The sequence below is a fragment of the Nuphar pumila genome, chromosome 10 (assembly GCF_984573655.1).
Source record: "Nuphar pumila chromosome 10, dmNupPumi1.hap1.1, whole genome shotgun sequence".
In the NCBI taxonomy this organism is placed as follows: Eukaryota; Viridiplantae; Streptophyta; class Magnoliopsida; order Nymphaeales; family Nymphaeaceae; genus Nuphar; species Nuphar pumila.
Window position 1 is genome coordinate 101,368,609 of NC_143258.1, and position 67,063 is coordinate 101,435,671.

Below are 67,063 nucleotides of genomic sequence, written 5' to 3' on the forward strand. Positions count from 1 at the left end.
TGGAGGTTCAAACCCAAAAAGTACCTTCACTTATGCACTGAATCTTCATAAACAAGCTTTGGAGACATCTTCTTATAGTTTTGATCCACGTAAAAGATTGTTGAGATTATGTCTCAAAACTACCTAAGTTTTTCCTCTTATTTTCTTCATTTGCCTAAGTTATGGGTTTTGAGTTTCCTATAAAAGTTTAGTCCCATATTAAAAGTTGTAGGAACTTTTATTATCTTTATATAGAGGGGTGATGCCTTAAAGGGCATGACCCTCAAGGAAATTAGATTTTGGTCTTGAACAAACCTATAAACACATAATTGAATCTTGGATCACAAACATTACATTTATATTTGGATTTAAATTTGGATTTGCGGTTTGTAATTTTGGACCCGACCTGGTTTGACTCGGTTCAATCTGGTTTGGCTAGGCTTTGACCTTTTTGTCACTTTAACAGTTTTGATCCCAAGTCCAATATGTTTGTTGACCAAGCTATAAAACTATGCATTTATCCTATTTGGATTTATTTGGATATTATCCAAATTGATTTGCATGTTTATTAAGACCCAAACATTCCAAGATCTGTCGTCTTTATCCCTAGACCTACTTACTATTGATTTTGATCAGTTTAGGGACGGTAAAGGGTCTGACAGGGTCATTTTGGACCTAATCAGTATCCTTTTTGTTCAAGATTTTTTACCTTACCTGATGGACCGTTTTACCATTTATGGTAGACCATTTGGTCCACTTAATGATCATTTAATGGAGCCACCCAACAGCTCCTCCTTATTTCTCATCTCTCTCTAGTTTTGTTCTCTCTCTCTCCTGGGTTAGACCCAAATCCAGGTAAAGATTCAATCCTCTTAGAAAGATCCAGATCTTGTTCTGTCCAGATCCAGAACCAGTTAGTCTAACCCAGACCTATTTAGCCCAAATCCAGTTAGACTTAGATCTGGTTAACCAAAGTTATCTAGACCCATGATTCATACCTAATCCAGAGGTTGTTCAGGATGTTCTGTGTCGAGGTTATCGGGCTCACCCAGTGCAGGGCGTGGTCCTATATTTTGAGAGTAGGTGAAGCTGAGTTGTATCCTGTGAACGTAATTGCAAATAGACTCGTTGCATTAAGGACTTGATCCAAAGTAGGGCAACTATCACTTGAAAGACAACGTGTCCAACACGTGCTTTCAAGCTCATTGGTTCTAGCTCATTTGCTATACCCACTGAAATCCTGTACTATTTCTAACAAAAATTTGGTGAGGTGGTTATTCGAAGGGTTGGTAGATCTTTGAATTAAATAGAAGATGTGAATTCCAGTGAGGCCGGGCAAGGGGTAAGCCCACGGAGTTTTACGCAGCTAGTCGTAGGTATGGCAGGTTGTCTCCACAGCTAGGTCTCTGATCATGAGGACTGTTTCTCCATGTAAATATAAAAAAAAAGAAGACCGGTTGCAAAAAAAAAAACCAGTTGCAAGGAGTGCTGGAGCGATTCTCTCTGGGCAAAGGGTAAGCCCACAAAGTTTTACGTTGCCAAGACAGTGACCCTAAGTATGATACGGAGAGCCCGCACTGCTAGGTTATTGTTCCTGGGGGTGGTTTCTCAGTGTAAATATAAAAAAAGGAATGCTGGACATGAAATCTACATCAAACTTTGCTTAGTTGAACATGAACGAGAGTATTAAGAAGGCTCATGCACTTTTAGAAAGATTAGAGATATAATTAGATGTGATGGCCAATTTACTGGCAACCAAAGGGAAATGAGTGCCTGCAAAGAGGTCTGATTGGACTCTCTCTCTCTCTCTCTCTTCAAACAGAAGAAAAGATGGAACAAATTAATTAAAGAATTTCACACGCACACGAAGGAAAATTTTCAATTGGGGACAAACTTTTGCCCCAAATCCTAAAAACGAGCCGCACTGTTCTGATTTTCTGATATTAGACAGTTTTCTAGAAACTGCCAAATAGAGACCTCAAATTAACATCCATCTCTTGGGAAATATGATCTTTTTAATTTCTCATACTGACCTTTTGAGTCGAGAGTTTGAAATGTACTTATTTACTCACATAAGAAAGAGAAGTATATTATTGTCATTTGATTCAATTTTACTAAGATTTAACTTGAGCTAATGGATCATGGTAAGGATAGGTCTGAAAGTCTCCACTAAACCACAGGTCAATATCGAGAAATTCAGAAGGGTGAGACCCATTTTTGAAATTAGAGAAAAACAAATCCCTTGAATGAAAATTTCCCAAAAAATAAAATGGATAGAACGAAATATCTAGAGAATATTAAAAGTATAGGAAGAAGGGAACCGAATTAAAAAACGATTGGCATGCAGCATCACCAACTTCAAATTTGGTGTAGAGAATCCAAGTTTCTTTTTTCTTTTTCTTTAGGGCAGTAAGCAGCACATGTTCCTCTAAAAAAAAAAAGCAGCACATGTGCTCTTTCATATGATAATTGGGCTATGGCATCTATTTGATCGAAATGGACTTATGGAATTATTTTATGAATATAAGTTATTCCAAATCTCTAATGGGTTTGACATTATTCTTTTTATTTTATTTTTTTATAAAATGAAAAAACCACACCCAGCATAAAGACCTGGTAGTGCTGACCCAGCCTGCCGTACCTATGGCCGGTGTGCCGGTTGGCATAAAACTCCAAGGTTAAGATCCCCATCGCCAGGGCCTATGCTCTTGCACAGAGGTGAGACGCCGATGGGAATCTAACCTTGACTGCCCTGTCTAGCGGCCAAGGCCCCACCCCACTAGGCCTACTCCCTTGGGGCGGTCTGATATTATTCTTCTTAATTAAGACTTGCAAAGCACCCATAAGGGCTCCACACCCCTGGTTAGGTGGGTCTGCTTAAGGCGTTTAAGCTGAAGGATGGTGTGAGCTCGATACATGGGATGCATGCCCTTTGCCATAAAGCCAAAGTGATGGGGAGACGTTTTTGGTGGGCAGGAAGGGGATGCTCGGAGCGATCAATGAGGAACCTCTCAGCCAGTATCCTAGATGTTGAACCATTAGGGTGATTTCTTTCTAACAAATAGCAGTCAATTCCCGCAAAAATGTGGTCATATAAATAAGCCAAATCTAATGACAATGTGTATTAACAGCATAAAGTGAATGTATAGATGAGCAAAAAGAGGGAATACTTGGAATTAAAAAATTAAACAGGTGATCCAAAGATACAAAAGCTAAGAAGACAACAACAGCACATCAGTACAACTCTGAGGGTCTTGTTTATCAATAACAGTACAGAATCTCCATGAGCTAAGGGAAATACAAAAATGTGTTACAACAATGAAGACACAAAGGAGATCATCCATGGAAGATTCTCAAGAATGAAAGTTAACACTCCTCCAATCAGAAAAATGAAGCAGAAAGCAAGTAAAATTTTTCCAATGTATTGATGAGAATACTCAAATCCTGTTGCAAAAGTCCGTTTCTCCTGAAAAATAGTGCTAGTGCTAGATGATGTTCTCTGCAAATATAAATAAAGTTGATGAATGCCAAATATTTTAACTGTATTAGATTTAAGATTTCAAAAAAAAAGAAAAAGAACATTTGTGACCTGCTTTCTTAATCCAACTCAGTTCAGTTTTGCGTAAAACCATATAGTTTCTATTGAAATTTAAAATTGAAGCTTTAGTTTGATAAAACAACAGTGGAGTTCGCCTTTGGTATAATACACAAGCTCTTTGAGCTTCTTTGTTGTCAGGTTAAGATCTGAGCCTTCCTGAATCTCGGTATGAGAATCATCTCTTATGTGGTTCAAATTTGAATCATGTTTGGCATTGGAAGAGTTTAATGTGATTATAAATTGCAGCAAGATTTGGTTTCTGGTATGGAAATTGTCAAGATTTTTATTTCATATACTTTGGAATTTTTTTGCAATTATTGTTCCCAGCTCTATGATTGTCAGTGTCAAGGGTTTGAGAAACAGATAATGAAGGAGAAGAAGCTCCATTTCAAATTCTAGGGAGATCTTTAAATGTTAGTAGTTAAGGAAATCTTGAAATTGACAACTATGACCTAGCCGACTAGATAAGTTCTGTCTACTGCTTCATTGAGAACCAAATCAATTTAACCTGACAAAAATGAAAACCAATAAGGTGATTCTGCTGGTCCAATAGGATAGATGACATACCAGTCCCTCGTGGAATTGCTTGTCCAAACTTCTCACCCTCTTCAGTTCATGATAAGCTTTTGTAGAAAAAAAGAAAGCAATCAATTGGTGAAGGATTTGAATTTGTTAAGAAATTCACTTTTGCAGACTGCCTACTGCATACTAAAAGCGAAGCAATCCAGTTAGGTTACCATCTTCATGAACCGTCTGCAATTTCCAGCCCTCCCCATAATAAGATAGAGCCGCACTGTACCCAAAACTAATAGGCTCTTCCCCTTCTTTAACAGCTTCAATGTACGAGGCTGGTGCGACACTGATATCTAACTTTTTGTTTATCATGCGCAAGGCAAAACCAGATTCAGTTCCAGCCGCAAACCGCATAGTTTTACCACTGCATTTGCAATGAACCTCTACATACTGCAGGGAAGAACAGAATAAGCATCAACCTAAATCTAACCCAAACCAAGAAGAAAGAGCCAGTGCCAAAAACAAATGGTAGCCTGATAACCAGATAATATCGATGAATCAGACATAAAAGCACAAATTTGAAAGCAGCAGTGGACTAACAAATATGAACCGCCAAAAACAATGGTATGGTACCCAAGTTATTGAAACTATAAATCCCAGCTATGGTCAAATTACACACCTCAACAAAATGTGCAGATTTAGATGAAAAAAAGTCAATTGAATTATGTGAAACAGTATTAAGCCCAGAAAACATGGCTCTTTAAAGAAGTAATCAACTTGAATTAATTGAATGAATACAAAACCACGAGCAAAGTATAATCATAAACAGTCAAAGACGTAGTCCCATTGCCAGAATAGAAAATTTACCGCAAACCCATGTGAAAACAGAATAATAAACGCACTAGTAGAAGAATAGGAAGAAGTGAAAAAACAAAAGGAAAAAAAAGTCTCCAAATCACCAATAACTTCCACAAAAAATAGCTAGCTAAAGAACCAATAAAGTTATTTGAATCCAAAATTAACATAAGGGATGATCTTCAGAACCCACATACACCCAATTAAGGGGCATCTATAACCACCCATCAATAGGAAACAAGAAACTGAATACAAAAATCCATTCAAAATTTATATAAGAAACTTCGAATTCACCCATTTCCAACCCCAAAAGGGGCATCGTCAATCACAAAAACCAGCCCATTCAAATTCATTGTTTCTAAATCAGAACAAATTCCAACCAAACCAGTTTGACCAAAACTTTCTCAAACCACAAATGATAAGCAGCGAACAGAAAATATTGGTATGGAGAGAGAGAGAGAGAGAGAGAGAGAGAGAGAGAGAGAGAGAGAGAGACCCAACTCACAGGAGGTGCTGGGGATTCCGAGGAATGGCTGTGTGGAGTTTCGTCTTCCTCCATCGTTTCTCTATTCGTTCTGAAGCTATCCATGGTGCCACCAAGAAGAGCTCTCTCCCTCTCTCTCTCTCTCACTCAGAGAGGAATTCCTCGTTGCTCTATTCGTTGAAAAAGATCTCTCTCTCTCTCTCTCTCTCGTTAACCACTGTCTCCTCGTTGACTTCAACTTGGGAGCCCACCGTACTAACTGGCCGATTGACCGAACATGGCTGCCCACCCACCCACCTCTGCTGTGGACAGTGGGCCTTTAGGAATCAAGCACCACGTTATCAAGGCTTTGACCCTCCCAACACCGTCGATCTGGGAGATGTACAGAGCTAGTGAGGTCAACAGGCGAATGTTTGACTATAATCAAAGACCCCTAGACCACAAGAAGGGTCAGCTAAGGCTACATTTCCGAGTCTTTTCGGAGTTTAGCTTGATCAAATCTTGGTTAGATCGAATACATCTATAAGTTAAGGGTCTTTGACTAGTCTAAGACTGGATTTGGCCGCAGTCGGTTCTGATAAAGACTTGTTCCCAACCAAGTCGTATATAGGCTTGCCCGAGGTGGCACTGTTCTGTGCCTCGAGTCAAGCCTCTGTAAAAGAGAATCTTCTAACGGCCTCCATTGTGATACATAAAGACTGCCACATTAGGTCATATTGTACAGTGTTGTGAGAGGCGTACGCCTCAGTACCTGAGGCGTACGCCTTAGAGGCGAAGCGCAAAAAAAAAAATACTGAAGCGCTAGATGAAGCGTTTGTGGGTTCGAAGCGCACACTTCACATGAGTGAAGCGTGTGCCTCGCTTCGAGTCCCGCTTCGATTATAAGGCGTACGCCTCATGTACAACCCCCAAAATTTGAAATACGAAAGGGTTTCTCTCTTTCTTTTAATGTTTTAAACATTCATCCCCTCCCCCCCCACCGCATTCCCTCATTTCCCTTTTCGTGCCTCCCCCAACCCTCTGTAAAAATCGCACAGGGGAGGGAGGGCTTTGTCAGCCTGCACCTGCCTCCTCCTCTCCTCTCCTCGTCTCTCGCTCCCAGCGCCGACTATTTTGCATCCACGCCTCTCAGGGGAGCCGACGCTGCCTCCTTCCTCGTGTGAGTAATACAATCTCTTTGAACTTTTTTATTAGTTAAACCTTTTCTTGATTCCAGTCAGAATTTTTTAATGAATCTTTACTTCAGCGCTCTTCAGTTGTTTGTTTTGCACAGTTTGAACCAAAACCCCCATTTGTGTCTATTGACATTGGAATTCCCGTAGGTAGATTTGGTGTCTCCTTAACATGCTTCTCAACCACCCCCAAGGCATGGGGATTACCTGCATGACCTCCAGGTGGAATACTTACTCGCCTCACCTTATTGGGTGGTGATAATACAAGATGACCTGGGGAATTTCTCTCTGCAGATATTGAAGGATTACGAGTCTCAACCTTACTAGCAGGTCTGGGAAGCAGTGCTGGTTTTGTAGGCAAAGGAACAGAGGAAAAGTACCTATTGGCCAATAGAACAACACATATTTTAGAAATCTTTATTAATAAAAATGTCACATATATGACATAAATTAGACCAATATGCACCTATGCTCCAGTGCCTGCTGTGCAGAAATTCTAGCTTTTGGATCATAAGTGAACATCTTAGAAAGCAGATCCAGTGCATCTTCACTTGCCATTGGGAATAATACACGTAATGGTTGAGCAAGAACATGTTGATATTCAATATAGTCAGGAAGGAAAGTCATGTCCTGCCACTGAGAAAGACTTGGAGTGCCAAATACTGCAAATATCTTACCAAGCTGATCCATGTCAGTTTGACCCTGTACAAGATTTATCATAGCTTAGAAAAACATATAGTATATAAGTAGAAAAGTTTCCTTTTCAAAGACATAAATATTAAATGCTTCATATAATCCTTTTCAATTGCCTCTGAAAACTTGCTACGTGCTTCTGTTCACATCCACTCCTGTCATGCTTTTCATTCACTTAAGAGCTTCTGTGTGCTCCTGATTTTCTTTACTCTCCTTTGTGTGTCTTCTAGTAATTTTAGCATATTGACTAAGTATATTTTGGCAGATAAAGGTCATAGTCATGGGTTACTATGCACTCTGATTTTAGATTTTTAGAATCTCAGTCAGACTTCTGGCAGCTATACGACATAAGATGAATGAGTTATTATGGGCAAAAATGAGATTGTTATATACATGATGGACATATGGGTTCAGCACCCATCTTAGTGAAAGTTTGTCTGCCAATTTTCTCTGTCATGCTGAATCCCATTGTCAGAGGAACTTTCTGAGCATAAGGTCTCGGTATTCCTCAAATTAAAGGCTCACTCAGGACCTCATATGCAAGATGCCTTCAGTTGTATATGTAGATGTCCAATCTGAAGCCTTCACCTTTAAGTTGTTCCTGCAGGGGTGTTCCAAATCTTAAGCCTACACAATATTGTATAACTTGAGGCTGTAGTAGCCTTTTGCATATTTCAAATGAGAGGTCTTACCTATTTTGGTGGCCATAAGTCTTTAACTTCTTATTATGTTACCTTCGTTCTGCAGTGGTTTTGTTTTTGCTGGTTCTTTGCCTACATTGAATAAGTTTTTGTTTTTTGTCTTTCCATGTCTGATGTTAGTTGTAATTCCTACCGAGACACATTCTATAGAAGTCTTTTAAGCACAATCATGCATATCCTTCTATGAAAGACTCTAGAAACTATGGTGATTATGAAACTACCACCTAAGTTCAGTGGTAAATGTGTAGACACAGGTGGGTAGGTTGGAGCCAGAACAAACAACAACCAGATGCATCAACCGAGCAAATCTTGGGTGTACTTGGTGCCACTGATGGTATCTGATTTACCGAATTCTTTAATTCAAAAGTCTTTGGCTAGTAATCTGCTTAGTAGGAGAAACACACAAATATAGTTGCATGACATGAAGATAGGAGATTCAGATAATCTACATTTGGCCATATTTAGTCTTCTATATGGTCTATCTTACATTTTGTTTGGTCGATAAAACCATAATTTGGAGTGCCTCAACCATAGTTGCTTCTCTAGTTGACTATGCTATCCTGATTGTCACGAGTGTCACAAGACCGAAATTCTACCCTCAGGATATTGGTGCGCTAGCCTGCACCTATCATAGTCTTATGTTGCTCCCTGCTACGCAAAACATGGACTTTTGTTGCTTTACTTGATTATTAAGTTGACTTAAAAACTTGTGTTGCTTTACTTGATTATTAAGTTGACTTAAATATATGTTTTCTTGATTATGGATTGTACTGTTTTAAAAAAAATCTAAATTTGTGCAGGTGGTTGTTTATCTTAAAAAAAATGAAAAGGACAGATCCAGCTTGGAAGCATTGTTTTGAAGAAGATTTGAATGATAAGGAAAAAAGAGAAAATTTGGTATGTATGTATTGTAAGGTAGTTTATAAAGGTGGTGTAGCAAGAATAAAAGAGCATCTAGCTGGAAGTCACAAGGGTGTTAAACCATGTGATCATGCACCAAATGAGGTGACACAATTTTTTGCAAAATACTTGCAAAAGAAGAAAGAAGAAAAACAACAAGAAAAAAATATATTACAAAGTGGTATGAATGAAAGCTTTACTCAAGGACTGATGAGTGGTGAACTTTCTTCTCCAACTACTAGTAGAGTTGGAAGTTCACAAACAAGAGGCCCTATGGATCAATTTGTGAGTTCAGAAGCTCGTCAGACAACGATAAATAATGCATTTAAAAGAGAAGAAAGCAAGGAAGTATGTTATGCTATTGGGCGATTCTTTTTTGCAAATGCGTTATCATTTAATTTGTGCAATAGTCAATATTTTGAATCCATGTGTGAAGCTATTGCTAATTATGGTCGAGGATTTAAACCACCAAGTTATCATAAGATGAGAACTTGGATTTTAAAAGATGAAGTGGATAAAACTCAAATTATGTTGGAGGACTACAAAAAGACATGGGCAAGAACTGGTTGTACTATAATGGCAGATGGTTGGACGGATGGTAAAAGTAGAAATTTGATTAATTTTCTTATGAACAATCCTTCATATACAGTCTTTTTGAAGTCTTGTGATATTAGTGGAATAAGAAAGATAGTTGATAATTTGGTAAAGTTATTTAGTGAAGTTATTAAAGACGTTGGAGAACACAATGTAGTACAAGTAGTTACAGATAATGCAACAAATTACAAGGCTGCAGGTTTGAAGTTAAAAGATATTGAAGCTTTTCAACATATTTTTTGGACACCTTTTGCAGCACATTGTATAGATTTGATACTTGAAGACATTGGCAAGATACATTTGCATAAACGAGTATTGGAAAAATCAAAGATTGTAACTACATTTATATATGGACATGCATGGATTTTAAATTTGATGAGAAAATATACAAATGGTAAAGAGCTCTTACGACCAACTATTACTCGTTTTGCAACTTCTTATCTTACTCTTCAAAGTATTGGTGTAAACAAAAATGCATTAAAGAATATGTTCTTATCTCCAGAATTTCAAGATAGTGAGTATTATATCAAAAATCCAAAAGGTAAAGAAGTAACATACATTGTCACTGAAGATAAAAATTTTTGGAAAGCAATTGTTTATATCATTAAAGTCACGTTACCTTTAGTGAAAGTATTGAGAAGGGTTGATTCAGATGATAAACCAGTTATGGGATTTTTGTTTAATGATATGAGAAAGGCAAAGGAAGAAATATCTCATAATGTAGGCAATGATAAGAGCAACTATATAGACATTTGGGATATTATTGACAAGAGGTGGGATAATCAAATGCATCACTGCTTACATTCTGCAGGGTATTTTCTAAACCCACACTTTCATTATGATGATGATTGTGTAAAAGATAAAAAAGTTAAAATTGGGTTTATGGAATGTTTAGAAAAGATGGTGCCCAATATAGAAGAACGTTGTGAGATTTTGATTCAGCTTGCTACATATGAAAATGCGATTGGTTTGTTTGGTAGACCAGAGGCAATTGGCACAAGAAAGAGAAAAAATCCAGGTATGTATTTTTCTTTATATTGTCTTAATTTCAATTCTAATTGATCTAATTTTTTTCTTACTAACATTCTTTTTTATTTTATTTTCTGAGCTGATTGGTGGAATACATTTGGTGATGAAACAAAAGAATTGAAAAACTTTGCAATGCGAGTGTTGAATTTCACATGTAGTGCATCAGAATGTGAGCGTAATTGGAGCACTTTTTCTTTGGTAAATATAGATATTTTCATATTATTGATTGTTCATTGTTGCATAATATATTGCAAATTTGTAATTATATAAATTTTTAATTTATAAGTACATACAAAAAGGTGAAATCGCCTTGAGCAAGAAAAACTCAATGCTTTGGTGTTTATCATGTACAATATGAAATTGAAAGAAAGAGATATAAGAAGGAAGACAGTTGAGGATCCTTTGTGTCTTGAAAATATTGATTCTGATGATGAGTGGATTATAGAAAAAGAAGACCCAGTTTTGCCACAAGATGCATTAGAAGATTCTTGGTTGGATCCAGCTTTTAATTTGGATGATATAGATGTTACTCCTTTTGAGACTTCACCAAGCTCAACTAAGAAACATAAAAAAGATCCATCTTCAAACAAGATGCATGCTAATAAAGGTATGTCTTGTATTTTATAAATCTTATACTTTTTTAAATTTAATTATTAATTTTGTTAATATTTTGGAATGAAGGTAAAAGAAAACAAGTAGAAGATTCAGAAAATGAGAGAGCGAATAATGAAGAAATTGAAGATGAAGAAGAAACTATCCCATATATGGATGATTCAAATGAAGATGAGCTATCTAGTCCTAGTGAAGACAATTTTGTTGAAAATATTTGATATTGTTTAAGGCTTATGACAATTTTGTTGAAAAAATTTGTGCATAGAAGGTATTTCTAGAACATGTCAATTTGGAGATGGCCCCACATGTATTTAATATGTTTTCATGATTGTAGATATAACTGGTTTTATCTTGCACTATTAGTCTAACTTAATCTTGAGGATGGTGCTTTAATCTTGAAAATGGATAGGTTACACGACAATCATGGCCTTTACTTTTATACAGATTCTGTTTCTCGTATCTTAATGATAATTTTCTAATGAGTTCTGGTTGCAGATGAGATTACATATTTTAACAGTATTGTGCCTTTGAAATTGTCCACTCTTGGACTTGTTTTGTGCTTTTGCACTTTGTTCTTGTAATTCCGCATACTTCATTTCAAAGGTTGCAGTGGCAGCAAGAGACAAATTAAGAGGTGGCTGGTAATGGTGGTGGTGGTGGTGGCAGCTGAAAAGGAAAAGAAAAGATGAGAGTGGTGGGCAGGCGTTAAGAGAGAGGGAGTAGGGGAAAATGTAATTCTATACAAAAATATTATAAAGGTAATTTAATGTCATAGTGCAATGAAACATCAAAGCCTATAACTTGAATTACAAATTCATTCCTAACCTGTGGTGCCACTTAATGCTACAAAATGGCAGGATTGTATCTTGATATAGTTGTTTGCAATATGGCCTCAAAAGGTCCTAGATCTAAGCTTAATCATGAGACCAGAGCAAGGCGCCAGAAGGTTAGTAGTCAACTTTTGTTTCCAAACTTGTACTTTAGCCACTGTTCTTTACTTAAAATTTCTGTTCTGCTGCTAATAATAGTATTTTTCTTTTTAATTTAATTGAGTATTAGTTTTACCTACTATGTCCTATCTGAGATAGCTGTACTAAATACCACCACTTATGTGCTGAGAACCAGCATATATTCTTCTAGATCCTATTTATCTCAAACTGTCTGCAATCTTAGATGTTGTTACGTTGCTAGCATCACATAGGCAAAATTCTATATGATTGGCTGATATGCAGTTCTGTTGTACCATGCTATATCATTTGCTAATGATCCATGTTTGACAATGCTTTCTGCTGCCTATGCATTTTTCTATTTAATTATATGAAATTGATCTAGTGCAGTTTTATTATGTAATTCACTTCTATGAACTAATTGTATGCATAACTCATTTTCACTTCTTATTTCATTATTTTATTAATATTATAGATTTTATTATTTTGATCATAAAGCTTACGCTTCAACGCCTCGAGGCTTACGCCTCGCTTCATAACATGCTCAACGCCTCGCTTCGCCTCATCGCATTTAACAACCTTGATATTGTATGTGACTGATGGTAGGTTATATCCAATATCCACCGCACATCCCACTTGGGCCATCTCTCCATCAAGTGAGGTGTGATTGGGATTGAGGATAACCAATGAATTGATTATATACAACATGACCTGACTTACAGGAGTGCAACGAGGTTAGATATGGGCTCGATTGATCTGAATCTCAATCAAAATCGAAGCAACAGTCTGAATTCAGCCCCAACAGATCCGAACTATCTGATGGGGTTGAATTTGGAACCAACCTTTATATGGTGATACTTGCACCCTTCTCAAATTCAAACAACTTCTATTTTTACCATGTTTTCAAGGTCTTTTGAGAAATGTTCTATTCAGGTCCCATCTTGGTTAGGCCCCAAGTTGGGTCCCAGCAAAAAACATGGCTGCAGGTGATTTTTTCTTGATCTAAACAGGCATATGTGTTTATCATAGTTTATTTAGTAGTTACCATGCATCCAATTAGGTAGTTTTCATATATATATATATATATATATATATATATATATATATATATATATATATATATATATATATATATATATATATATATATATATATATATATATAATGTTTTTTAGAGGGGTGAAATATCAACAGTTCATATTGTGCTAAAATTTGGTGATAGAGGATTCTAATTTTTTTTTTTGTACATTGATTTGATTCAATTCATGTTCCTTGATAAATAAACAATTATGAACACATATACAGGTTCAGATTAGACAAAAAACACCTACAACCATATTTTTTTAATATTTTACTTAGAAAAACCGGCCCAGGCGCAGAGACCTAATCGTGCTGGCTTAGCTTGCCGTACTTACGGTTGCTGTCCTGTCAGCGTAAAACTCCAAGAGTTTACCCCTCGACCCCAGGGAGTCGCCAAGCTTCTGCTTGCACAGGGGGCAACGCCCATGGGATTTGAACTTAGACTGCTGATATAGGGGCTAAGGCCCCCAACCCACTACGCCAAACCCCTTGGGTCTACAACCACCACCCGTGCAGGACAGCTGGGTATGGGCTCACCCAACCCTATAGCCAACTCCACTTCATGGGTGTAAAACCTCCGGGTATCCCCTACCTGCTCACCGGAAAAGTCTTTGTCATTGCTTCGGCCTTGGCAAAGTACACATACCCTGGGTATTGATCTTGTGACATCCTTCAACTTGAACACCTTAAGCCGGCTCACCTAGCCTGGTGTGTGGAGGCTTTGTGATAATCTTTCCAACCATACGCTCTGTAGCCCTGGATGTGAAGCCCACTGTACTGGCTAAGCTGGTATGTGTCAAATTAATGCGATGTCACGGATTCGATATCCGTGAAAGTGTTCCTTGCCACAAGGACAAAGCTGGGGGCTCCATTAGGTGGGCAGGGTATCCTCTGATGGAGCGTTTGAATCGTGGACCGTGCTGGACAGAACAGCGCATCCTGTCCTGTACTATCCACAAACAAAACATGACACGCAGTCCTGCCCTATCCACGTGCCTTCATATTTTTGTTCATTTTTTGTTTTGTGTCCATTCTTTTCCGTCCACCACAATCCAAGCAACAAACAGTCATTTGTCCAAGAGTTGGTATGTGAATATCAACTCAAAACATGCTGTGAAGTTCTTTTTTTGAATTTGCTTATATGGATTCAAAGGCCAAACAAAACCGTAAAGATTTAATCAGGATACCTTACCCACCAAAGAAGGGTAGGATGGATGCTTCTATCCGAAGACCATCTTTTCATTGTTCGGGAAGGCTCAGCCTTCTTGGTGAGGGGATGCTGTGGTTTTGTCACTTGACATGGGATGATCACAGTTCGAAACACAAGGGTGTCCCTTGCTGTAAGGCCGAAGCTGAGTGTACTCCCCGACAGGAAAGGGGATTCAATGGTTTTACCAATTGGAGGCCTGCCAATGTGCACTCAGTAATGAGAAAGTTTTCCCTTGGCCTAGCTAGCCAAAAAAAAAAAAAACACCACCAGTCTTTCTTTTTCCATTCAAGATTTTAAGGACAGTCACCGACACTTCGAATTTGGACTCCTGGCTAACATTATCTAGTAGGATACGTTCCAGACAACTGGTTCAGATGTATCCAGTATTTGACTTGATTTCTAAACAAAATATCAAATGAAATATAGATATAATAAAATCTCTCTCTGGTGCACATACTGGCATACAAAGCGCACAGTTTAACCTTCATTAGATGCAACAGTATAACCATGCAACTATGGACAGTAAACAAGCTTCGTGTGCACCAGGCCCTTGACTAGCAACCAGTTGACGCAAGCTTTGCTTATTTTCTTGGTTGGGGCTGTTAAGTGGGCAGCCTTTGGTACTTGAACCGTAGTAGGCTTTGCAGCGAAAGGAATCGAGCCAAAATCACTATAGAGGAGGGCAGGCGTTAGCTTGCTCGAAGTTCGAAGATGCATCTTTTTTTTTTACAAAGATGCAACACACAAACACGCACATACACGAGTATGAAGATTTGCCTTCACTAGGATTAACTAGTGCTGAGCATCCCATTTGGCTTCTTTTTCAAGATCTGTTTTCTTGTTGTATGATAGAGTTTATCTTTTTTTTTTCCTGTATTGTTGTATTGCAAGGCCTTGCATCTTAACTATGACATAATCTTCATATGCCTTTCGTTAAATATGTACTTAATATGTTTTACTTTTATTATTCTTTTTTTAAGTGCATGTCATTAAGTTTTCGTTGGAAGTTTGGTTTCTTATGTACATATCTTCTGCAACTTGATTAATAAGTACTACAATGTCTGCAAACAACATAGCCAAGGGACTTTGTATTGAATATAAGGGACCCCTTTATTCATAACTATGCTTATAATACACAAGCTGAAGGTGGTCTGTGATATGGGCGACTTAAATTAGATACATAGTTTTTTGTGTGCATTTTCCACGGATGTTCAATGCATGTGCATGTTGTAATTAATTTTCAATAGACAGTAGGATATTTTTGGGTAGCAGCCAAATTAATTGCCTTCGTATTTTATCACGGGCTTCCTTTAAATCATGAGACCAATATACAGATCTAGCGATGTGTATCATGTTGCCTCTCTTGCTTGAATTTGGATTAGTCTTCGGATTTTATCACAGGCTTCCTTTAAATCATGAGACCAATATACAGATCTAGCGATGTGTATCATGTTACTTCTCTTGCCTGAATTTGACATTTTTTATTGCCAAATAACACATTATAACTGTGAAGTCATTTTCTCTCTTGATGGTTGCATTGTGCAGGATCAGCAGGAAAGAAGGAAGATTGAGACTGGACGCATGAGAGGGCATCTGTACTACCTTGACACTTTAGATATGAGATTTTAATATGCTCTTATAAGTGGGTACAATACTGCAGTCTTAAATCCGTTTGTTTTGCATCATCAACATCTTGGGCACGTTTCTAGCTCTAGACTCCAGCATATGATATGCAGTGGCATGATAGATCTGTTTAAATTTGTTGTTTTTTGGTAAAATATGTGAGAGTTGTAAACTGACTAAGTCATGAATTGCCATTTGAAGTCGGCAGTTCTGAACCTTTGCAGCCTTTTGACATTGTGCATTCTGACGTATGGGGGCCCTAATCTAGCTCATCCTAAAAGAGATTCAGTTTGCTTTGTCACTTTTATAAACGATTATATGGGGTTTACATGGACTTTATGAAAAATTGCAGTGAATAGTTTGACATATCCAAGCAATTCTACAATATGATTGAGAGACAAATTTTGGCTCATGTAAAAATCATACTCTCAGATACAATGGAGAATACGCAAGTAGACAGTTGCAACACTTTTAGTTGAAAAGGGACTTTCACCAGAAGCCTTGTTCTTATATCCCATAACAAAATGGAGTAATTGCATGCAAAAATAGATATTCTTGAAACCACCCCAGCACTCTTGTTTCCTAGCAATGTCCTAGCACGCACACACACACACACACACACACACACATCACCAATGACAAATCTTTGTATTAACTATTAAATAGGAATATTACATTTAAATACGAGGGAAGATACAGGTGAAATGACGAGCAAAAGCTAGTGCTAGTCAAGACATTAAACACACATTTCTTTCCCTTACAACACTAGATTATCACTATCAGTGCCCATCAAACCAACAAATAACCATTCAATGCTTATTGCTTAAGAAAAATGGAAGAAACATAGGAAGCCTTAGCCTATACTTAACTCACTGCATCAAAAGCTTGTAAGCTTCATTTGCCAACTCAATAGCATACTCGTACCCGAGATCATTAGCACGATCCCTGAATTCAGCCATGTCTGCACCTGAAACTTGGATGCCCACCAACACATTTGCACCCATTTCACCCTGTCAAGGACACAAAATAAAACATATTCATGATTAACTGTAAAGCATAGGTGCAATCATTACCAAACAAAAGATACGCCGGGAGCTTCCAAGATGAAGGCAACTTGAATGAAATAGTTTTCATGCCAAGTTGATTGAGTGCTCACAACTTGCCTCAGAATGACCATTGATCAAATGAGTCTACCAAGTGCATAGGAGAGCTCCATAATTTTAAATTTTCAGTTTAAACAACATTGATTGGGTAGTAAAATGGCCGTAAAAAATTCTTACATGGAAAACAAGGGAACAAATTTGGTTACAATTATCCAAACTTGTCTGTGGTTTGACATGATCAGACAGTACTATTAACGAACCTGTGCACGATAATGAAATAAGCTAATATTCCAACGTGGACTGAAAGCGTTCAAGAATTTCATCAGGGCACCAGGGCGCTCAGGAAAAACAAATCTACAAAGAAGCTCGTTTCTGACATTTGAGCGACCTCCCATCTAGAATAATACAGATGTCAGATAATAATCTTCATGAGCTACAAAACCACAGAGTGAAGATAATTACAAGATGTCGCAGATGATCTTTTGCTAGGTCATTGTTTGTGAGATCAATAGTTCGGAGCTGAGAAGATTCCATGCGTTCAACCATTGCTCGGAGCTCACGAGCTTCATGAACACCAACACTGTAAACAACAAAGTTGATTGACAAATATTCCATGATGCAAGAGTATTTCATCACCGTTTAAGAGTTCTTTTTTTTCACAAGGAACATGCCATTAGATATATTGAAATGTCACTCACTAATATGCCATAACTCAAAACTAGGATTTCACAGGAAGATCCACATTGTAGGAAGAATATATTGCTTCTGCGAACATGAATAGGAATACCAACTGAAGACCACTTGCCTGTATAGAACTAAGGCTTCTTCTCTACTATTATCATATCTGTACTTGAACTCGGTTATGTTTATCAGACCAACCTGCAATGGAGAGATGACAAGAAATAATGATGCATGAACAGAAAAAGGGACAAAATCTCAAACTACGGACTTTCTTCAGGGCTAACCAGTTCACAAAATGTTTTGAAGCTCCCTTGCTCCTCTGGCATGAAGGTAGCCAGAACAGCCTCCCTCTTCCGACCAACATCAGCAAGCTCAGTTACCAGCCTCAGCCTATCAAAATTCATATTAGCTCCACTAGTTATAGCAACCACAGATTCACCTTTTAGCCCATAGTATTTGCAGTATGCCTCTGCTCCAGCCAAGGCGAGAGCACCTGCTGGTTCTAGAATGCTCCTCTTCTCTTCGAACATGTCCTGCAATATGAATGTGAATTTTAAGCATACTCTTCTCAGCATATCTGTAACAAATAGCTATTATCAGATTGTTCTTTCAGACTCAAATGAATAATGATAACATAAGGTGATATGAAGAAATGGCAATGCATGGTTGAGGACAAACAGTCTAAGAAGACCACAAGCAAATAAACAACGATCATCTGACTGGGTTCTCTGGGGGAGTGGGAAAAGTAAAACCTGTAAACTATCTGGCAAGCCTTTGAGCCACTGACATAATACTGAACTTTATGAGAGTTATAGTTGGCAGAGTACAAGGATAAAAATGATGTGTAAGTTGTAATCAACCACATATAAGTTGGAAAAGTTGAATTTAAGTGAATCTCAGCGCATGTTGATTCAAAGGATACGGGGAGGGGTGTTGGGATGGACTCTACTCTAACTTTCCCTATCAAAATGTCCTTGCTTAATTAACACTAGATGCAAACACCTGAATGTGGGGTACATCACAGAAGTCACAATTTAGATCGCTAAGCTCATACTTGGTGCAGGTTTACCAATCCATGTGAGAGAGAAATTTTATAAGGTAAATTTCTTCTGAGTTCAACAGTAAGCAGGGCCCATCAGACCACAGACAACTAAAAGTTCAGGTACTGGGTTTACTGAGAAGAAGATGTCAAACTGTCCTTATAATATTTCAATTTGAAATATCTGCTTTAATTGATGACTTGATTTGAGTATTGCTCTGATGCAGCCACCTCCAAAACAGAGTGTCCAGGAGATATAAAAAAAAGTCCCTAGGGAAATATGTCTGTGTGCCCATAGCTTCTTTTTTCAGAACACTCGAAATGAGCATGGAGGGTCTGTTAAATTGTAATTCATATATATATACTTTTTGTAATACCCTCTAGGGCTAAAATTGTAATTTCACTTATTCACGCATATTCACTTTGAATATGCTTTCTTCTTCTTTTTGTTTTCTTTTTTCTTTTTCTTTTTCTTTTTTCTTATTTTTTTCATCATTGAGGGGCCCGCCATATAGACGTTGGGCCCCTCCAACGGTCATAAATATGACCGTTGGAGGGGCTACTTCTATATATGGGAGCCCCTCCTTGGGTCTTCTCTTGTGTATAAATAAGGGGTCTTCCCCCTTGTAAATTCAATGTTTTGTAAGGTTCTCGCTCTCTCATTAATAAATTATTTTCATGCCTTTGTGCATTTGTGCTCTTTTGTGAGTATTATTTTGTGCCTTTGTGCACATATTTACTATCGAGAATTTGGTGGGTTAATCAAGTCAACTTTGAACTTGATCTTTTTGAAGATATTTTTACATGGTATCAGGCTTGGTCTCTCGAAGTAAGTATGTGTGTCGTAGTCATCGTGCTTGAGAAGCGTGTTGACTCCGCTTTCTTTGTTTGGATTACATTGTCTTTCTAAAGCTTTTCGATGACGAAAAAAGACTCGCATTTCTCTCTTGGATTCAAGTTCAATGACTCCAACTATCATGTTTGGGCCGGAAATATGGAAGCACATATCAAGGAAAAAGGGCTTTGGGGCTATATCAAATGTACGATTTCGGAACCCGAGCAAAAAATTACCATTGTTAAAAAAATGATAAATAAAGGTTCTTGACAGATCGCTGACCCCAATTGTTTTGGGATGAAGGCGTAGTTGTTGTTGTTGTTGTTGTTGTTGTTGTTGTTGTAAAGGTTCTTGACAGAGAGAAAAGGGTGAAAGCTTTTGAAGAATACAATAAGAAACATAAAGAATGAGAAATGAAAAATTACAAATTTTTTTCTTGGATTTTTTCTATGGTTGAAACTAGGATTAATGCCAATATTTTGAAATTCAAGAAGGCATCTCAAGTATGAGAATATCTTGAGAGGATATATACCTCAAGAGATTTGTCCCACAAATACTATCTTCAAAAAAGACATTAACTCTTCAAATAGGAGAAATGACTATTAGATAATATTTTGCCGAATTATCATCTATTTGGGATGTTGCTCTCCTTGAACCAAAATGGAGTGGAGAAGCTATTGAGCTACGACACAAACAATTAGAGGAAGATTATTTTTTTAATTTTTTTAATAGACTTAGACTCAAATTTGAGCAAACAAGATCCTCTCTTTTATCTTCTTTCACTTCTCCACCACTAGAAAATGTTCTTACTAAGCTAAGTGGGGGAAAAACTCGATTGAAAATTAACAAATCCAATCAAAGCGTTTTAGCTATGCCTTCAACCAAGGATGAGAATGAAGGAGCCTATGCCGTTTCTAAACCAGAAAATAATTTGAAAACTTACAAACCTCCTCACTTCAACAAGTTTCAAAATCAAAATCAAAATCAAAATCAAGGAGTAAGAGAAGAAGGCGGCCAAAATGGAAGATGGAACCAAGAAAGATAATATGAAAAAATTATTTGTCATTTTTGCAAAGAACCGAGACATGCTAAACCGGTTTGTCCAAAGTGAAAGAAGAAGGTGGCCATATCTACCACATTTCAACCATCCAAGGAGGAAGGTCCATCTACTTCCAACAATGGAGCATTGTCTTCAAATCAAGTTATGGAGGCTCTTCAACCTCTCTTTAAAGGATCCATTTTTGGTGCTGTCATGTCAACCTTTTCTTTTCCTGGTAAGATTTTTTGGCTTTTAGATTCAGGTGATTCTTTCCATATGACTCCAAATATTTTTGCTCTTTCCGAATACACAAAAAATATATCACCTTCTTTTGTTTCAATCGCGGATGACGCTTCTCTTGAAATCAAATGAATTAGAAATTTTGAAAAATAAAGTTTTTTTTATTCTAAAAATTAGATTTATACCAAAACTAAATTAAAATTTGCTTTTGTTCTCTCAACTCTCGAACCATGAGTGTGATTTCAAGTTCTCATCAAATAAATGTTGGATATAAGATCGCCGGTCTGGGAAGTTGATTGGGGAAGACTCTAGGAAAAAAGATCTATACTACATGAAATTTCTATAAGTTCTAAAATACTCTTTTTGTACCCAACATAAAGATATAAATGTTTGGCATAAAAGACTTGCACATCCTAATGTCATCAAGCTTTCTTATTTACATTTTGTTAAAGATCTTTGTAAAAGTGATTTCACTTGTAATGATTGTATTCTTGAGAAAATGAGAAGCTTGCCTTTTGATCAAAGATCTATGTTCACAACCAAACCGTTTGAAATTGTGCATTCGGATGTATGGGAACCGACACCCGTTATATCTAAAGGAAAATTCATATATTATGTCATTTTTGCTGATGATTATTCTAGATATTGTTGGATATATTTCCTTAAGCATAAACATGAAGTGTTTGCATCAAGGTTGCCAGACTAAGAAGCGGAAGTGGGAAACGATATGAGAAGCGGAAGCAAGAAGCGATGCATTTTAAAATATATAGAAAGCGGAAAGCGAGGAATAAAAAAAAAGAAATATAGGAATTGAATGAGAATCAAAATAAAACACAAATAAAAACTAAAATAAAAGTGACTAATATTAAATTTCATGATTTTTTAGTGTAAAAATTTAATTTTTAACAAAATCTAAAAATGATAGACTACCAATTTAGCGAAAGCACATGAAAGTGAGTGAGAAGAGTCAGAGAAAACAGATAAAAAGAATGAAAAGTCAAGTAAAAGAACATATAATAAGAATAAATGAAGCGTGGGGGAATCGAGGTTCTCATCAAGTTTCGGAAGCAAGGAGTATCACGCTTCCGAAGCGAATTTCCGGGAAGCGAGCTTCCCACCTATCTAAGAAGCTTCCGGTAACTCTGGTTTGCATCCTTCAAGACCTATCATATAATGATTCAAAATCAATTTAATAGTAATTTAAAAATTCTTAGAACCGACTCCGTAGGTAAATATCTTTTTCAAATGAATTTAAAAACTATCTTGAGAATAATGAAATTGTTCATAAAAAATCTTATCCCAAAACACCACAACAAAATGATTTAGCTGAAAGAAAACATAGACATATAATTGAAATTACTAGAACTTTGCTTATTTCTCAAAATATTCCTAAAAGATTTTGGTTCGAGGCGGCTCTTGCATCCGTTTATCTTATAAATCGTCTTTCTTCAAAAAATTTAAATAAGATCTCACATTTTGAAATTTTATACCAAAAAGAACCCGACTACAATAGGTTAAGAGTTTTTGGATGCAAATATTTTGTTCTTACCGACAAAAATGCTAAACTTTCACCAAAAACTATTTCTTGTGCATTTCTTGGATATTCGAAACACAAAAAGGTTTTAGATGCTATGATGTTAAAAATGATAAATTATATGTTTCTAGAAATGCAACCTTTCTAGAAAGTGTTAGTGGTTTTCAGGAATATGAACCTCATGAAGATAATATGGATTATTCTTTTTTGTTTGAATTGTTATCTAGAAATGATATTTCTAGTGATGATGAAATGCTATATAAAGATAATGATGCTCTTAGTGACAATGAAAATATAGAAGAGAATAACAATTCTCATTATCAATCTCTTGAACAACCTACTGAAGTGAGAACATCTAATGAACCTATGACCTATACACATAGAGATAGAAACACTTTTAGAAGTGCAATTGAGAAATATAGTGAAACTAGTGAGCCTACCTCTACAAATAATCTAAATCCTCGTAGGACCGAAAGAGCTAAAAGAATTCCTTTTAGATTTATATCCTATGAATCATTTTCGCCTAAAGCATGCCTTAGTGTCATTCATTCATATGTGGAACCTAAAAACTTTGAAGAAGCCAAGAAAATTGTAGAATGAAGGGAAGCCATAGACAATAAACATAGAGATCTTAGAAAGGCTAAAACTTGAGAATTTTAAGATCTACCTAGTGGAAAGAAGACAATAGGATGTAGGTGGGTTTTTAAGGTCAAGACCAAAAGTGATGGGTCTCTTGAAAGGTATAAAGCACGTTTAGTTGCCAAACGGTATAGTCAAGAATATGAAATAGATTACGATGAAACTTTTGCTCTTGTTGCGTGTATGGTCACTGTTAGGTGCCTTATTACTATTGCCTCAATTAAAAAATTGAACATATAGTAAATGAATGTTAAAAATGTCTTTTTAAATAGAGACCTAAATGAAGAAGTCTATATAAATGTATAAGAAAGTATGCAGAAATGAATTGCAAGAATGCATAATGCATTCATAAGGTCCAACATTGAACAAACACAACCCCACAATGGGGAATAACAAAATGGTCAACTAAGGGACACCACAATAAGCCTACGAAGAGGCATAAGTTACATATGCTTTATTGAATGAGGGCCTAAAAGGCCATCCCTTACATGGGGGAATACCCCTCTATTTATACAAAAAGGAGAGAGAGAGAGAACATTGGGAGGCCCAAAAGGGACTCGTTGAGCCCCCAACGGTCACAAATGTGACCGTTGGGGGTCCAACGACTCCTTTGGTTGGGACCCCAATACAATGCATTAAATGCATTTTACAATACAACAACAACAACAACAACTACGCCTTCATCCCAAAACAATTGGGGTCAGCGATATGAACCAAAAAAGAAATTCATTTTGGGTCTTCCACATGAATCCTTTTCCTCCAATCATTTCTATCCAACGCCATGTCCTTGGTGAGGTTCAAAGCATTCATATCCTTTCCTATCATCTCCATCCAAGTCTTCCTAGGCCTACCCCGACCTCTTTTAACTAATATATTTTCCCATTTCTCCAACCTTCTAACTGGAGCATCATTAGGCCTTCGCCGAATATGTCCAAACCACCGTAAACGATTCTCTCGCATCTTATTTTCAATGGGTGCAACACCTACCTTCTTACGTATCTCTTCGTTCCGAATCTTATCTTTTATTGTATTTCCACACATCCACCTAAGCATCCGCATCTCAGCTACACTCATTTTTTGAATATGATGTCTCTTGGCAGCCCAACATTCCGTACCATATAGTAAAGCGGGTCTAATAGTCGTCCTATAAAACTTTCCCTTCAACCGCAATGGCATTCTACGATCGCACAGCACTCCAGTAGCACTTTTCCATTTCATCCACCCAACCTTTATCCTATGATTTACATCTCCATCAATTTCTCCATACTTTTGAATGATGGATCCCAAATATTTGAAATAATCATTCACCGGTATATCTTGCTCACCAAGCTTCACTACACTCCCATCACTACTTCGTTGCTTACTAAACCGACATTCCATATATTCAGTCTTACTCTTACTCAACTTAAAACCTCTAGCTTCCAATGTCTGTCTCCATAATTCTAACTTAGCATTAACCCCAGCTCTAGACTCATCAATCAAAACAATATCATCAGCAAACAACATACACCACGGTACATTTTCTTGAATTGATCTCGTAAGCTCATCCATCACTATCGCAAATGCATTTTACAATAAATGAAAAATAAAAAAGAAAAAGAAAATATAAAATAAAATACATGTAAAAAGACTAAAATGCCCCTAATGAGCAGAATTACACAAATACCCTTTATCGAGTATGATGAGATATATACTGTGAAAGTATCTCTAATAAGATACTAATATCAAGACCTTAATATTCTTGATAATAAACCCACCACGAATGCACAATAAGAACACTTTAGAACACTTGTGCACAAAGGCACAACTCACAAATAACTCACAAATGCACAAAGGCATAAAAACAATGGAATCGATTTATTGAGAACTTGGGCTTTGACTCAAAGCCATAAGAAATACAAAGGGGTGAAACCCCTATTTATAACAACACAAGAGGGTCCTTGGAGGGGCTCCACTCATAGACGTTGGAGCCCCTCCAACGGTCACATTTGTGACCGTTGGAGAGGGCCCAACGTCTATGTTAGTGGCCCCCCCAAGGTACCTTACATAAAAGAAAATAAAAAATAAAAGAAAAAGAAAACTAAAATAAATTACAATCACATTCATAAATTGAATGTGCGTAAAATGGAGGAAAAGACTAATCTACCCCTACGGCTAAACAAAACAGAAATATATATTTTATATATATAATAAGTAGATACATATACATATATATTAATATATGTATATGTATTACCTTATATATATAAAATATATATATTACATTGAATGATTAGGTATATAATTTAACACCCCCCCTCAAACCTAGGGCAGGATGACCCGAGAGTTTGCTAAGAAGAAAGTTGAAACGCGGAGCACACAAGGCTTTAGTGAAGAAGTCCGCCAATTGATATTCGGACGTGACATATGGAAGGTCAATGATTCCTTTGAGGTACGCCTCCTGAACGTAGTGACAATCCATCTCTATGTGTTTGGTCCGCTCATGAAAAGTGTGATTTTTAGCAATATAAATCGCACTTTTGTTGTCACAGCAAAGCTTAGTAGGCCCTTCAATAGTGATCCCCATGTCTTCCAACAACTGATGAATCCAAACAATTTTCATGATAGTAGTTGTCATGGCACGATATTCCGCTTCAGTTGATGATAGAGACACCTTTTGCTGCTTCTTACATCTCCATGAGATTAATGAGTCTCCTAAGAATACACAAAAACCAGTGGTGGAGTGACGGTTATTTGGGTCACCTCCCCAATCAGAGTCAGTATAAGCAATTAATCTTAACTCAGAAGAAGAAGAAGACAGAAAAACTCCCTTATTAATAGTGTGCTTTAGGTATCTTACGACACGTAAGATAGCACCCATGTGAACAGAAGTTGGTGCATGCTCAAACTGACTTGCCGTATGCACCGCATGTGAGATATCTGGTCTGGTGATACTTAGGTACATCAACGATCCTACTAGTTGCCTGTAGGGAGTAGGATCAGAGAGAGGAACACCATCATCAATCTTCATTTTAGCCAAGGTTTTAAAACCCGTGACTCGGAACTCGACTCGTTCTTTATTGACTCGTGACTCGGCGGGTCAACTCGGTGACTCAGACCGGGTTTTGTTAACTTTTGATTTTAAAAAAAAAACAATATATAATTTGTCTGAAACCATGTTTTTGAGTAAACATAGTCTCCAAATGTCTATAAGAATATAAAAACAACTGCAAAGAGCTATAGAGGTTTGCTTGAATAATTGAATTTGATATCTATACAAGCACTTTGACTAATTCATGACTTGAATTAGAGGATTTAGTCACCATGAGTTCAGTCTGCTACTACCTAAGGTTCCTAAAATGGCCAATCATATATGCTAGCTTGTTTTAAAAGTTTTAATTCCCTCTCTAACAAATCCATAAATGTAAAACAGGGATATATGTGCATATTGAAAGTTTACAAAATGCCCAATATCAACATAAATAAGCAATTTTCTCATGTATAAAACTATGCAGGAAATATATTAATGGCACAACTATAAAAAGACTACTAATATTTGAATATGTACAATGCTTGTTCACATAACAAATGGATGATGAAACCTAAATGCGACTTCCCATAGGCATCCAAAACTCAAAAAACTGTAATTTGGAACTCAAAAAACAAATTTCAAACATCACAAAACTCGCCTGAGTCAGGCCGAGTCAAGCCCGAGTTTTGGCAAACCGAGTTTGCCTTGCCGGGTTGACTCGCTGGAGGGGCGAGCCGAGCCGAGTCAGCCGAGTCAACGAGTTGACTCGGCGAGTTTTAAAACACTGATTTTAGCTCCTACTATAGCAGGAGTTTCACAAATTTTATCATCTGTAATACCTGACCTGTCAATAATCTCAGATGCAAGCTTAGTTTGAGACAAAAAATATCCTCTATGAGAGTAAGCTACCTCAATACCCAAAAAATAAGTTAAGAAGCCTAAGTCAGACATTTCAAACTTATCCTTTAAAATGGATTTTATGCTTTTAATCCCTTTAGAATCGCTCCCAGTTATAAGCATGTCATCCACATAAAGTAGTAGAATAACAATCCCTGCATTAGATTTTCTAACAAACAAAGCAGTATCAGTAAAGTAGGATGAAAAATCATTTTCTAACATTACGGAGTTAAACCTATCATACCAAGCCTTGGGAGCTTGTTTTAAACCATAAAGTGCTTTCCGAAGACGAAGCACTTTTCCTTTAGGATACTCCATTCCAAGAGGAGCATCCATATATACTTCTTCGTTTAGATCTCCGTTTAAAAACGCATTCTTAACATCCATCTGATAGATGTTCCATTTATTGATTGAAGCAACGGTTATAAGACATCGGACGGTGACCATTCGAGAACGAGGGCAAAAGTCTCCTCATAATCAATCCCATATTTTTTACCATATCCTTTTGCAACTAAGCGGGCCTTATATCTCTCAAGAGACCCATCACTCTTAGTTTTGACTTTAAATACCCATCTACACCCTATTGCTTTCTTGTCTTTAGGAAGGTCTTGAAACTCCCAGGTCTTTGCTTTCTTTAGGGCTTCAAGTTCATTATTCATAGCGACTATCCATTCCGGGCATTTTCGTGCTTCCTCGAAATCCCTAGGTTCTGTGTACGAGTGAATGACACTTAGACATGCTCTATATTTTGGTGAAAAGGACTCATATGAGATGAACCTAGAGGGGGGTCTTCTTGATCTTTCGGTCCTACGAAGATTTCCTTCACTTGAAGGGGTAGACTCACTATCATATCTTTCGAGGGCACTTCTAAAAGTATTCTTATCTCTATGAGAGTAGGTTATAAGATCTCTATGTGATTCTTCATTGATGTGTTGATCAGAATGAGTTTCATTATTATTCAAGTCATTTTGATTTGTTTCATCATCACTAGTATCATCATCTTCAATTAATAAATCAAACAGAAAAGAATAGTCTATATTCTCGTCATTAGTTTCAAGTTTTTCGAAACCACTAATATTTTCCAAGAAGCTTACATTTCTGGAAACATATAGTTTATCACTTTTAACATCATAACAACGAAAGCTTTTATGAGTTTCAGAATAACCAAGAAAGGCACAAGGAATGGCCTTAGGGAAGAGTTTGTCATTTTTATCAGTAAGGACAAAACATTTACATCCAAAAACCCTTAACCTGCTATAATCAAGTTCTTTTTCGTATAATTTTTCAAATGGGGAAATCTTGTTCAAGTTTTTAGATGGAAGTCTATTTATGAGATAGACAGAAGTAAGAGCGGCCTCCGCCCAAAGTTTTTTCGGAATATTTTGGGAAATGAGCAAAGTTCGTGTGGTTTCAATAATATGCCTATGTTTTCGTTCAGCCAACCCATTTTGTTAGGGGGTTTTAGGACAAGACTTTTGATGGAGAATTCCATAATTTTCAAGATAGCTTTTGAATTCATTAGAAAGGTATTCGCCACCCGAATCGGTTCTAAGAATTTTTAAATTTCCATTGAATTGATTTAAAACCATCATATGAAATGTTTTAAAAGTTGAAAAAACTTCATGTTTATGTTTAAGAAAATATATCCAACTAAACCTAGTGAAGTCGTCCACAAAGATAACATAGTAAGAGAAACCTCCCTTGGATATCACCGGAGCCGGACCCCATACATCGAAGTGAACGATTTCAAAAGGTTTTGTTGTAAACATGGATCTTTGAGGAAAAGGAAGACTTCTCATTTTTCCAAGAATACATTCATTACAAACAAAATTTTCATTACAAAGATGCTTAATAAAAGGCAAATAAGAGATTTTAACAATGTTGGGATGACCCAATCTCTTATGTCATACATGAATATCTTTGTTTTGAGCAACATTACAAAATTGATTCTTGGGAATTTTAAGAAAATCAACATAGTAGAGGTCTCCTCTCCTAGAGCCTTCCCCAATCAACTTCCCGGACTGGCGATCCTGTATCCAACATTTATCAGAAGAGAATTTTATATCGCAACCACAGTCCGAGAGTTGAGAAACGGAAAGTAAATTTAAGTTTAGTTTTGGTATAAGACGAATTTTTGGGATAAAGAAGTCTTGTTTTTCAAAATTGCCCATTCCTTTAATTTCAAGAGGTGTTCCATCCGCCGTTGAGACAAAAGATGGAAGACAATTTTTAGAATAATCAGAAAGAAAACAATGGCTTGGAGTCATATGAAACGAAGCACCGGAATCAAGTAGCCAAGATGTCTTACCAAGAGAAGAAGATGATGACATAGCGGCTCCAGAAATGTCTCCTTTGAGAAGAGGTTGAAGAGCATCCATAATTTGATGAAGCGAAAGAGGTTCATTTGATGTCGAAGGCCGTTCCTCCGATTGGGATGCTAAAGCCGCGGCAAGAAATTTCTTCCATTTGGGACAATTGGGTTTGATATGTCCCGGTTCTTTACAAAAATGACAAGTTAATTTGCTATAATCTCTCTTGCCATATCGATCATTTTGTCCTTGATTTTTGAAATGGGGCGGTTTGTAGGTCTTCAAATTATTTTCGGGTCTTGACACAGCATTAACCACTTCATAATCACTTTGAGAAGGTGTAGCAAGAATGCTTGGGTTATTTTTACTGATCCCCATACGTGTTTCCTCACCACTTAGCTTGGTGATGACATCTTCAATAGAGGGGGATGTGAAAGCGGATAGAAGAGAGGACCAAATTTGCTCAAATTCGGGTCTAAGACCATTTAGGAAGTTGAAAAATCGATCTTCCTCTAGTTGTTTGTGCCTTAATTCAATAGCTTCTCCGCTCCATTTTGGTTCGAGCATGGCAAGCTCATCCCAAATAGATGATAATTCGACAAAATATTCCCGAATAGATGAATCATTTTGTTGAAGAGTCAAGGCTTTCTTTTGGAGATAGTATTTGTGAGACAAGTCCCTTGAAGTATACATTTTTTCAAGGTACAACCAAGCTTCGAAGGCCCTTTTAAACTTAATGATGTTGGCATTGATCTTGGTTTCGACGGATGAAAAAATCCAAGACAATATTTTGAAGTTCTTCATTTTCCACTCATGCTTTTTGGAATATTCTTCTAAGGCCTTTTGTCTATCTTCTCCATCAAGAATCTTAATTTTCCCTTTCTCTATAATAGAAAGTTTGGGTTCGGGTTTCGATATGGAACCTTGAACGTAACCCCAAAGGCCTTTCCCTTTGATATGGGCTTCCATATTGCCGGCCCACACATGGTAGTTCGAACCACTAAGTTTAAACCCAAGGGAGAAGTGGGAGTCTTTTTCACCCATTAGAGAGAAGAAAATATGAAAAATAATGTGTACCTTAATGGTTTTTCAAACTTTTCTTGACAAAAGTTGCTTCTAAAATATTGCCTGAAGCAAATGCTTTACTTAAAACTTTACTAGCTTGAGGACATGTTTTTCGAGGTACTTCACAAGAGACGAGATGCACGATCCTCCTCCTTCCAACGAGGCTCTGATACCATGTGAAAGTATCTCTAATAAGATACTAATATCAATACCTTAATATTCTTGATAATAAACCCACCACGAATGCACGATAAGAACACTTGAGAACAAAGGCACAACTCACAAATAACTCACAAATGCACAAAGGCATAAAAACAATGGAATCGATTTATTGAGAACTTGGGCTTTGACTCAAAGCCATAAGAAATACAAAGGGGTGAAACCCCTATTTATAACAACACAAGAGGGGCCTTGGAGGGGCTCCACTCATAGACGTTGGAGCCCCTCCAACGGTCACAAATGTGACCGTTGGAGAGGGCCCAACGTCTATGTTAGTGGGCCCCCCAAGGTACCTTACATAAAAGAAAATAAAAAATAAAAGAAAAAGAAAACTAAAATAAATTACAATCACATTCATAAATTGAATATGCGTAGAATGGAGGAAAAGACTAATCTACCCCTACGGCTAAACAAAACAGAAATATATATTTTATATATATAATAAGTAGATACATATACATATATATATTAATATATGTATATGTATTACCTTATATATATAAAATATATATATTACATTGAATGATTAGGTATATAATTTAACATATACATACATATGTATATATGATTACATATATTTTAACACCCCCCCTCAAACTTTGCGTGGGGATAACGAGAAGTTTGAAGATACAAAAGGTGAAAGAACTTTACATCTGTCAGCCTTTAACTGTCTTTAATGATCATCCTCAAGCTCCTTTCACGATGTATCATAGATGCTTCATTCATCCCATCTTTAAGATCCTGTGGAACAAGCCAAAAGAACTCCAAGTAAAAAGTACCTTTGTATCTTAATCAAATAAAAGATATCAAAAAATGGACAATAGACCATAACATTGATTAAGAAGGACAATGATTCAAAAGATAATTTATGCATTTTGATTGAGTATTTATGCAAAACACAAATTAACCTTAAATATTGATAGAACACACTAAGTTCTTGAAGAAAGATAAGTGCACAAAGGCCACACTAAGAACATTTGACCAAAAACATCTCCAAGAACCATGTAAAAATGCCTTCAAAGATCTGCACTTCAAGCACCAACACCACAAAGGAATACGTGTGCAAAGACACACCAAGAACACTTGAATAAAAGTACTCAAAGGTACAAATGGGACACCTACAAATGCAAAAGATTGAATTTCTTATAATAGGTGAGCACTAAGGCTCCCAAAATCATTCTTACAAAGGGTTTTATCAATATTTAGAAGTAAGGAGTGTGTGCACGGAGAACACTCACAAGTGCACAAAGACACACAAAATATGAGATTTGTATTAAGATCAAGTAAAAAATTTCATGTATTAGAAATATATCTAAGAAGACAATGTTCACATAAGAACAAATTGCTCCCAAGGGAATGTGTACAAGAGCATACGAAAGAAAGCATGTTTAACACATATAGATCACCAATAGGGAGACATTTTATCAACAAAAGATGAGTTAATGATTTCTCTCACATCTTAAAGAGAAGAAATTCTATGCCAAACAAATGCCATATGTGAACTTGCAAGAATATGATCTAAAAAACATCCACCCAAGAGTCAAGAGCATAAAAGGAGTGTATAAAACACAAAAGTTCAAAAAGATTCAAGTCCACTTAAGAGGCAAAATAATGAGTGTTATTTTAGTAGAGAACCTTACACATTTAGGAACATCTCACTCAAATGATTGCAATTATAAAAACTCATTTTGCATATCAAATATAAAAGGTGGCCAAAACCATAAGCACTTAATATGTAGATTAAATGCCAAAAAATCAATTTGATTTTAAAATATGCATATTAATGATATGATTTACTTGTATCTTTAAAAGACAAAATATGAATAAAATTTCACAAATTTCAACAATAGTTCATCCACTACAAGCAATTACATCATTAGTCCTCCAAAACCCACAAATCAAGTGTATAAGCTACTAGAACAAGAACATAATCACAATGCCATTAAAGGCCAAAAGACACACACAAAGGTGTATATAAACACCCCTTGTCTACATGTAATAATACTTGAAATGAGTGTATCAACGACAAGAACAAGAGAATACACGCCAATATGGACCAAAAACATCTCTTGTCTTCATAAAAAGACACTCAAAATCAAGTATGTTCAGCTACTAGAACAAGAGAATCAAGCCAACCATGGGCTAAAACACAATACATATCTTGTCTACATAAAATGGCACTTAAAATGAGTGAAAGAAGTCAATCATGGGCATACATCTCAACGACTAGAACAAGGACACAAATGCCAACATGGACTAAAATCACACACCATGGTGTGAATCAACGTGCCTTGTCTACATATAATAACACTCAAGACAAGTGTATTCAGCTACTAGACCAAGAGAAAAAAACCAACAAAGGGCTACCGACACACAAAGGTGTAATAAAAATCTTGTCTACATATGATGACACTTAGATAAGAGTTATAAAAGGAGAAGACTTTTGAGGCAATAAGACTTGTAATGACAAACATATAACAAATAAAACATTGATTTTAATATACGTTAAAACATTTAAGGTTCCAACCATCATATATCCATCACAGGTTCACATAATTAAGAGCATCCATAGGAACAATGGCAAAAAATAAATGAGTGACACACTCATAATCAGAGATCACATAACAAGTCATTTTAGGGTCAAACTACAAGTTGACAACCTAAAATGACATAACACGAGATGCACATAACTCACCTTAACAAACATCTTTAATATAACAATAATAAGGCCAAACAAATGACGCATTAAATAACATGTGATGGACAAATATAAATGCCACAAAAAGGCAATAAACACTTAAGGAATCATTTTCCAAATAGAAGTTTTTACAAAGAAGACCGATTAAAAAATCGAATCAAAGGTCCAATATAATCAATCACAACAATATGTCTCATAACAACAATTTTGCATAAACACGAATTATGCTTAATCATGATCAATTCTTTAATTTACACCAAAAAAGACTTATCATGAAACATTAAGCAAATAATGCATATGAAATTTCTATATCATGTAAGAAGAGGAAGCTCACAAAAGCTCTCATAATACAACATGCTAAAAAAAGCATACATAAAATAGAGAAAATATCTCATTAAAGTGGGATAGAGCCCACACAAGAAGATGATTTTGAATGCAATAGGTTCAATAATGAACCAATAAACATGCACATAAAGTGCGACTACACACACCCACTAAGGGATGAAGCCAAAAGAAGGTTATGAAATCATTTATCATAATGCAATCACATTTTAGAGAACATTGAGTTATCATGTAATGAAGCAAAAGGTGGTCTTCCACAAAAGTTCTTCGAACACTCAAAAGGAGGTGTCTAAAAACACTTTAAGCAAAACCCATAAAAAGGGTAAAAGAGGAACAACACAAATGAATAAACAATTTTATTTATGTAAAAGAATGCTTAACAAGCACTACAAAACGGTTATCAAAATGTATTCACGACAATCTAGAGATGAAAAATCTAGAACCATTCTCAAACATTGAGAACATCTTAATGCTATTAATTGTAATACAAAAATACATATTTTCAAAAAATGACACAAGAGAGTTTTAACAAGGAACCAAGGCATATGCATAGATAAAAGAAACAATATGAGAGACTAAGTGCATACATTCTCATAGAAAAAGCACTCATGCAATAATTAAAGCCATATGTCTCATAAAATAAACATGCTTTTAATCAAGTTTAAGCATATATGCAAATGATTATATAAAATTTTACATTTTTAAGCATGTAACAAATCAAGAATTTTAAACATGAATATGCATGTCTATCAAGGATGAAATACAAATTGTATTTTGACGATTATCATATATATATGTGAAAAACAAGTTTATATTTTATAAAATAAGACAATGATTGATGAAACATCTAGAATAAATAATTCATGGTTATATATATATATACATTATGTATATATATGTATATATATATATATATATATATTAGAGTTATTTTCAAAAAAAGGCTTCAAGATTCAAAACATACTACATATATCTAGTTTCCTTAAATAAGTTTAAGGACGGTTAAAATACTATTTTAGAAAAAAAAACATACATTTCCATATATTTACTTTCAAAACATACTACATATGTATATATGTTTACATATATATCTATATATATATATTCAATGGTAGAAAAAAAAACAAGTGTTTTTGTCATGTGTAATGCATGGGCTAAATACTTGAAAAGTGTAAGAATACATGCCAAGTAATCCCAAATAGAAGGAAGAGAGATAAGAGATAACAAACGCTTCATCAAAACATAGAGAAAGAAAAGAGGTAACAAAAACTTCACCATTTTTTTCGATTTTTTGAACATCACGCTTTCTGATGCACCAAAGGACTAGCTTGATTATAACCGAGCTCTCATACCATGTAAGAAAGTATGCAGAAATGAATTGCAAGAATGCATAATGCATTCATAAGGTCCAACATTGGATAAACACAACCCCACAATGGGGAATAACAAAATGGTCCACTAAGGGACACCACAATAAGCCTACGAAGAGGCATAAGTTACATATGTTTTATTGAATGAGGGCCTAAAAGGCCATCCCTTACATGGGGGAATACCCCTCTATTTATACAAAAAGGAGTGAGAAAGAGTGAGAGAGAGAGAGAGAACATTGGGAGACCCAAAAGGGATTCGTTGGGCCCCCAACGGTCACATTTGTGACCGTTGGAGGTCCAACGACTCCTTTGGTTGGGACCCTCAATGCAATGCATTAAATGCATTTTACAATAAATGAAAAATAAAAAGGAAAAAGAAAATGTAAAATAAAAAGATGTAAAAAGACTAAAATGCCCCTAATGAGCAGAATTACACAAATACCCTTTATCGGGTATGATGAGATAAATGCATATATATATGTATATATATACATATATATGTATATATGATTACATATATTTTAACAAAATGCTCCTCCAAGTATAGATGTTTCTACAGATAAAGTTCTTCGTCTGCGAAAAGCTCTTTATGGTTTAAAACAAGCTCCCAAAAAATCCAATGCAAGAATCGTGATTTTATTATTATATGTTGATGATATGCTAATTACAGGTGATGATATTAAAGGGATTAAGAGTATCAAGTCTATATTAACAAAAAAATTTGAAATGTCAGACTCAGACTTTTTGACATACTTTTTGGGCATAGAAGTTGCATACTCTCACAGGGGTTATTTCGTGTCGCAAACTAAACTTGCATTTGAGATTATTGACATGTTAAGAATTACAGATGATAAAATTTGTAAAACCCCTGAAGTGGTAGGAACAAAGTTAAAGATTGATGATGGAGTTATTCTAAAAGATCCCGCTCCATACAAGCAACTTGTTGAATCATTGATGTATCTTAGCATCACTAGACCTGATATTTCTCATGCTGAACATGTTGCAAGTCAATTATAGCATGCTCCTACATTAGTTCATATGAGTGCAATTCTTTGAATTATAAGATATATAAAGGGATCCATAAATAAGGGAGTATTTTTATCTTCATCTTTTGAATTAAATTTAATTGCTTATACTGACCCTGATTGGGAAGGTGATCTAAATAATCGTCACTCCACAACTGATTTTTATGTGTTCTTAGGTGAATCATTAATTTTTTGGAGATGCAAGAAACAACAAAAGGTATCCCTGTCAGAGGTTCATGTTCAAGGACCCACGAAGTTGTGATGATAATAAGAGTGCAATATATATTGCCAAGAATCAGACTTTTCATGAGCGCACGAAGCATATCGAGATGGACTGCCACTATGTCAGAGAAGAATATCTAAAGAAAGTCATAGATCTACCTTATGTAAGGTCAGAATATCAACTGACTGACTTTTTTACTAAGGCGCTTTGTTCTCTTAGATTCAATTTTTTTCTTGGCAAACTTTCGGCCGTTGCACCGTAAGTTTGAGAGGGGATGTTAAATTGTAATATATATATATATATATATATATATATATATATATATATATATAAAATTTTTGTAATACCCTCTAGGGGTAAAATTATAATTTCACTTATTCACTTTGAATATGCTTTCTTCTTTTTTTTGTTTTCTTTTTTCTTTATTTTTTCTTTTTCATCATTGAGGGGCCCACCATATAGACGTTGGGCCTTGAAAGGGCTCCAACGTCTATATGGGAGCCCCTCCTTGGGTCCTCTCTTGTGTATAAATAAGGGGTCTTCCCCCTTGTAAATTCAATGTTTTGTAAGGCTCTCTCTCTCTCTCATTAATAAATTATTTTCATGCCTTTGTACATTTGTGCTCTTTTGTGAGTATTATTTTGTGCCTTTGTGCACATATTTTCAATTGAGAATTTGGTGGGTTAATCAAGTCATCTTTGAACTTGATCATCTTGACGATATTTTCACAGGGCCATGGCACATAGGAACAGAGTGCACATATTATCAGTTTTTTATAGTAGTGCCTGCCCATAGGCATAGATCTGAGAGCAGCATTTGTGAAATTTGACACTCTACCCACCAGCATAAGCATGTAAGGTCCCAGCATACCATGTTTGTTATTGATATATCTACAATTGTATGGTGCTGAGTAAGTTCCCTAACCAAAAATAAAAATGTAATAAAACACCAAAGCTGACATCTCTACAGAGCCCATTAACTGTAAACTTCATTTCACATGAAGGAATCATCTGGTCATTTCAAATGATTAATTACAGAAAATATGTAATACAAGAACATTAAAAAGGTACTAAAAAGTAAAAACTAAGTAAGCCAAAGAAAAGCAGTATCACCTTAATGGACGCACATATGGCATCACGACTAACAAGAACCACCCCATCTAGCAACTCCCTGCACAAGCGGAAGGTCTCTTCCCCAACTACTTTGACTGCCACACCATCTGCAAAGCCTCCAACTTGCTCCAGCATGATTCTTTGGCCATGATATAAGGATAATGCCATTGCATTTGCATCAAAAGGCTCAACTCCAATTATCTTTACCTGAGCAGATGTACCCAATCATTTTGATAATAAAAAAGAAGAGACAAGATGGTGACAATAGTTAACAGCTCGCTTGGTTTGCTGACCTCTGGTTTGACCTGCTTGACATAAGCAGCAATTCCAGCTATTAGTCCACCACCACCTACAGGCACAAAAATTGCATGTAGAGGGCCCTTCATTTGCCTAACAATTTCCATCCCAATTGTTCCTTGGCCCACAATGACATGTGGATGATCGAATGGAGGTATGAACGTTCGGCCTTCTTGTTCACATCTCTGCTTAGCATATGATTGTGCTTCATCATATGAGTCCCCCACAAGAACCACGGTTGCACCTAAATGCTCAACAGACTTCCACTGTGAAAAAGAAACCAACACATTTTAAATTTCAATTGCTTAGCATGGAACCAAAACATATGCATCTACCATATATCAGCACTGGTGGAGTTAAAAATCAGGCCAATCTCATAAGCAACTTCAAATCATGCTAATTACCAGATCAAGTGGCCAAGGTCAAGTCACTGAGCCACCCAGGTGACTCGAGTTTTATTGACTGGAGGAAACCTTGAGTCCATAATTCCACATGGACAAAGGTCAAGCTGGATTCAGTGGAATGCCAGTTAGATAGGTCTCCAGCACACAATTTTAAATGGATAAACAGCAGTAAACATGCCAAGTATTGAATTGCAGACACTGTCATAAATCATTGAAGAAGGAAAAAGAAAACCTTAATTTCTGGAGTGGTGTCAGGCATAACAATCACTGCATGACAATTCAATCTTTGTGCAGCCAATGCAACACCTTGGGCATGGTTTCCAGCAGATGAGCAGATAACTCCTTTGTCCAATTGTTCTTTTGAAAGATTGGCCATCATATTATAAGCTCCACGCAACTTAAATGAGAAGACCTATAAATCCATACCATGAATTAGTATATATACAAACATTGAGAACTAGTAACATTCCTGAGGGAGAAGAACATGAAAAGGAAGGGTGGTTTAATAAAGTATTGAACAAATTATAAGCACAAACTTTTACTGTAACAAGTACATATATTTTCCATAGAATAGTGCTTATGCACTTTTACTCCATTAACTTTTGAATCGGCTCTTTTGGACCATTTTTTTCTTCATATTTTCTTATGCAATAAGAAAAATGAAATTAAGCAAAATTTAATAAAAAAAAGAAGATACTTAAGGTTGAGAAGTTGCCACCAAGATGGAAGCAATCTTATTAAATCAACTAGAGATCTATGTCACAGGGATTCGGCTAACCAGGTGCCGCACACGCGTCGACGCGACACCCGGTGCTGTCAACCCGACCCTTGGTGCGGTCAACACACCTAGGGTCATAAATGTCTAAATTTTGGACTTAAAAAAAAGCCCAATTAAATGGGCTGAAAGGAGAATTAGGACAAAAAAAATTTGCCCTCTCCTCCCAATCCCGATGCTGCGACCCGTCTCTCGACGCCGACGACGACTACGAGCTACCACCGTCCTGCGATGCCTCCTCTCCATCTCCAACCCAGGTATGCATTCTCTCTCTCTCTCTCTCTCTCTCTCTCTCTCTCTCTCTCTTCTCTCAATCTCTCTTCTCGGCTACCTCTCTCTCTCTGTCTCTCTCAATCTCTTTCCAGTTTTCCCTTTTTTCCTCTATTATTGTGTACCTCTCTCTCTCTCTCTCAATCTCGACTAAACACTGTTGTTGCCCATTTTTGAAAAAATATTTACCCATTTTAGGGAAAACTCAGTTCGATTTGTTAAGAGTTGATCACGAGCTGGCTTGTTTTCTCAAAAAACTATCTTTTAAGAGTTTTTACATGTAAAACCTATATGATATAAACATTATACATAATATATTTGTTGGGACGTTGCAAGTTCGAATCCCAATGGTATGGCATAACTGGTAGGGGTCTGTCGAAAAATATTTTCTATTCTAATTGTTGAAGCTACAAGGATTTAAGACCTAAGAACCTTTGGAACCGTCATTATTTTGCTGCCTTAAGCAACCATTTTCAAGTGTTTTACAAATATAGTTCTTGCTTTGTTTTTTTTAATGGTCCTATGAGGGCATAACTGTTATTTTATATGTCTTTAACGGTTATGGTCACGAAACCATACTACTGTTGACCTTAGGGATGTTTTTGCAATGATTAACAAAAAGTGAGGGACGTCCTTTTTGGAAATGGCCAATATGACAGTGACCATTTTGCAAAAAAAACTAATTTTAAAATAGGCGTTGGAGCTTTTGCAAGATATAGAGATTAATTTGGAGGGAGATGCCGGTCGAAAGAGTTTGAAAGGAGTTGTACAGAAAGAATCTTTCCAAATCTCCTTTTCGGACTCTCTTGTTTTCTTCATGATCCAACTCTGGTCAAAGCCCTTACCTAAACATGCTGGCTGGCTCAGCTCACCGAACCCAATTAATAAGCCAAACTGAGTTTTCACAGGCCCAACTCAGCCCAGCCGAACTGAGTTTTCCATGTGACATATGGTTGCTTATGCTAATGACTAATGTGTATTATTCGTTGATGACTTAATGTTGGGTAATTTGATTGTTATTATTGATTTTGTTACTTAAAATTTAGTTGAATGCTCATATTTTTATTAGTTACTAGTTAAATACTTAGATAGATCAAGTTGCATTAATGTTATTGTTATATATTTTTCTTGTACCTTTCGGTATTTATTTATATGTACTACTACTATATTTTTAGAACTTATTGTATATGTTATTGGCCTTGCACTCAATATTGATTGTGTGCATAATTGATTTTAATACAACATTTTTTTGTTTTCAGGACAAAAATAACGGATAAAGGGAAAGGACTTATGTCATCCTCATCCCCACATGTAAGTTTTGCTGCTAGTGTTGCTTGTAGTTATAGTGAGAATGTTGATTCAAGTTCGTTAGCTACAACATATGATGATGGGGGCTCACTAATGGTCACATGTGGATAAGTTTGCAAAAACTAGAGGAGGTGGTGGAAACAAGGGATTTCGATGCAAGCTTTGTGAAAGAGATTTTGTTGGGTTTTACACAAGAGTTAAGGCTCATTTGTTAAAGATACCAAAACATGGCATTTCAGGATGCAGAAGAGTTGATGAGGCAATGCAAAGACAATACAACAAAATACAAGATGAATATGAGAAGAGGAAGACAATGACTGATTCTTGTATAATTAGTGTACCATTTTTAAGTCACTAAGAAGATGCTAAAAGAAAAGAAAAGTGAATGTAAGAGGTAGAGGGAAGAATGATAAAAGCATCATTCAATACATATGGAAGGGAGAAGATGGATAAAAAAGTAGAGACGTATTTTTATTCTAGTTCACTTTTATTTAATACCGCTAGAAATCTTTATTGAAAGGATTTAGTTACATCACTGGCAAATTATAATTTGAGTGGCTATGTACCTCCAAACTCAGAAAAACTACGAACCACACTTCTTGTAGAAGAAAGGGCAAATGTTGAGAGATTGCTAGAGATTAAGAAATATTTATTAAGACTGACTGGATCATTGTACCCATTACGGGTTTGGGTCTGGACTCGAAATCCATGTATTTATCCCAAAGTCATTGTATTGGTTGTATTGGGTCTGAATCTGATGTAACATAATGTAATATCCAGACCCAATCTAATTTCAATATAAATATAACATATAAGGCACGGTCCTTGCAGTTGAGGATCGTACCACTTGTTGTTGCAGCCTCCCTCTTTCTCACATGCATCTTCTCCCTCCTTAGCATCAACCGAACGTCGGTGGATAAATTCTTTCATGGTATCAGAGCGGGATCACATTTGACTTCAGTTCAAGGGCGTGAATCTGATTCCAGAAAGTGTCTCGAGAGATTCGCCTTCTGTTCCAGGTTAGTAAAACAACAACAAAATTTGTCTTCTATTTTATCTATCTTTCCTCTTTGTTTTCTCCATCTTTAATTTCAAAACTGATCTTTATTTCGATTCAATCCTTGGATTTTAGATCTCATTTTTGTTCCAGATCTGCTTCTCTTCTTATCGATTTTTATTTCAATTCAATCTTTGGATTTCAGATCTGATTTCGTTCTAGATCTCCTTCTCTTCCTATCGCTAACGTCAAAATTTGTTCCAGATCTGTTTCTCTTCTCTTCCTATTGCAAAAATATTAAATAAAAATTTACCCACCTTCATCGTTGATTCTGGATCTGATTAGTGCATCAGATATGTTCCTGTCTTGCACCATCTGTCTCGCATTAACATCAGATCTGACTATTCACGTAAGAACTCTCATCTTACAGAACTTATTGGGTTTCAACCCTGTATACCCAATTTTCGTTAGACCTGACTTTACATCTTTGGAGTCTACGAGAAATCTGACGAGACTCTGACCAGTACAAATCGTGCAGTCCACTAAAGGTATTAGAGAAATAGTGACCCGTATATAAAAAAAAAAAGGTCGTGAACTCTGATTGTTTCTCTAACTTGTTGGATTGTCTTGTTGATATATTTCTCATTCTTCTCTTCAAATATTGAGATCTAGTTTAGAATAGGTTTTAACTAAAAACTCATAGTATGATATGAACCTGATTATGGTTTGATGTATAGATAGTTTCTTATTGAATGGATCTATTGTTGGATCCAGATAATATAATGCCCTGATATGGGATATAGATCCAGATTTGATTCAGAGCCAGATCTGAAAATATACTGACAGATATGGGATATGGATCTAGATTTGATCCAGGTTTTGTGATGGATCCAGAAAAGTATAATGCATTGATATGAGATATGGATCTATATTTGATCCAGAGTTTATGGTAGATCTGGATAGTGACAAGCCAGATATTTGAACCTAATAATAATATATTACGTATGGGTCCTTTTTTTATCTAGATAGATCCAAATAAGTATAATGTTGGATGTATGGTATGGATCCATTTGAATTTTAATATGAATCATATTGGACTTGATGGATAACATCTCAAATCGGATTTGGATATGAACTTATACAAATCCAACGAATTTGGATATATATATTTTTAGTGGATCCGGTAATGAATCTGAACTTATATATAAGCATGCTTATTGTTTAATTGTCTTTATTGAATGATTAAAGCCTTAAAACGAGCTTATCATTTTTGGCATATCTAAATAGCAATTGGATAATTCCCATTGGAGATGGATTTGGTACATATCCAAATTGGATTTGAGTATGGGAATTTATGCTTTACTTCATAATGAAAAATCAACCTAATTTGTGGATATCCTCATGATAGAGATATATCATGAAGAAAAAGTTCATCTAGTTCATGTAAAACCTCATGATGTCATGGCTTAATGCATATATTGCTTAAATGCAATGCATTTGGAAAAGTAAGAGTTGCATTATAATTTTACACATATATATGGATATATTTATTTGATAATAAATAATCATCATAAGTCATGCTCCGATATGGTTTATGAATGCATGAAAGGGCATTTTTCATCCTTAAGAAGCTTAAGCATGAAGTATAACATGGTGTTAGTCAGTCATATTTATGACTATTTGGATATGGATATATTGATCCAAAATGATCAAGTGGTGGTTAACCTGATGTAAATTTAAGCATATTGCACGTGATAATGAGAGTATGAATTATTGTGAAATTTTGAAAAGTGAGAGTATTTGTTATGTTTAGCAAATCATGAATCCATGAGTTGATAAAATTCATACTGCTCAACTAGTGTGCATGAAGACATGATGATGTCTTATGGTATGGTCATGGAAGAGCCATAAGAACCCCATGACTAACTAAGTGATACCTACGATAATTTATTTGAATGTGGTATTGCACATTAAGGATTATGATGAAAATTTTGATATTATAAGAAACCCATATAGTTATGTCAAAAGAGTGCACGAAGGGATGTTTTCATGGCTAAATCTATACTATATGTGGAAAAGTATCATAATTCATATAATGATGAAAAATCTACCTGACTACGTGGAAAATAACATCATACTTAAAAATGAAGAAAATATCCATATGACTATGTGAAAAATAACCCATAGCATATATGAAAAACCTTATACTTGATAATGATAGAAAAATTCGCATGATTACGTGAGAAATAACCCATAACATGTGAGAAAAACATCATTGATATAACCTAAGGAATTGTGCAACTTTATTTTGTGTATGTTTTATCATGAAGTGCTATATGCTATACATGATGCAGCAATTGTGATATAATATGAGTGTTCGCCCTATATGGTCATGTGAGAGATGTTGGATCCGGGTATGGATTTAAGGTGACCATAAGGTCTTACACTGAAACCCACAATAGATATGATTGGATCCAAGTATGAATCCAGAATTAGTCATTGAATTCTCTTTAAAGAATTTAATGACTCTAAGTAGTGGGCCCTTAAAATGCTAACCACAGATATAATGGGGAGCCCCACATCACATTGGATTCCCTGCATGTTTGGGAATCCAATGGGACTCATAAGGTTGGGAATGCTACCCAGGGGAGGCTACTTAATCCGCCTCTGCAGGATACATGGATGTGAATCCAGCAAATCCCCCCGAGCAGGCCGGTTAAATCAAATTCTTTATTCTCTCCTCTATCACAGAGCGCACACCCCAATACTAAATCCTTAGAAGCCAACATAAACAATGTGGGGCTTTAACTTGTGCAATTCAACTAAGTGCTTAGTTAATGGGTTCTCAAACCAAGTCACAAACAACTTTTGAAAGAAAACATCAAGTCAAAAAGCAATTCAAATGCATAAAAAGAGTTTCTTCTTTCTTTTATTTACATGGTATAATTCTAACGGTTAAGAAAACATTCATCCATCTCAAACTATACACAAAGTATTGTGGGGAGTGGACTATAGCTTAACATGCACATGCACTTGCACTTACATTTATAGAATCCGTATTTCTTCCTCCAATTGTAGCAAAACCAAAGGAAAAACGGAACCAAATTCCATGTTTCAACAAACCAGCTATGATAAACCAAAGTTCAAAAGAAAAATTAGAAGCTCACAGGTTGCAGGTCCTCTCTTTTGAGCCACATATTGACGCCGGTCCTCTCAGAGATCTTCGCCGCGTACTGCAATGGCGACTCGATCGCGACGTCGTAGACCTTGGTGGATAGCGTGCCGATCAAGTAGGACGAGGCACTTGGGACGCCACCTTCCTCCATAGATCTGGTCTTCTCTGAAACCCCACCCAAGTACCCACTTTCATACTGCAATGAATCAGAAGAGACCTTCTTTAGTGGGGCAGAAGGAACCAGAGGCTCGTCTTGGGGCAGGGGGGTTGTTGGTGGTGTAGATTGAGAGAGCTCTGGTCCCTTGGCGATGGCTGACGCCAGGAATTGGTGTTTGGAGATGTGGGTGTTGCCAAAGATAGCTGTTTTGGTGGTGGGGAGGGCAGTATTGGATGGAAATCCATGTTGTGTGGCACCCTTTTGGTGACGGAAGGAATGTAGATGCAGATGGAGGTGGGGGTTGGAACAGAGGGCCTCCATTTGGGTGGAGGAACAGGCGGCCTTTGTTTTTTTCCAGGGGTTGGGAGAAGAAGTGAAGGCAATTAATGAGTTTAGAGATACGAATCGCATCGTCCACTCTTTCCGACTCGGTGTACGACTCCTTTGACCGGATTGAGCTTCCTAATCAACTCTGAGGACATCAAACGCCAAAACGCTCTACAGCAACATGGAATCGGACTCTAAAGTTTAACCGAGTCGGTTCGGACCTTGCCCTAATCTGATGATACTGGACCAAACTGATACCTTTATAAACCGAGTCATAAATCTACTCGGAGTCGTCAAACTTGGGCCCTTTACCTCGTGCTGTCATTTAGTCTGTGAGTTGGGGCCCATTGCAGAAGACACAAGTCCAGCAACACCACCACTGAGTAGGGTTCTTCTCTTACCAGTACAGAATAGAACATGCTGAACAAGATTTTGTTTATGTCGAACCGGTTTGACTTAGATCAGAAAAATCATATGGATTTTAAGAAATCATGTGCTATGACTCGAATTCATAGTCTTCCGATAAGGGCAGATGACAATAACATTTGATTTTTCTCATTATTTCTGTATCCGTAATACTGTTGTTCAGGATACCAACGAGGGCTTAGTGCACGTTAATGTTGCAAGCTCAAAACCTAATGATATATTGTGTAACTGGTGAGGTCTGCCTAACCCCAGTTTATCTTTAAAAAAACAAAAGGTGTTGCTCAGGAATAGTGAAATAGTGGCCTAATCCGATGATACTGGGACAAACTGATACCTTTATAAACCGAGTTGTAGGTCCACTCCGAGTCGTCAAACTTGGACCCTTTACCCTCGTGCTGTCATCTAGTCTGTGCGTTGGAGTCCATTGCAGAAGACAGAAGTCTCACGGCAACGCCAACCGTGCAGAGGAAACCGTAATTCTTTATAATTTAAAGGAGAAAACCCTGACAAACATTGACAAAAATAAAGAATCACTTCACAAAGATACGGTACGACACAGCGTGGGTTCCACGAACAAGTTAAAATTTTTCTATTGAAAAATAAGACACGAAGGCACAAAAAATTTCATTTTTAACCGATACAAATCTATCTTTTATATTTTAATATTTAAAAGGATATTTTTTCTTGCATTGTTATTAAAGTTACTAAAAAATATTAAAACAATATCCGTGCGTGTCTGAGCATTTTCAGTTATGTCGCATAAACACTCGGCTAAGGTACTGTGGGTGACAACATCATACCTATGATCGTCCATCTTCAAAATCTAGCGAGCGGGATCATGTGGAGAAATCATGGGCGTCCCCTAATTTAAGAGGACTTATTCTTTTAATATATATACACATACTGAACGTATTAGGCTCTCTTTTCTCGTTCAGCCCTGTTAGGACCCATAGTTTGATGTGTTTTATGATAAATCTGAACCGTTAGATGTGTTTAGCATGTTTGATTTAGTGAAAATAGACTATTGGATCATGTTTTTCGATGAAAAAATGTTTTTTTATGAATTAGAAAAATTGATGCTTTCATAATCATTGATTTTGGATCATCAAAAAACCCTACAAAACATCTATGGTGTTAGAGGTGAGAAACAAGGTTGTTAAATGCAATGAGGCGAAGGGAGGCATTGAGCCTGCGCTTCGCCTCTGAGGCGTACGCCTCTCACAACATGAGACTCTCAAGTATCCGTGGTATTATCTAAAATATCGTAAAAATATGTGGCATCACACTCAACGCCTCGCACTAGTGAAACATTTCATCATTATTATGGTGAACATGGCTGCTTCTAACCCAGAAATCCATGATTTGGGTTAGAAACTTTTTATATTTACTTTAAGTGCATCACAGCAACGCCTCAGTACCTTGAGTGTGCGCCTCGCCTCTTAGGCGTACGCCTCTCACAACACTGGTGAGAAAAAAAACAAAAAACTATGACTTTTGAAGAAGCCTAGTAGGGCAGAACGAAAAAAGAGGTAGCACCAGCGCATTATTATATATATATATATATATAGAATAATGCTAATACTAGAAATCATGGTTGTAAGTTGTATCCTCTTAATTAAACTATATGAATGTACTCTACATAGTTTATTTGATTGAAATCATGCTTTGGATCATGTTTTTTCAACACAAAAATAAGCCATTGATTTTTAAAGGTCTTAATATATATATATTAAAAATGATACCTTGATCACAAAAGCTTTGCTGGTCAAGTAGAGGCGACTTGTGAATGTAACGAGTTGACAGGACATCACAAGTTAAAATCATATAGATAGCATGAAGAAACCACACCCGGCTCGAAGACATGATCATGTTGACTCAGCCTGCCATACCTACGTTCGTCGTGCCGTGCGGTGCCGGTGGCATAAAACTCCAAAGCTAGGACCCCTTCTCCCTGGGCCTATGTTTGAAGTCTTCAGGTCTCTTTCCAAATTAGCTTTGCCGTTTCTATTAAATTCCAAGCATAACTCTTTTGTACAACCCTACGAACAAACATGGGTGATATTTTGAAAATATCACAGTTATGATGAAAAGTCAGGAGATTTTAATATATTGCCAATTTAAAAATATCACGGTATCTTTTCAATATCAATTATATAAAAAAAATACTTTTATTCTTTTATGTTTCTTATTATGTATAGTTTTATATACGTTTATATATTTTTTGTATAGCTGATATTTTCTCAAGGTTTTCTCCAAAAAAAATTATATTATTGCAAGATATTATCGACAGCCAAATTTGTGACATTGGCACAACTAATTGCCTTGAACTCCAAAAATAATCTTTACTTTGTACGACTCTATGTAACAAATATGGGTGCTATTTTGATATTTTCAAAATATCTTGAAAAGTCACGATATTATAAAATATTGCCCATTTAGAAATATCACGGTTTTATTTCAATATCAATGAGATAAAACACTTCATCTATTATTTTATGTTTCTTGTTGTACCTTCCTGTATAATTTTTTATAGAGTTGGTATTTTCTCAAGTTTTTTTTCAGAAACTTTTATATTATTGCAAGATATTCCCACACCCAAGTTTGTGACAATGGTAATTGGTATTAGTTGCCTTATACGAAACACCACCATTAACTTTGATCACAATTCACAACAAAAAAGAAGCAAAGAAGGTAATTTAGAACTGCACTAACATTCAAGGAGATATTTACCAACTAAAGCTATTACAAACTATCATTTAGAACATTTGTTTTTGTTTGGGCTCAAAATTATTTTGCTATTGAACCAAGCATAGTGGCCAAAATTTCTTTTATTTGCATAAGTTTCTCGAAAATGATTTTTGGGGGAAAATTCACTTTATGAAATTTGTTTAGTAACATTGATCATTTTTTAGAAGACCAAAAGGTTTACAATGAGTTGGCCTTGAGGGCAAGACCCTCAATCAAACTTTGAACATTGGACTTTGAATTTGGCCCAACTCAGTTTCGTTTTGCTGTTGTTGACTCCCTTCTTCCTCTTTTCTTTAATTGCATAAAAGTCATCTCATTCTCTCTCTGAGGCTGCGATTGCCTTGGTGTGAAAAGTGGTCGGTATAGAATGAGTCGGTGCGAGCTTGGTTATATCTCATAAGAAAAGTTGTGGTTCACCCTTTTGCACCCAGTTTTTACCCAAAAGAGCAACTGTCGCTTTTAAGAGAGCACCATGCTGTGCACCTCTAAGCTAAGTCAGATTTCATCATCACTGTTTGGATCATGCAAAAATTCCAACATCAACGTATAGTAGGGATGTATACTTGTATTGGCAGAATATCAAACTGACTAATTGGCTAAGTTCCCCGAAATCACTGTGTATCATCTATAAGACGCAAATTCACAACAAAACTACAGTAATGAAGACAACTCAAACAATATCAATCCACACCACAAAAAGCATCTTAACTAATGTCTTAATCAGAGAAATCTACATATATGCAGCATTACAGAGGAAGGGTACATCTACATACATGTCATAGAGTGCACACTTCGTGCACCCAAGCACAGTGAAAAGATTCCAAACGCAAATGCTAGCCAAAAATGCATGCCAATCTTGCCCCAGTAGAAAGCAAGGGGCAACCACCGAAGAACCATTTACACAACATGCAGAACTACCTCCAGAAGCATCTCCATCAACACATGAAACCTGAAAAAATGAGGCCACTCCTCCATCTACATTATGCCGACATATGCCAAAAAGAAGTAGGTCATCACGAACCATTTTGGTGGCCTACGAAGGGCATGGAAAAACGGATCCGTGAAGAACTCGAAGTCCTCCAAAAATGGATGGAGATGATATGCAGTCTCTGCACATAAGCATGTTTCATGAAGAAGCTTCAGGTAGGTAACGCAAGTGAGTGGCTTTCTTGTCATCGACAAGCACTTCAATGAAAAATGTGTTGGGTTCCGGCGAGGCGGCAAAACAGACGGCGTCACTGTAGCAGTGGCCCTGCAAAACAAAAACAAAACACACAGGAAAAAGACAGCGTACCTGATGCTGCCATTTACGGAGGTTGGAGGTCGCCGGAGAAAAGGATTCTTCAACTCAGCCTGTCCGCAGCCACCACAAGCGCAGGCCTCCTTATGCAGACGGTGAGTCGACCTCTTCCCCTCTCAAATTTCTGTATTTTTTGCTTATGTAAAGGGTTGCTTATGAGACCCTTTTATAAGCCACGAAATGGGAACGGTTGAGTAACCGTTCCCTCTGTTTTTCAGGTTTAACGGAAGGAACACCTCATGTGGGGGAAGCGTTACCCACATCGTGGGTAACCACCACCAACGTGGTGGTTTAACCCAACAAAATGAGCATCCTTTGATGCTTTTGGAGACACAAACACATTCCTGGTGCAACGTGTTGAAACAGAAAGCATGCATGAAAACAGACTATCGTCTTCTCCAATTTGTAATGGCGAGGAAGCAGCTGAAATGCGACGATGAAGATGAAGTCCTGCTACATTGAAGTATTCGTTGTAAGCTAAATTTAAATCAAGATGATTTTTTCAGTCATCAAGTGACTCAGTGACTCGGCTCAACAAGAAATATTTTCATACTTAAAATTATAAGAATGTGAAGAAAAATCAATAACCATGTTTTAACAAAAAAAAAACTATTTTCATACTTAGAAATTATAAGAATGTGAAGAAAAATCAATAACCATGTTTTCATAAAAAAACTGTGCCTAAAGGCAATGACCCATGTTGCTATCTACAGATCAAACCATGTGTTGATATCAGAGAGTTATAAAATAGATGGTCTTGCTCATTGCCTCCTAGGTAACAAGCAAATAGAAAAAATAATACATGAAACAGAGGCATGCGCTCCTAAAATAGAGGAAAAACAAAGAGCATGCAAGACAAAAGCCATCAAGAAGGACAAGCACAATAATTAAAGGTGCATGATACAATAAATCTAACTGCCCTGCAATACAGAAAATGATGAACATTATGCAATGAAAATGTATCAAATAATATCAAAGGTCTTTAATCTTGTTTTGGTTGCGAAGGTGTGTGGCTGCTTAAAATGTTCTATTTTGCAGCCAAAAGGCAACAAAAAATTCTATTCAATCATGTATGTTTGAGAAACTGTAAATGAAAAATTAAAGATCTAAGTCACAATTTAATCTGCACACTATTTGGAGGGCAAAAATTCAACGGGTGGTATGCTCCCTTGGAGCTCCTAACACATGGAAATGTCACTGCTCAATGCAAGCTTTTCAAACGTGGAAAAGCCACAGTGGTAGGCAAATGGGAAGGTCCTGTAATAGTTGCTTTCTGGTTCATGGCAGTAGTCAATCTGGTAATCATAGCCATGCTTTGAAAATTTGAAGATCCAATGCTTCATGAGTGAATCATATCCAAGTACCTGTTTCAAATCAAGTGAGCACAATATGATGATTATGCCACCGAATCAAAATCAGACGATATTGCTGAGAACAATTTAAGTAACAAATGTACGTAAGTTTCAATAATAATACTATGAATAGCCACAGGATGTGCCCAAGGTTACTGTCAGCTTGGACCAATGTACTTTCACTTGGTTTATTCACAATCCTTTCGTCAACATCAACTTATTTTCTGCTCATCTTTTCAAAGGATTGATACTCTCTATACCAGCCCTTTATCCTCAAAGTCATCAACAATTCTACATGATATTAGGTTACTTGGTTTTTATATATTATCAACCTGCATGAAAGTTATATCAAAGTAAACTTCAAAATAAGATCAAGGCAAATAATTGCTAAATATACATCCCTTTAGCTTTGGAGGTCCAAGTATTTTTGAACTAAGTGGAACAATGGGTCTTTCTCGTCTGTATCAATGAAATTACTTGGTTGTCATATAGAAATTGGCTTTCAAGCTTCAAAAGCTTCATTTTTCATACATCGTAATCAAACTCTCAAAATATTACGTTGAAGCAACACATGAGATAAGCATCGTTCTCTCCTAAATGGATCATCCAATCTAGTATATATACGCTGCATGGGCAGTGGGGCTTTTAGGTTAATATTATTCTTCATGGCCTCTTTGTGCAACAAGCATTAAATTTCAAAAAGCATGTCATTTTCAAAGTGTGTGGCATAGGAATGGGTAAAATGAATTTGATTATAATCTGATGTCCAGCCAACCTGTTCTAGTGTTTTCAGACACAAATATAAGAAAAAATGATGCAAGATAAGGGTGTAACTCAGAATAACCTACATGGACCCAATTCAGACAGAGCTGCAGAAGGTTTATAATCTAATGCATCTTTTTTCAGGTTGCCATCCTTTCAGGTAGCTGTAATTTGATTGATTTTTAATTCCTGATGTGCAACATGATGTTCCCGTACGTGCAATGTGACACTGCACGTGCAACACCTAATTGACTAGACCTAGACTCTGTTTTGGCATTCATCAACACCTAACTTGACTCAGACTCTAGCTCTCTGTTTTGACATATCAAAATCAAAATACTTAACATAGATTAGGATTTTCTTTGGATAACAGTGCATCTAATCCAATTTAATTTCTCACCTAACCTGACACGGTAGAGGGCAAGTTGCACAATTATCAGCCTAATCTCACACGTTTAAAGCCTAGGAGCAACAATCCTTGCAAGAAAATGTCGAACAAAATGTCTTCCTCACCCATCCCTATTGAAACACTTCAGACATGAGATGACCACAAAACTGTATAAAGCTAGCACAAGTTGTCATGGTTACAATGCATGGTCTTCATCTGTAAATAATTCATACAATTAAGCATCTTCATCCAGGTGATGAATGAAAATGGGATAGTCACACTAAGGATAATACTGTGCCAAAGAAAGAAGTGATTGAATCTCCTTATAAGTCCTTAACACTAAAGTTTACTCAGTAAATAATGATGAAACATTGGAACAACGACCATGATCACACATATCCCTGCCTTCTCACTGATCCAAGTAGCTAGCATCATCTATACAAATAGGAAGAACTTTAAGATGAAAATTTAACAAGTTAGCAACAGCTTAGACCACAAGTCCATTAAAATTTCACCCAACTTTTATCTACAAAATGCTCCAAAAACAGACATTCTATTGAACATTACTAAAATTAAATAACATGATTATTAGAAAGAAATACTGTCAACAGGAGTCTGCAGCGACGCACGACGCTAACACCTTTTGAGTTTCGATTATAACACTTGAATGATATTCGTCCTTCCTCTTTTACACAAAAAAGGGGCAACAAAATGAGAAGAAAAAGAAGAAAAGAACGGCAAATATTGAAAAATTCCTTGATCTGCCTACAACAACAGAGCTGTTGGATTTCTGCAAACCATCAAAAACATGGAAATGAGTGAAGGGGTTGGAGGCAACTGAGAGAAGGTTCCTCGTGGCTCAGACATGGGATTGGGCCAAGATGGGCATTGCATCTCTCTCCTCCTCGTCGTCAGCTTGATCCTGCTGCTGCACCGCCAGATAGGGAGCTCCTTCGTCCCTTCCTCGGCCAACGACAACCTTATCGCCCAACATTTCAGCCTCAGGGTCAGGGGTGCCATCTTTGTTCTGGCAGGAGTCGCGATGGCGTTCCTCCTCAGGAGAAGGGGGGGTACACAGCAGAGAATCCGGCAGCTCCCCGTGGGAAGGCGCAGGGTCATCAACGCATTTCCCATGCTGCTGGTGGCTGAGGTAGCCGGGGAGGACATATCCCATGGCGTTGGCCGCCTTTAGGAAGGCCAAATTGATGGCTTCCGGAGGAAGGGCGCACTCCTCCAAGCCCGCGTCTTCTAGCTTCGGTGGGGCGATCGTCAGAAATCCCGTCGCTTCTATCTCTGCCTCTTCCATACTCTCTCTCTCTCTCTCTCTCTCTCTCTCTCTCTCTCTCTCTCTCTCTCTCTCTCTCGACCGAATCGTTGCGCGAGAGAGAAAGAGACGCGCACAAGATTTGTCCGTGGTGACCACTTTTCTTGCCCTAGGTCTGGTCGCACCCAAAGTGGAGAGAGTTCATCCAATAAACGGAGGATCTGGTGGATGGTGGACACAGCGGTGTACCAAGGCGTCCCTTTCCCGATTCCTACGCCGGAGCTCTCGCCTCCGGTGTCTCCTCTTCCGGCAAGGAGGCCATGATAGCTGAAGAGAGGAAGGCCGAGGCACAGAGGGAGGAGGAAGCGGCGACGGCGGTGGCGCTCGTCGTGAGAGGCGGCAGAGCTGCCGAACGGTGGAGCAACCAGAAGCGCTGGAGACTCCACCGGATGGGCGAGCCCTGCGGCCCGCAAGACGGCGGTTGCCGGAATCGGCGGCGACGGCAGAGGAAAAGGGAGAAGTATAGAGGGGGTTGGGGTTTGGAAGAATCTAGAACCCCTCTAGCGATGGCAGTGGACCGGGTCGGAGACGGCGGACAAGGTGTCAAATTTTTGCCGTTCATCCTCGCATGCGTTTTGATTTTAACCTCTATCCCCGGTTCATTGCTCGTTTCATGCAATACTATATTCCTCGGTCCAAACGGGACGAGGCTGGGCGGGCTCCGTTTCTCGATCCTTCCGGCCTTGCCGCCTTTTGCCGTTAGAAGGAGAGGTAGGAGAAGAGAAAAACTAGATTTAGCGTGGCTTTGTTAGAAAAAGAAAGATAGGAATTCGAAAAAGGGTTTTATGTTAAGGTTATATATATATATATATATGATTTGATAATATGTATAAAAGTACAATAACAATTTCCTTAACAAAGATATGAGATGGGACGGGACTAGAGCAAGAGTAAGTCGAGTATGTTCCTGCACGGGTTTTGATTTTAACCTTCATCCTGATCCATTTTCACCTTCATCTTGGGTCCAAATGGGACAAGGCGAGGCCCTGTTTTTTCTTAATCCATTGCCATCCCTAACCTCCACCATCAATTTTTTACATCTTAAATGCTTTTACTTTTTTGCTATTTTCTTTTCTGTTAATTTTGGTTTTACTCTCTTGACGTAGGATTACCAACCTGCCTTTGTTTTATTTTTCGTTTGTACCCTTCTATTTTATAGAACTGGGCCTTTATTTTTGAAAAATACTAGAAACAAGTCTTCTCTCTTAAAAATACTCGAGACAGAGTTGCTATGTCTATATTTTTTCAAAACAACTTTCAGTTTTTATGAAATAGCAAAAAAACACCTATAGTTTTCTCTTTAACCTAAAAGGTTTTGAAAATTATGTTTTAGTGCTATAGTTGTTTTTTTATCTTTTTAATTTTGCAAAAAAGTGTTTCAAGTTTGCTGAAAACCTCCCAATGCATTATCTCGACAAGTTTAGATCTTCAATGAAACAAACATGTCTATGAAAAATATATGGCAGGACCCGCATAATGAATGCAATAAAACAACTTTCCTACCTCTTCCTATCATAATATTGGTTTTCCCTTGACATATGCCTGTAAATTAGTTTGGCAAGGTTATTCCTTGAGATTTACTTGTAACTAGGTTTAGGTCCAGATGCAATTTTATATTATTTGAGTATTGGTCCACTTCACTTAGGGCTTTGTTATTATCAATATTTCATTTGGGTTTCTCTTATAGGCATGCTTATTAATGAAAAGATAAACTAAATTTATGCGCTGAAAAATAATCAGGGTACATATAAGTACACATGGAAAACAATTTTAGTGTTATCGTACATGCAATTGTTGCAAGACTTTGATCACGTTGATGAATACATATGAGGAGCAACCTCACTTGCACACCTATATGCAAGTTTGTCTAACGTGAGGCATGAAATAAAAAACATCATCGAAATGTTTGTGGTGTTGGAGACCTTTATTCTTTTATTGTATCTTAATCATTTATTTATACTCAAACATTATTTTAACATTATTGATGTACTATATTGTGTATTAATTTGTGTATATTGATTTTTGCAAGTTTGGATATGAGAGCACATGTTCATTGTAAGGCTCCTGAGACATGATTGTGTCTCCTAATTTTCATGTGTTGCAATGGAGAGTCGGTCACATAATAAAAATGAGAGGAATGATCAAAGATTGCTGGCTCCTCAGATGAGAAAGGTCGTATGTGCTACAAAGTTGCAGAAACTAATCAGGGCACATGTAAGTATGTGTGAGAAACAACTTTCTACATTGTCATCAATAATGGAATATAGGACTAACCATGAATGAAACTTCATTCTTTAGCTAACGTGGTGCCCATACAAAGACATGGACGAGGAGGAGGATGTAGTTATGCAAGTCATGTATTTCGTGAGAAAGAACATTTGATTAAACAACATGAATGAAGTTGAGCATCAAATGACCAGCTGAATGGTCCAACAATTTGAGCTTGTTCAACAACCATCTTGTTGGCCTCACACTGTTAGCAAAAGCATCTCTTTTTACATGAAAGATCAAACCAAGGATTACACCATGATGTTATTCTCCAAATTTAAAGACCAATGTGAAGGTGGTGATGACATCTACTTCTTATCCATGGTACATACCCACGATGATGATAATGTAACTATTGATAATTAACCTGCAGTTGTAAGTATTCACTCTGCAAAGAGGGGCATTAAGGAAGAGGAAGTTGGCACGAAAATTTTGAAGCACAGAAAGACTGCAAGTGGAGCGGATGTAGAGTTGACTCTTATAAGAGCTCGAATCTGCATGTTGAAAGATTTGCTTCAAGCAAAGGAGTCAATTATATGAACTCAAATTGACATGATCGCTAACAAGGATCGAGTTATCAAGGAGCTAAGAACGCACCTAATGCATCCACAACAATGACTTATGTTTTCAGTTAATAATGTTTTGTCAATCATTGCAATTTAGTAAATAGTATTTTTTAAATAATTAAATTCTTTTGTAACTTTTGTAATTGAATACTTTTGTAAATTAAAATAAATATACAACTTGTTTGAAGTTATAATATTTAAATTTAAATCTCATTTCTAAATGTGTATGATTTGTGTGAATGTTTGAATTTAATGTATATACATTAGGTGAATTTCTTAATGTATATGATTCGAATATACAACACATGATTTTCTAAATGTTATATATATAGTGACTTCTGGATGACATTCACACATCATAGTGTGCGAACTGAAGGACATTCACACATTGTGAAGCGAGGATAGAGAAATTTGCACACAATGCTTTAAATGTGCTTCATTATTTGCAAAATGGAGGACATTCGTACAATGTGATGCAAGGATAGAAAGGTCTGCATGATGTTTATGTGAATATGCTCCATTATTTGTGAAATTGAGGACAATCGCATGATGTTTATGAGAATGTATTCCATTATTTACTAAAGTTGTTTTTCAACTCAAGTTATTGTATACTTAAGTGAGATCCATAATTATCTTATGTGCGAAGGTTGTCAAGTTTGCAACATCCGGTTGGGAATGTGTATCGCATCATCCAGTGCGAATATCGGTTCTTTCACATAAAGTTTATACGAATGTACTCCATTATTTACGAGTTAGGAATATTCGCACATTGTCATGCGAGGATAGAGAGGTCTGCGTGATGTTTATGTGAATATATTCTATTATTTATAAATTTTAGGACATTCACAAGATGTTTATGTGAATGTACTCTATTATTTATGAACTTGATGGCATTCGTACATTGTGCTGCGAGGATAAAGAAGTTTGCATGATGTTGATGTGATTGTACTCCATTATTTGTAAACATGAGGATATTCGCATGACGTTTATGCAAATGTACTCTATTATTTGCAAACTTGATGACATGTGCACATTGTGATGAGAGGATGAGGAGGCATGCATGTACTTCATTATTTGCAAACTTGAGTGCATTCATATGATGTTTAGGCGAATGTACTCCATTATTTGCGAACTTGAGAAAATTTGCATAATGTATATGTGAATATATATCACTTTCAATTGCTTCTTGTTTAACTTTGCAAACAACTAAGTAAACGTTGCCGCTAAATAACATCAACTCTACATTATCCAAAACATCTATCCATATATCTTAACTACCTATTTTAGGAGAATAACTATACCGAAGGCTCAATAACTCTTCTACATATTTAATTTTATAAGACACCAAAGACTTAAATTTTTTAAAGTTACTCTTTTTAGATACCAGTATAAATCTCCAAGTATGGTGATCAGGATTACCATAATGTACTTTAACCCTTTCAAAGGTCATCATTAACTGCCTACACCAACCACACACTATATTATTCATCTAATGAAAATAGCATGTGAGAAAAGGTCATTCATATACCCATCATACTTTCAATTAACAAAACTATATACAACAATCACTCTAAAAACCAACTATCTATAATAACCCCTTAACCTCTATTTAATGCTTGTACATAGTCAACCCCAACTCCATCATACTAATTGAATGCTTATGCGCAATCAGTCCTAGCCTCATTACACCATGACAAAACCATCGAATATTAAATAAAGGACGAGCAAACAAATATAAATCATCTACAACACTAAAAAGTATATATCTATGAAAAAAACCTAAACATAGTAAACCCAAAACTATTGATCTAATGTCAAATATTAAATAAAACATACATAAAACATCCATAATAACAACCAAATACATACTATAAGGCTATTAAATGCCCATATCTAGAAAAAAGGAAAAAGTTTGGAATTCAATAAAAAAATATGCATACATATGTATTGTTTATATAAAACTCACTTTTTGACCTAAATGGAAAAGTCGACTACAACAACCTCGTTGGAATGGAGCAAAAAGATTTCATGAAAATCGCAACATGGAGAGAGAAAAAAGGTTAGAGTTCTTTCTAGAAATAATCGAAAAAAAAAGAACAAAAATGACTTTATATATGATTCAACAAGCATGCGAATGTACAAAACTTTGCATGCTACAATTTTGTGTATGTCAACACATATTTGTGGATCTCATTGAAAAGAATTTCATCCAGAGAGATTCACAAGCAATCTTCATAAATATGGTACATTATTTGCGAAAGTATCACCATATTTGGGATCTTTGTATAAAACATGAAGGTTGAAATATTCACAAATATTATATGTGAATGTCAACATTTGCAGACCTCCTTGAGGATCATTTACTTAAAGAAGATTCACAAGGTAGCTCATGAATATCATCTATATATGCAAATTTCATATGGTATTTGTGAAGGTACACAAATTTTAGTCACAAGTGGTTCGCAAATTTGGTTATGTCAACTTCGTGAGATCTGCAAAATCATTGTGTTAATGTATTTTTTAGAGAGAGGTTGTGAGATCAAGACAAAGTACCTATATATTGTGAACCTCAAGAGGTTCGTACGTGCAAAGGATAAAAGGTCCTAAAAAAGTTAAGCATTTGTGAATTTAGACATGGGGCAAATTTTAAACATCATTTGTGAATTTGGACATGGGGCAAAAGTTAAGCATTTCAGGAAATTGTCATTTTTATGTCTACAATACGGTCATTTTCTGTTTAATATTTATAGGGGCTTCTCAAGCATATTTGTTTGGCTCCAGATGGGAATCCTTCTCTTAAAATAATGTAAGAATGATTCTCATCTGCCTCATTTCTCATGTGCAAGCAAACATGAGAAAACAAGGCTGTGAGTTTTGGAATCACATTTGAGCCCAATTTACTCACTTTCGGGTGATCTCAAATCACATTCTTCACCTTGTGATTTTGAATCTAACCCATTATTTGGGTTCAGTTGAGATCGGAACTTGAAAATATCCAAACCAAGTTCTACTCACAAATTGAAATATTAGACTGACCATTAATCACTCGAATTCCACAGAAATCATTGTCAATCATGCAATTGTGTTATCAATAAGATAAAAGATCACAAGAAAAAACTAACAGCACTTAATTAACTCAACCCATATAAATCCAAGAAACCAAAAAGTCCAAAAATTAAATATTGATGTCCATAAACACCATGAAACAACATTAACTAGAAAAAAAAACAAAATATCTTCTACTCTCTTAAGTATATCTTAATCATAGGGGATCTGAATATATGCAGCATCACAAATGAATGGTATGTCTGCGTACATTCCACAGAGTGCACACTTTATGCACTCAAGCACAGTGAAGAAATAGCCAAATGCAACTGCTGTCCAAAAATGCATGCCAATCTTTCCCCAGTAGAAAGCAAGGGGCATCCACCGACTCACCGTGCTAACAACCTGCAGAGCTATCTCCAGGAGCATCCCATTAACCACATGAAACCGGAAAAAATGAGGCCACTCCTTCCTCCGCACTACGCCTAGATATGCAGCAAAGAAGTAAGCCATCCGGAACCAATTGGGCAGCCTGCCAATGGCGCCGAAAAATGGATATGTGAAGATCTCCAAGTCCTCTATGAATGGGTGTAGATGGTACGCAGTCTCTGCATTCATCCATGTTTCATGAAGAGGCATTAGGTATGGAAGGCAAGCCAGTGTACGCCACCACCATCGCGGTTTCTTTGTCATAGGTGGATAGCGGAACGAAGAAGGAACGTCCTTCGTTGCTTTCGGAGACACAAACGGGTTCCTTGTGCGCCTCCTTGGAAGAAAAGGCATACGACAAGACAGACTACCGTGTTCTCCAATTAGCAGTTGTGAGGATGCAGCTGAAATGTGATGCTGAAGACGAACTCCTGCTAAATCAAAAGCACTGTTTCTAAGCAAGCCAAAAGATTGACTCCAATCCAATTGTGAATATGGTTAATCACATCTTCATCAACATATTCAAAGGAATCAAATCAAACCATTTTATCTCTTGGGTCCCAAGAAAATTCAATTTAGGGTTTTTTATGGCCCAGAACTAAAATATCATTTAACTGAGACAGTGATTCAACTCAACACGCAGCATTTTCCTACTTAAACTATGACATTGCGAAGAAAAATTAATAATCATATTACATAGAAAAACTCTCTGGTGCAAGGCAAAAACCCATGTTAAGATTACAATACGACATGCAGATCGAACCATGAGTAATGATATCAGAGAATAATAAAACCATGGTCTTTCTCATAGTATCCCACGTAAGAAGCAAAACCAACAAATAATACAGGAAACAGAAGCATGCAATCCTCAAATAGAAGAAAAACAGAAGCCATGCAACACAGACAAACAAGGACAAGAACAAACTGACATTTACAATAAACTGCTCAATCCAACTGCATTGCGCAACGGGGAATGAAGATTGTGCAACGAAAACTTATTAAAGAATATACAAAGGGTTATCAGAAACCTTGGAGATTATGGAAAATAGAGTTGCTCGATCACTTCTCTTTATAAACTATAAAGGAAACTTGTTGCAAAGTTGCACTGCACGATGGTTAGTCAAATTTGGCTGGATGTACACAAGCAGGGCTTCCATTAGATATTTTGTGTTTTTTCAACTCATTGAGAAAGTCATGAATCAAATTTTTTTTTGTCTGGTGTGTACGCAGCTTAAGATATTCCATTAATTTGTAGCGAAATAGCGATAAAAAATTCTTGTAAATTATATGTTTTAGCAACTTCACATACAAAATTGAAAGTCTAAGCCACACATTTATATACATACCAGTTGGAGGGCAAAAGTTCAACTGGTGGCATGCTCCCTCCGAGCTCCTAACACATGGAAATGTCATTGCTCCACGCATGATCCTCAAAGGTGAAGATGCCACTGTTGTAGGCAAATGAGAAGATCCTGTAATAGTTGCTTTCTGGTTCATGGCAGTAGTAAGTCTGGTGCTCATAGCCATGCTCTGAAAGTTTGAAGATCCAGCGTATCCGTAATGAATCATATCAAAGTACCTGTTCCATATAAAGTCAGAGCAATATGATAATTATGCCACTGAATAAAAACCACAAGACATTGCAGAGGGAAGAATTTAAATCCGAAATATGTGCAAGTTTCAAGAAGTGCCAAAGCTCCATTAGACCAATAGCCACAAGACATACATCCAGAGTATACAATAAGGCCAATCTTTCATGTTAACAATTTAGAACACAATGTTCTTGGTTGTTCCTCATAATGGAAATTTCATACATGCAGATAAAAAGACCGATTCTCCTACATTAGGTCGCTTATTTTGATTCTACATTGTAAAAATTGAAATATAGCAAGACCACGTTGCCTTTTCAGATATCCCTGGGACATCATTGGTAGATCAAGTCATTGAGTGGATAGATTTCTACGTTTTTTTTTTTTTGAAAGGCAAGCTGGAGTTAGGCGGACCATTACCAGAAAACAGCCGCCCCATGTGGCAGAGGGATTTGATCCTGGGCCTTCAGCTTGACACAGGATCAAGTCATTGAGTGGATAGCTTTCTACGTTGCCATCAAACTGTTCAGTGAGAAATTTGACTGTTCACGGTGCTTCTGGTTTCCTTCTTCTACTTGAACAATGAAAAAAAAGTTTCATTCTTTTTTTATCCATTTTCAACTTTCAGATAATAATGTCAGTTTTTGGAATATCTAGAGTTCATGTAAGAGAAAAAAGTATGAAATCGAAAGTAAAAGTTTTTCCATTAATGGTCTTCTTCTCCTTTCCCGATCGTCAGATAGCCCTGTGGTATAACCCCTCCTTTCCAACTGACCCTACTAAGCACCATACATCATCCATGTAGAAAAAGCGTAACATAAAAATCTAACAAATTAACAAAAGCATATATATCAGTTGCACCACAAGCACATTACAATTTCCACAAATTTTTTTTTTACAAAATGCCCCAAAAAACAGATATTTTCTACCCATGATCACCAAGGCTAAAAACCCAATGTGACTAGCAGAACAGAACACCCACAAGTATACGAAAAAGCCCATTAAAACTATCACCCACCAAAAAAAAAAAACCTCAAAAGCACATAAAAGCCATCTAGTGTAAGAAAAAATGCAAAAGAAAATCTCCTTTCAACTATTCAGTAATCTCTACAAGCATTTGGTGCGCACTCAATTTAACAAAAGAAATCACAAGATAATATGAAGGAAGATGCATCACATAAACCCCAGAACTTGATAGACGGAATTTTATTTCTTACTATTAACCCATGGGATTCATGGTGATAAGATAAGAAATATTAGTAAGTTGGCATGGTGAGAAGATAAGGAAAATCGGTAAGCTACCAAGGTAAGAAGATTAGATTAGAAAGTTATCAAGGGGAGGAGATAAGAACTGCTGGATAAAGCCAATCAAGAGTCAGTTGGAAAGGAGTTCAAATGAGGGCAAGTCGACATTCCTTGGCTCGTGTGTAACGTATTTTTGTAACAAGATTATCTTTCTTTATTTTTTTGGTTGTTTCTAATCCCACAAAATATGGGATCACACCAAGCATGTAAATATATAGTTAGCATTTTCTAAATGAATCATAAGCTTGCTTTTCACATGGAGTCGAGTTCCCTATCTTCTTCATCGTGCTTCACGTGTCCATCGACTTTCACCATGAGCCAAAACGTCATTAAGAATGTCGAGCAACTTGAAGCTCAAGAAAACGGTGAGTTCACCAACAATTCTCTTGATTGTCGACATCTCATTTTATCTTTAAGAAAAAAAAGAAAAAAAAATCAAGGCATTTTGACAAACTTTTTATCATTTTTTGAACAAATTTATACCTCATAAAACCACTTAATAAGATTATTTTTCCTAAACGTTTTGATGGTTGACCAAGGCAATCAAAGGTCATTTGTAACCTTACTCAAGGGCGACACCTAACTTAATGGCTAGCCCCAATGTGTCCTGAAACATTGGGACGTTAGCGGGTACCGGCTGCCCGTTGGTGGGTGCAAGCAGTCCATTGTCGGTGGTTGTTTGGGCCATTATGAGTGCATGCTGCCTGTTTGGATCTTAATGGGTGCATGCAGCTCATTTAGAATTTAATGAGCCTTTATCGACCCATGCAATCTGGGTCTATATAAACCTCAATTACTAGAGGTCAATCCATCTCTCTCTCTCTCTCTCTCTCTCTCTCTCTCTCTCTCTCTCTCTCTCTCTCTCTTGCGAAGTTGTTCAAAGGTAGCATGTCATTGTGGCATGTCTACTGCCCCAATGCACCTGGGTTCAACCCTAGTGGGGCACTTTGGCTTTTAAGAAAGTATATTTGTTGTGTGCCTCCAAGCATCAGTCTCATCAATTGCTATAGAAAAAGTTTTGAATTTTCAACAATTTAAGAGAGACATTCTTATCTCCATGGTGTCAACTATGAAGGTCGGGAACCAGGAGATTCCAAAGTTGTCTCAATTTGATCGAACCAATTTCAAGTTCTGACATAACAAAGTTATGATCTTCTTGACCATGACCAAGGTAGCATATGTGTTGACTGAACCTTACCCTTCAAAATGAGAAGAATAAACTATTACTGAGAACATGAAGCATCACAAGTGAAAGAAAGATGATTGTGTATATCAATGGTATATTCTGAATGCCCTGTTTGACCTGTTGTTTGATCTCTACTCTAAAGTAGACTATGCACAAAAGCTCTGGAAAGCTCTTCAAAATAAATACAACACAGAAGACATAGAAAACCATAAGTTTTTTATTAGTAAGTATATAAATTTCAAGTTTCTTGATGACAAACTTTTTCTACCTTAAGTTGATGAAATGCAAGTGTTGACTCATCAACTTAAGGTAGAAGGCATAAACCTTGATGATTCTTTTTGAGTGGTTGTGATAGTTGGTAAATTGCTGAGCTCGTAGAAAGACTATCATAATATATTAAAACATAAAAATAAATATTTTACTTTGGAACAACTTTTTTCTTATCTTTGGATTGAAGAAGAAGCTCGTCATAGAGATAAAAAAGATGTATAAAACTAAAAAGCCCATATTTTTAAAAAGAATTCAAACAAAAAATTAATTTCTATTGTGTGTCCAACCAAGGCACTAATCAAGAGAGTGTCATCATCGCAAAAGACAAGGCACCAAGACAGAAGCTCCTGAAGAAAACATAGTGATTACAGTAAGCTCAAATTTTATGGTTCAAATAGATAAAAGGTAGTATGTGGATTCAGGGTCTATAACTCACACTTGTAATGCTTGAAGTATGTTTAAAACATACGATGTCGTGGGAGAAGACAATTGAGTCTACATAGGAGACTCTAATCCTGTGAAGATTGAAGGAAAAGGATTGTAAAACTCAAATTCACATCCAAAAAAAGTCTTACCCTCATGGATGTATAGCATGTATCCACCATTAGTAAGAACCTTGTATCAACCTTCTTATTGACAACACATGGTTTTAAACTTATATTTAAATTTGAAATTTAATATTATCAAAGAATCATGTGTTTATTAAAAAATGATTTGTTTATGATGGTTGTTTCAAACTGAATATAATCAATTATAATACCTCTACTTTAGATTACTTGCTTGACTCTCGTGAAGTATGACATGTTACACTTGGTCATGTGCATTTTGGTTCCATTAAGAAAATGAGTAAATTAAGATTGATTCATGTTTGCAAGCATAAACATTATAATAAATATGATGTGTTCATTCAAGCAAAGTTTTCTAAAAAACTTTTTCATGGAGTAGAAAAAAGTTCTAAAATTCTTGAACTCATACATAGTGATGTTTTTTATTTGAAAAACACTCTAACTTATAGGGATAATTTGTATTTCATAACTTTTATTGATGATTTCTTCAAATTTTCTTATGTTTATCTTATGAAAAGCAAAGATGAGTCCTTTAAAAAAATAAAGATTTTTAAAGCTGAATTTAAAAATTTTTATAATTACAACATTACTTCATTTAGATCCGATAGAGGTGAAAATTATTTATATCATGATTTTTATCAAATTTTGTGAAAATGTGGCATACACAAATAAAATATTGCACCTTGCACACCTGAGCATAATGGTGTTACAAAATAGAAAAATAGAACTTTAATTGATATAGTGAATGCAATACTTATTAGTTATAGTCTTGATTTTAATTTATGGGGAGAAGCTTTACTTAGTGTATGTTATATCTTTAATCATGTACTTTAATCAAAATTAAAAGCTACTCCTTATGAATTATAAAAAAATGAAAACCAAATTTAAGTTACCTTAAGGTTTGGAGTTGTATTGCCTATGTTAGATTGAATGAACCTAAACAAACTAAATTATGACCTAAAACTAGCACATGTATCTTTATTGGCTATTCTTAAAATAGCAAAACATATACATTTGTGAACTTAAAAACTAAAATAATTTGTAAATCTATACCAGCTAAATTTAGAGAAGATCTAACTTTTAAAGAATTGAAAAATCTTTCTTCTCCCAATATCTTTCGTGAATCTGTATCCAAAAAACATGTTTTAGAATATGAAAATCTAAAAATTAGAAAAAGTAAGAGAATTAGAAAACTATAGAATTTTGAAAAAAAAAATATTTCTATATGATTGATAGAGATCCATTAACCTTTTTTGAAGCTATGTCTTCACCTGATATCACATCTTGAAAAGAAGCTATTCAAAGTGAAATTGGTTTTATTCTTGAAAATAAAATATTTAACTGAATTGCCATCTGGTTTTAAACTACTTGGTTGTAAATAAAAAAATTTATAGCAAATGGATTAATTGATAAATTTAAACCATGATTATTAGCAAAAGGATTTAAACAAAAATCTATCATTGATTATTTTGACATTTATGCTCTAATATCTAAAATCACTTCAGTTAGAGTTCTTATAGGCTTAGTTTTAATTTTCAAACTTAAAATTTATCAAATAGATGTTAAAATTATATTTCTAAATGACAATTTAGAAAAAAAATTATATCTAACCTACAGATTTTGTAGTTTATGGTCTAGAAAACAAAGTTTGCAAATTGCTTAAGTCCTTATATGGATTTAAACAAGCTTCAAAGCAATGGCATGAAAATTTTGACTAAGTAATTTTTAGTTATAGATTTAATACACTTGAATATGAAAAATGCATTTATACTAAGGTTGATCAGAAAAACATTGTTATAATTTGTTTATATGTAGATGACATATTGATACTTATCAATAGTATAGAATGCATAAATGACACTAAAAAATTTTGTCATTTAATTTTGATATAAAAGATATGGGGCGTGTTGATGCTATTCTTAGAATCAAACTTATTAAACATAAACATGGATATGGTTTAACTCAATCACATAAATTAAAAATTTGCTTAAAAAATTTAATCATTTTGATTATATGGTTGTTGACACTATGTTTGATCTCAGTGTTAAATTATTTAAATACACTAGAAGATGTATTTCTCAACTTGTGTATGCTAGTATTATTAGTAGTCTTATGTATACTATGAATGAAACTAGACCAAACATAAGATTTTACATAAGCAAACTAAGCAAATATATTAGCAATTTGAGACTTGAGTATTGAGATGCAATCTTCAAGATCTTGAAGTACCTTAAAGGGACACGGGATTATAGGTTATTCTATACAAGGCAACCTGCCAACCTTAAAGGATATAGTGATATAAATTAGAATTCGGATATGGATGATTCCATATCCATAAGCAGATGGGTCTTTACCCTTGGTTCTGTGGCAATATCTCGAGCATCAAAAAAGCAAACTATCATAACGAAATCCACTAGCATATGCCAATATGGAAGCCGAATGGCTGAAAGATCTCTTGA

The 67,063-nt window shown here is 36.2% G+C and overlaps 4 protein-coding genes and 1 pseudogene across 5 annotated transcripts; all 5 read right to left on the reverse strand.

Annotated features, from left to right (window-relative positions):
• Positions 1-3,131: 3,131 nt before the first annotated feature.
• Positions 3,132-5,594, reverse strand: LOC149827618 (uncharacterized). Of its 2 annotated transcripts, none has more exons than XM_090018188.1 (4): positions 5,442-5,594; positions 4,315-4,540; positions 4,145-4,200; positions 3,132-3,478 (listed from the first exon to the last, which is right to left on the reverse strand). In XM_090018188.1, the coding sequence occupies exons 1-4, from the start codon at positions 5,532-5,534 to the stop codon at positions 3,290-3,292; spliced, it is 564 nt and encodes a 187-aa protein (XP_089874314.1). In that variant the 5' UTR covers positions 5,535-5,594; the 3' UTR covers positions 3,132-3,289. The 2 variants fall into 2 exon arrangements, with proteins under 2 accessions (XP_089874314.1, XP_089874315.1); XM_090018189.1 differs by having other exon boundaries at positions 5,451-5,592.
• A 1,077-nt stretch (positions 5,595-6,671) lies between these two features.
• On the reverse strand, positions 6,672-7,291 carry LOC149827619 (cyclin-dependent kinase D-1-like). The gene is made up of 2 exons (XM_090018542.1): positions 7,068-7,291; positions 6,672-6,981 (listed from the first exon to the last, which is right to left on the reverse strand). Exons 1-2 carry the CDS (start codon positions 7,289-7,291, stop codon positions 6,672-6,674), a joined length of 534 nt encoding a protein of 177 aa, XP_089874668.1.
• Positions 7,292-16,629: 9,338 nt separating this feature from the next.
• LOC149827620 (threonine dehydratase 1 biosynthetic, chloroplastic-like) lies at positions 16,630-45,103 on the reverse strand. The gene is made up of 9 exons (XM_090018190.1): positions 44,589-45,103; positions 38,304-38,483; positions 37,664-37,933; positions 37,371-37,577; positions 18,059-18,307; positions 17,899-17,972; positions 17,556-17,673; positions 17,354-17,488; positions 16,630-17,000 (listed from the first exon to the last, which is right to left on the reverse strand). The coding sequence occupies exons 1-9, from the start codon at positions 45,072-45,074 to the stop codon at positions 16,860-16,862; spliced, it is 1,860 nt and encodes a 619-aa protein (XP_089874316.1). The 5' UTR covers positions 45,075-45,103; the 3' UTR covers positions 16,630-16,859.
• A 7,812-nt stretch (positions 45,104-52,915) lies between these two features.
• LOC149827621 (uncharacterized) lies at positions 52,916-53,362 on the reverse strand. Its single transcript, XM_090018543.1, has one exon. The coding sequence runs from the start codon at positions 53,360-53,362 to the stop codon at positions 52,916-52,918; it is 447 nt and encodes a 148-aa protein (XP_089874669.1).
• Positions 53,363-59,472: 6,110 nt separating this feature from the next.
• Positions 59,473-63,270, reverse strand: LOC149827622 (protein TIC 20-I, chloroplastic pseudogene; annotated as a pseudogene).
• Between the last annotated feature and the right edge of the window lie 3,793 nt (positions 63,271-67,063).

Excerpts from the sequence above, each read along its gene's own strand:
- LOC149827619 (XM_090018542.1), bottom strand. The coding sequence starts at position 7,291 with ATGGATCAGCTTGGTAAGATATTTGCAGTATTTGGCACTCCAAGTCTT. Across the intron at positions 6,982-7,067 it reads CAGCAGGCACTGGAGCATAG|GTACTTTTCCTCTGTTCCTT; the intron begins GTGCATATTGGT and ends ATTGGCCAATAG.
- LOC149827621 (XM_090018543.1), bottom strand. The coding sequence starts at position 53,362 with ATGGAAGAGGCAGAGATAGAAGCGACGGGATTTCTGACGATCGCCCCA.
- LOC149827618 (XM_090018188.1), bottom strand. The coding sequence starts at position 5,534 with ATGGATAGCTTCAGAACGAATAGAGAAACGATGGAGGAAGACGAAACT. Across the intron at positions 4,201-4,314 it reads GCAGACGGTTCATGAAGATG|CTTATCATGAACTGAAGAGG; the intron begins GTAACCTAACTG and ends TTTCTACAAAAG. Across the intron at positions 3,479-4,144 it reads AGCAATTCCACGAGGGACTG|AGAACATCATCTAGCACTAG; the intron begins GTATGTCATCTA and ends TTATATTTGCAG.
- LOC149827620 (XM_090018190.1), bottom strand. The coding sequence starts at position 45,074 with ATGGAGGCCCTCTGTTCCAACCCCCACCTCCATCTGCATCTACATTCC. Across the intron at positions 38,484-44,588 it reads AAAGAGAGGACCTGCAACCT|GTCTTCTCATTTAAGTTGCG; the intron begins GTGAGCTTCTAA and ends ATGGATTTATAG. Across the intron at positions 17,001-17,353 it reads TATTTCATTATCGTGCACAG|GGTGAAATGGGTGCAAATGT; the intron begins GTTCGTTAATAG and ends TGTCCTTGACAG.